This window comes from Elaeis guineensis, chromosome 5 (genome assembly GCF_000442705.2).
Source record: "Elaeis guineensis isolate ETL-2024a chromosome 5, EG11, whole genome shotgun sequence".
NCBI lineage: Eukaryota > Viridiplantae > Streptophyta > Magnoliopsida > Arecales > Arecaceae > Elaeis > Elaeis guineensis.
This window is the reverse complement of record NC_025997.2, coordinates 129,669,880-129,730,827: the sequence shown is the minus strand read 5'-3', so window position 1 is coordinate 129,730,827 and position 60,948 is coordinate 129,669,880. Positions and strand designations below refer to the sequence as shown.

At 38.6% G+C, this 60,948-nt stretch overlaps 9 protein-coding genes across 19 annotated transcripts; 3 read left to right on the top strand and 6 right to left on the bottom strand.

The window, feature by feature from the left end:
• Positions 1-2,242: 2,242 nt before the first annotated feature.
• Positions 2,243-4,416, top strand: LOC105045678 (uncharacterized). 2 transcript variants are annotated; one of them, XR_832103.4, is made up of 2 exons: positions 2,243-3,518; positions 3,724-4,416. XR_832103.4 is itself a non-coding variant. In XM_010924041.4 (1 exon), the coding sequence occupies exon 1, from the start codon at positions 2,586-2,588 to the stop codon at positions 3,210-3,212; it is 627 nt and encodes a 208-aa protein (XP_010922343.1). In that variant the 5' UTR covers positions 2,243-2,585; the 3' UTR covers positions 3,213-3,611. The 2 variants fall into 2 exon arrangements, 1 of the variants encoding a protein (XP_010922343.1); XM_010924041.4 differs by lacking the exon at positions 3,724-4,416 and having other exon boundaries at positions 2,243-3,611.
• A 996-nt stretch (positions 4,417-5,412) lies between these two features.
• LOC105045679 (very-long-chain enoyl-CoA reductase) lies at positions 5,413-11,525 on the bottom strand. Of its 4 annotated transcripts, none has more exons than XM_010924042.4 (4): positions 9,251-11,525; positions 8,940-8,979; positions 6,077-6,222; positions 5,413-5,680 (listed from the first exon to the last, which is right to left on the bottom strand). In XM_010924042.4, the coding sequence occupies exons 1-4, from the start codon at positions 9,317-9,319 to the stop codon at positions 5,657-5,659; spliced, it is 279 nt and encodes a 92-aa protein (XP_010922344.1). In that variant the 5' UTR covers positions 9,320-11,525; the 3' UTR covers positions 5,413-5,656. The 4 variants fall into 4 exon arrangements, 2 of the variants coding, with proteins under 2 accessions (XP_010922344.1, XP_010922345.1); XM_010924043.2 differs by having other exon boundaries at positions 9,125-9,263; XR_832104.4 differs by lacking the exon at positions 6,077-6,222 and having other exon boundaries at positions 9,251-11,185.
• A 539-nt stretch (positions 11,526-12,064) lies between these two features.
• LOC105045680 (uncharacterized) lies at positions 12,065-16,883 on the bottom strand. The gene is made up of 4 exons (XM_010924044.4): positions 16,464-16,883; positions 16,117-16,213; positions 14,318-14,377; positions 12,065-12,432 (listed from the first exon to the last, which is right to left on the bottom strand). Exons 1-4 carry the CDS (start codon positions 16,778-16,780, stop codon positions 12,352-12,354), a joined length of 555 nt encoding a protein of 184 aa, XP_010922346.1. The 5' UTR covers positions 16,781-16,883; the 3' UTR covers positions 12,065-12,351.
• Positions 16,884-19,801: 2,918 nt separating this feature from the next.
• Positions 19,802-23,449, bottom strand: LOC105045681 (E3 ubiquitin-protein ligase XB3). The gene is made up of 8 exons (XM_010924045.4): positions 23,152-23,449; positions 22,953-23,012; positions 22,775-22,846; positions 22,563-22,684; positions 22,302-22,442; positions 22,111-22,218; positions 21,293-21,554; positions 19,802-20,531 (listed from the first exon to the last, which is right to left on the bottom strand). The coding sequence occupies exons 1-8, from the start codon at positions 23,332-23,334 to the stop codon at positions 20,142-20,144; spliced, it is 1,338 nt and encodes a 445-aa protein (XP_010922347.1). The 5' UTR covers positions 23,335-23,449; the 3' UTR covers positions 19,802-20,141.
• Positions 23,450-29,788: 6,339 nt separating this feature from the next.
• LOC105045683 (large ribosomal subunit protein eL36x) lies at positions 29,789-38,571 on the top strand. 3 transcript variants are annotated; one of them, XM_010924047.4, is made up of 4 exons: positions 29,789-29,938; positions 30,271-30,410; positions 37,180-37,379; positions 38,169-38,571. In XM_010924047.4, the coding sequence occupies exons 2-4, from the start codon at positions 30,309-30,311 to the stop codon at positions 38,197-38,199; spliced, it is 333 nt and encodes a 110-aa protein (XP_010922349.1). In that variant the 5' UTR covers positions 29,789-29,938; positions 30,271-30,308; the 3' UTR covers positions 38,200-38,571. The 3 variants fall into 3 exon arrangements, with proteins under 3 accessions (XP_010922349.1, XP_010922348.1, XP_010922350.1); XM_010924046.4 differs by having other exon boundaries at positions 29,853-30,005; XM_010924048.4 differs by lacking the exon at positions 29,789-29,938 and adding an exon at positions 29,952-30,092.
• Positions 38,572-39,111: 540 nt separating this feature from the next.
• Positions 39,112-49,946, bottom strand: LOC105045684 (KIN17-like protein). Of its 3 annotated transcripts, none has more exons than XR_012141696.1 (3): positions 48,466-49,946; positions 39,590-39,829; positions 39,112-39,484 (listed from the first exon to the last, which is right to left on the bottom strand). XR_012141696.1 is itself a non-coding variant. In XM_010924049.4 (2 exons), exon 1 carries the CDS (start codon positions 49,742-49,744, stop codon positions 48,500-48,502), a length of 1,245 nt encoding a protein of 414 aa, XP_010922351.1. In that variant the 5' UTR covers positions 49,745-49,946; the 3' UTR covers positions 39,418-39,829; positions 48,466-48,499. The 3 variants fall into 3 exon arrangements, 1 of the variants encoding a protein (XP_010922351.1); XR_012141697.1 differs by having other exon boundaries at positions 39,616-39,829; XM_010924049.4 differs by having other exon boundaries at positions 39,418-39,829.
• A 123-nt stretch (positions 49,947-50,069) lies between these two features.
• LOC105045686 (uncharacterized) lies at positions 50,070-53,416 on the top strand. 3 transcript variants are annotated; one of them, XR_012141698.1, is made up of 3 exons: positions 50,070-50,320; positions 50,428-50,535; positions 53,271-53,416. XR_012141698.1 is itself a non-coding variant. In XM_019850546.3 (2 exons), exons 1-2 carry the CDS (start codon positions 50,180-50,182, stop codon positions 50,476-50,478), a joined length of 192 nt encoding a protein of 63 aa, XP_019706105.1. In that variant the 5' UTR covers positions 50,085-50,179; the 3' UTR covers positions 50,479-50,636. The 3 variants fall into 3 exon arrangements, 1 of the variants encoding a protein (XP_019706105.1); XR_003800986.2 differs by lacking the exon at positions 53,271-53,416 and adding an exon at positions 51,032-51,803; XM_019850546.3 differs by lacking the exon at positions 53,271-53,416 and having other exon boundaries at positions 50,085-50,320; positions 50,428-50,636.
• On the bottom strand, positions 50,775-51,581 carry LOC105045685 (uncharacterized). Its single transcript, XM_010924051.4, has one exon. The coding sequence runs from the start codon at positions 51,579-51,581 to the stop codon at positions 50,832-50,834; it is 750 nt and encodes a 249-aa protein (XP_010922353.1). The 3' UTR covers positions 50,775-50,831.
• Positions 53,417-53,493: 77 nt separating the features above from the next.
• Positions 53,494-55,888, bottom strand: LOC105045687 (uncharacterized). Its single transcript, XM_010924052.4, has 2 exons — positions 55,701-55,888; positions 53,494-54,519 (listed from the first exon to the last, which is right to left on the bottom strand). The coding sequence occupies exon 2, from the start codon at positions 54,483-54,485 to the stop codon at positions 53,730-53,732; it is 756 nt and encodes a 251-aa protein (XP_010922354.1). The 5' UTR covers positions 54,486-54,519; positions 55,701-55,888; the 3' UTR covers positions 53,494-53,729.
• Positions 55,889-60,948: the final 5,060 nt, after the last annotated feature.

Below are 60,948 nucleotides of genomic sequence, written 5' to 3'. Positions count from 1 at the left end.
TTACCCTAGGAGAGACCCACCATTTACTCTTTGAAAAATAGGAGTGCCTCATAATTCTTAAGAGCCAGATTGGTGAGGTGCCGGGGGTGGGGGAGCTAAATAAATAATTTAAGAGTTAAAGCGTCTTGGTGGGGATGGATGTGGAGGGGCTACTGGAAGTCACTGGAACTGCAAAGAGATGATTGCTAGGCATAGAGATGATGATGCTTGAGATGGGAGCAAAATGATGAAGGAACGAGGGAGGCATGAGTTGTAATGATGTCATCAAAGTGTGATGTTGGGGTTTGTGTAGGGAAGAAGTTCTCTCTGTTTTGCTTTAAAGTGGCAACCAATGACAATCTTAGTAGTGATGAAAACCATGCAACCTCATGGAAGATTGGTCCCCCCCAGCAACTCAATTTAGATTTTATCACCTCGCTCAATAGTTTCTTGGAGAAAAAAATTATTGATTTTGCTTTGTAGTTTCTTGTTCATTTAACTCACCACCATGATTATCGTGTTAAGGTGATTTATGGTCCTTGCATTATTGGTGGTGATATGCTCACTTTCCCTCATCAAAAAAGCCAAAAAAAGCTTTCATACTAATTCCATGGTCTTGATGCATATTTCATTGTTTCAATTTCCTTCTACATTGCATTCAAAAGAGAACATAGCATGCCATTGGATTTAATTTATTATATCTTCCATAATATGTATCTTACGTTTTGCGCAATTCACGAACAAATTTATAAGCACCTTTCGAGCGAGCAAGTGAAAGATGCAGTATACTTGGCTTATGATGCTAGGATTTATCTATTTTCATTCAATTATTATCAGGTAAAGTTGCTGTGTCGTAGAAATTTGGCTACTTAAATGTGCCAAGAAACTTTAGCTAAGCTTTAAAGCGACATCTAAACTAATTAAAGGCGGTTGTGGAGATTAACATCATAAAAGGAGAAATTCTATGTTGGACCAAATCCGCCGTCACTTTATTTTCTCTCATCTTTAATTTCATCCTAAGTCAACGATAGATCTAGGTCACCTAATAATTTCTCCGAAGATAGATGCTAGCTAAATTCAACATTCCAAATTTGTCATTTTAATGAAAATAGTTGGATGCAACACTTGGTATATATTTGGTATATATCACATGCTAACGATTAAGATTCACAAGATATAATGGAACATCCATCATGCAAACCAGGTGTAGATAAAGTGCCGAGACATTGAGAGGTATTGAAACATGCCAATTGGATATATAATATATGTATAATATATATATATATATATATATATACATATACACCCACCAATGTGTCCTCACCGACCGTTGATGGGCGACGATATCTTGTGGGCTATTTGACACAAAAGCTGGTGTAGGATATGGTCCCTCAGCGGCAAAGCACGTGCATCAATTCATCGGAGGTAACAAGAAGGACCAAAAAAAAGCCAAAGGTTTAAGCCAGTGCTTTCAGAAATCCTTCTCCTCCGGCGAAGGATCCAATGCTCTCTCTCTCTCTCTCTCTCCGAGAACAGATCAACAGATCCTTAAACGCCTCTCTCTCTCTCTCTCTCCCTCCCTCCGCAACTGTCCCACATCCTTCTGCCAAAGTCTGTCGTCATCCATCAATTTCAGCAGCACCGATCATAGCAAGAAAAGGACCCAACACCATACAATAAAGAGAAATGAAGCAATTTTTAACCAAGACCTTCTCCTTTTATCATTTTCATAGCTAAAACAGAAATGGAGATCATTGTTGCTTATTAGATCCGATTTAAACTAACAACATCCACAAACAAATTACTAGCATTGTAATGATATCTGTTTGCCATTCCTCATAACGGCAAAAAAAAAAAAAAGAAAAAAGAAAAAAAAGAACAACAGTATTAAAAAGATTGCACTATTATTTTCTTAAATTGTTTTTATCAAATAAAAAAATTATGAAAAATATTTATTTAAGTTTAAACTTATCATTTCATTCAAATGAATAATAATAATATTATCAGATAATAATGATCGATCATTATAATGGAACAACAATTAAATGACAATTTTTACTTGAATTCTATTACATGAAGCCTCCAGTTTAAACATAATAATAATTACATCCGTTACTTTAAAGCTCATCCACAAATTACAACTCTTTTAGATTAAACACCGCTAAGCCAACACTCCTCCGCGGATAACCTTATCCCAAAGAGCGAGTCTTTTGACCTAATAAAACCGTTTCCCTTGTAACCCTTCGGCCCCTCGAAGCATTAGAGAGCCCCACGCAAACCGCCGGAGAATAGAACTCCGTAAATTAAGCCACCTCACCTCCTTCTGTGTTACCGCTATTATAACACCATATACCCACAGAGAGGCACAGAGAGAGAGAGAGAGAGAGAGAGAGAGGAGAGAGGATGACAAACTTGTAGGTGGGTGAGGCAACTGGCAAGCTTTTCTGCCTGCCTTCTTCTTCTTATTGTTCTTCACTTGTCGCTTCCTCTGTATGCTTGTGCCTTGTGACCTCTCTTTCTAACTCTACCTTCTCTATTTTCTTCTCTGAGCAACTCTCTCCTCTTTCTCCTTCCCTCCTTTCCATTACAGTGCTATCTATATATCCATGTACTCCGAGTTTGGTCAGCCTTTCTCTCCAAGCATGTCCACGGTACAGCTATTTGCGTCCGAAAAGGATCCCAATCCCCTCCAGATAGACTCCCCTTCAAACTCCAAGTTGGAATTCACGCAAACCTCTCAGATTCCATCTCTAGAAGTAGAGAAAGATAATAACAGGAGAGAAGTAAAGATGGAAGCCAAAGGAGAAGAGAGTAGCCCCACCCTTCTTCCTCCTTCCTCCTCTTCTTCTTGTTCCCCTGAGGAGGTTGGAGTCAAAGATGAGAAAGAAGAGAGGAAGAAAGATCCAAGTGGTAACTCTGTGGAGGTTGGAGTACTGGAAGAAGAGAAAGAGACGGATCAAGGTAAGGATGTTATTAGAGATGATGGTGGTGATGATGATGGTTACCACACGCCTTCCTCTCCGAGGCATAGAATTCCGGAGGCTCGGGTGTGCCCGCCGGCACCGAAGAAGCCGGTGCATTTGCTGTACATGAAGAGGAAGGTGAGGGCCGGTCAGGTTCGACGACGGGCCGATGATATAGAGAGTGAGATTGGTTCTTTCTGGGGTGCGGAGCTTGATGATGCTGGCCCAAGGACTAAGAAGGCTAGGGGAGAAGCTACCAATGACCAATGATGCTATTGGTGCATCCATAAGCTATTTTTATATAAATATATATTATATATATTATATAAAAATACATGATTTTTCTCCTTTTTATATGATTATGTTTTTTCAGGATCTTTCAAATCCACCTGAGTTCATAAAAGAATTTTCTTTTCTTTTTTCAAATTATTACGTTTTCCTTTTTCTTTTTCTTTTTTTTTTTTTTTTTTTGGTTGAAGTTGTATTTGGCTGGCTTTGTTGAGGTCGAGAAGAGCAAGACGAGGTAAATTGTAGCTTTCGAAGGTGTGGGAGAGTACCGACCAAGGAAAGTATTAAGTATGTGTGGTTATTTTCTACTTCAGTGCACAAGGTGTTCTTTCCTTGTCATGAAGCTTTTATGCGTCTCTTATTGCAGATATTTCTCTTTCATATCTGTGTCCTTGCCCTTCTTTTGTGTATTGAATTGGATGGACTGTGGTCTAAAGTGAGCAAATGCTTGGCTTTTCTTTTCTTACTATTTCATGTGATTCCCTTGTACCAGGTTAGACCAGAAGAAGGCTTATTGCTAAATGGATTTCTAAGCGATTCAAATAGAGTAAATTGGTTGCAAGTTCTCCGCTTCATATTCACAAAAGGAAAAGTTGGCATCTTAGCCTTTTGAATAGGTTGGTTGCTACTTTAGATGTTTTGGTGAAAACAATGTCATGATATACTAATGTGGTACTGCTGAAAGGAGGAGAAAAGGATATCCTTTGTTGACTTGGATGGGAACATTGCTCTTCTGCTTTACCAATTTATGGATTTGATATGGGGCATTTGCTTTTGTTTTCTTCTTTTAATAGTGTTGTTTGGGGATCGAGGGAACTTCTTTTGGGTTTCCAGAATCATGGAAGCCCTCCAAGGAGAATAAATGATGCAATTATGCCTCGGTTACTATAGTGTTCTCCTAGCTGGAAATGAAAGGTTACAGTATAAGAAATTTGTCTTGGAAACCGTATCCCGAATATAAGATATGAAGCATGTTTCCGTGGGAAGGCTCTGAAAATTTCGAGTATCCAAGCATCAAGTATTGAAATGTAAATGAATTACAAATGTCAAATTCTAACATAATTCCATACTATACATTGTTAAAACAGAGATCCAGTTATAAAAATCACACTTATTTATACTGGTTGGAAGCTTTCAGAGAAGAGGTGATGAAGGAGAGAAAAAGAAGTCGTGTGAGATATGATGACAAAAATATTTCAATACCAGTGACAGATTTAGAAAGGAAGAAATGGCTAGCCAGGATTCACATAGAGTAAAATCCCAATTGGTAGGATAAGACTTATTATTTCTATTCTTCATATCATTTGGTCTTTTAAATGGTCCGTCATGTAAATTGTTTCTGTGACTTGGTCAGTGAATCATTTGAGATTAGAAACTTCTGCAGACAGGAAACATAATGATAGTAAAAAACAGTGGGCACATTTTGATCAGTAATGCTTTATATTTAAGATGTTTCCCTGTACTTATAACCAGATCCTTCAAATTTTAGGATGGATTAGCTCAATTATTGGGAAAAGATGGGAGATTAAACAAATGAAGCAGTATGTTTGTTTACGCAAAGCAAACTTGCTGAAAGTAATAACTTGGTTTGTGGACCCCAAATAAATCTCAAAGCTTGTCCCTACAGACCATGGCACAGAGTTGGCCATCTGATGTGGAGAATGGAGACATGAAACCTGGATACTGAATAAATAATCTGCGGTATGATGAGCAAATAGGTTTTAAAACTAAAGGCACGCCCACCAAATCTGAAGTAAAATAGGACTTTACCTATGTAGAGCAACAAGAAGCTGCCATCCAAATTCCAAACACTGATGAACACTGCAATTCTTGTTGCTCTGATCAAACTATGGCTGCGAGGTTAAGTATTGCCCCACTGAATTCAAGGTAAACGAGAAAAGAGAAAAAAGATCACTCCACAAAGGGAACGGAAAAGCTTTCATTTTTTCGGAAGTGAAACAAAAATTTGCATGGCAGGAAGGCAGGAAAACACTCAGGTTTTAAGGTAGACGATACTTGTTTTAATATCCACAGCTTCATTTAAGCGGAAGATTCAGCGAGTGAAAAAACAACCACAACCGAGTAATTGACGAGACCTGTGACCAACCATGTCTTGGTGTCTGGATTTGGTTGAACATACATAACTTTGAAATTAAAAAAAAGAAAAGTGAGAAGAGGTACCTTGGATAAAATAAGTTAAACAATGAACTTAGCAGAGTACCATGCACTCCACAAGCAATTATGCTCATTTAACTTTTTTGGTGACTCAAACAGATACAGTGGTCTACAGCTCTACAATCTACTAAATTTCGCAGACATGGTTCGACTTGGATTGTTAGGATCTTGAGAACAGAGAAACCAACCAAGAGGACTGTTACTTATTAGAGAAATGGAGGAAGTATCATCCACTGCCGAGGATATTTAGGTCATCCTTCTTTCCCATCAAATATCTGCAGAAAAAAGTGTGCGAGTAATTAAAAAGTGCAGTAGTATGCATCAGCCACTTCACTATCAGGTTCATCAGTAATATTGAAGAACCATTGATTAAAAATAAGCAAATATTTTTTGCTTTATTAAAGACAAAAGAAAACGATAATGGGCCATATAGAAGCAATGCCTAGTATCTAGTTCATCAGAATATGAAAAGAATGTTAGAGAGGAAAGGGTAAGCGTAGCAAACAACCAAATAAAGGCATGAGATGCACCAGATGAAAAAAATGATACTATGGTACATGCATGCGAGGAAGCAAAGAGAACTACTAGTTTACACCACAACAACCACCCCCTCCCCACCCAAACAAAAAAAAAAAAGAGAGAGGAGAGAGAGAGGGATGATCTCTATCGACCTTTTTCAGCCTGTGGTGCTTCGCAAGGTCCCAGTTAGTCATAATGAGAGCAGCCACCACAAGGAACACATAACCTGCTACTGTCTGTGTAGCAATGTTGAAACCAAGCCACTGATAGATCTCTGCCGCGTAGTTTGCACAAGTCACTATGTTGAACAAAAAACCATGAGGAATTTGATAACCACCACTGCCATCAGTGCTTCCAATGTTTCTCAACAGGAGATGGCAATAAAAGTTTGAAACTTGCCAGATCAACCCAAAGCAAAACCCTATCTTCATTTGCAAATCACTAACAGGTGCATAGAAGGAATGATTGGCATAGTATGCAATATACGAGCCAAAAGTACAATAAGAGGTGCAGTTCCTGAATACATGGGAGAGAGGTGAAGTAGCATGGCTGAATCTGTGGACAAAGAACGTCTCCATGAAATGCTTGATGTAGTGAAAGCACCAATAGTACATGGCATAGGTCTGGACTCAATGAATGATGCGTTCACCCTTGTAACCAAAATACTTGCACATTGGGAAGTAGTAAAAGGTAGAGTAGATAATCAAAGGGCCAAAATATTCCCAGAAGAAAAGAGTGCCGTATGAGACCTGCATGCCTAAATCGTTGAATACCACAATCAAACGTTTTGCAGTTCCATCACAATATTCGGTAAGCCTTTTCTTTGGATTGAGGATGATAGGTTTCCCCTGGGTTCCAGGTGGCATAGGTGGGGTAAGATGCTGTCTAGAAGGATAGTATTTTTTGGCCATAATCCATGCAAAGAAAGGTCAGGTTTCGGTAGCAAGTCTACAAGCCAGAGAAAACATGGATATCTACAAGCAATATCAAGCTGAAAGCAATTGATACATGAACGACCCTGGCTTGAGTAACAACTACAAATCAAGTATAAAATATGGATGCCTGCAATGGTCTTTAGATTTAAAAACAGGAAGCTTGGAAAAGAAAGATATGAGATATGGGTAAAATTTGTCAAATTAAAAAGGTGAAATTTAAACTAAAGAAGTGCAAATGGAGAATTTTGGGGTTTGGGGGGAGGTGGGGAGGAAAAACATGAGCCAAAAGTTATTTTATAATAGAAGAAGCAGGATCTTTAGTTCCTTTTGTATTTTCTTTTTCCAATAGTAGAAATGCAAACATTTAAATAAAGTGTAGTATAAATAATATTTATGGTGCATGTGTATGGGTTTCATGGAATCATTGGTGTACTAAGAGATTTCTCCAGTCAAAAGGAGATGCATTATCAAGGTAAAATTATAAAAGATAAATTTACTTGAAATCAATGTTTTAAATCTTGTTGGACAGGGCTGTCCGAGTTTTTCCATAGAATGGGACACACCACCGTCCTGTCCCGTCCCATCCCAACACGAAACAGCAAATGTTCCAAGACGTCCCAATCGGGATGCTAGGATGTTAGCGGAACGGTCCTGTCCCAACACATGGAATGGTACCCCATCTTGATGTCCTACTAGGATCTGAATCTTTGCTTGAAATATACATAAAAATGGGGGTCACAGTGCGACAATTTGGATGCATTTCATCTGTCTGAATGAACACTTGAGGAAAAATTAGGGATAAACATCAACATAAAGATGTCAACCTCTCTTTGCATTTAAACACAATCAACGAGCTATATTTTATGTTTATCCAAAAGCAAGATGCCCAACTTGAGTCATCCTTATACGTATGAAAGCAATACAAGATAGTTTTGAAGAACTCAATATGATCAGTCATGATTTGACAATTTGACACCAGTTTAAAACAAGAGATGATATCCCAGAAATAGTACAGAAATGCTGTAGCTTAATCCTAACCTAAAACCATATGAACATAAGCAACACACAGCAATCAATACAAGTTTAAGGGCAACAGTCAGATGGAACACAGGCAAACCAAATGACAAGCTTGGGTGGGACCTAGAACGAATGAATCAGGTAGAGTTCATCAAAGGAGTATGTGCCATGATGAAATCACATGACATAAAAGGAATGAGATAGGTTCACCTAAAAATGATGTGCCTTGCAGAAGTTTGGAGCATGGATCAACTATTAATTTGGGAAAGCTAACAATAATCCATAAACACAGAATAAATATAATTTGAAGTTTGGAGTACATATTGAACCAGATAGAATCACAAGCATGAAGATTACATAGTCTGCCTGGTACAGCAGCTTAGTTACCTTTTTGCATGTTTATCTACACAGTTTTATCCCTAAGACTAGAAGCTCCACAGGGAACATCTTATGGCTATCAATCACGAGTGACAAGTCAGATCATTCTCAGGACTTGATCTCAGATATGAGTAAGAAATTAATAGTTTACTGATAAATTAGTAAATTATGCAGAAAAAGTTAAAATCATAGTGAATATTAAATATAGATTTTGTCTAAATGAACTACCACAAAACATTCATATCAATAAGCAGTCATATCTTGTGATCTCTATCTGCATATAGCATGGTGGGTTTGCGACATCAGAAACAATTGGAACAAGAAAATTTTGAATTGTTTCAAGAGTGCTTCAAATATCATGTTAAATTTCAAATAAGAATGTCACGCAGTCCATGTGAGGAAGCTGCTTTGGATGTCCCTCTTTTATACCAATTCCCACACCCTTTTGAGGATCTCTTCTATCTAGGATAAGACATAATTTCATCAATTTTCTCAAAGTGACACATTTCATGTCGTTCACTACATTTTATTAAAATAAGGATAATAAACAAAGCTTCACATGATAAACGAAAACAAAATCAATTATAAAGAATCACGAACGAAAATAACAGCTTCAATCTCAATCATGATTATATAATACAATTCAGACAGAGAGAGAGCATCAGAAATCCTTCCCATCACTTACTTCGCGCATGAATGGCATCCTGTAGATCGCTCACGGTGGCCTGCAAACACACCAAAGAACAATTTTAAGCCAGCAAACTCATCAAGAAACGCAGTACAACAGTCCCAAAATAGGATTTTTATCGCATTCATCTACAAATAAATTTCAGATCCATAGCGTAATTTCAACAAGCGAAATGAACTCACTTTGCAGACTAACATAAAACAATAAGAACCCAAACTTTGACTAATCGAAGGCAGACGGAAACCCAACATAGGTCATAAAGTCGAAACTTTTCTTCAAAACAAAGAGAGAAAAAGCTAGGGGCACACCGAATCCTGGAGCTCGATCACGCCCTTGATGACTGGTCTGCCGCTCCGAGACACAACGGTCATCTTCATCGTGCCCGAGGGTCCGGATCCAAATCCACTGCGGCCAAAGAAGGAAGAAGAAGAGAGAAAGGGAGGCAAGGACTGGGTGCAGAGACCACGCGACCCATCTCTCTGGTATTTATTCCAATCGCTCTCGGACTCGGTGGTCTCAAGGGAGTAATGACTTCCGGTTGGAAGTAGGAGAGCTAATCCAGCACACGGGCCGTTTAAAGGCCACCTCTCTTCCTCTTTCTCTAACAATCTCCTCCATAGCAAGCACTTAGCAATCACTTAATAATTAGTTGAGAAAGAATTTATGGGAGATTGGGAGAGGGAAGGACCCTAGCAGCAGTGTGGCAAGTAAACACATGGCTGTTTGATGGACTCCACTCTGGAGGATCCAATGCATGTATTTACTAACAGCTAATATCTACTTCTGGGTAGCCAACCTACAAAACAGGTAACTAAAATATCTCATTCGTTTTTTCTTCTTAGATTGGAGAAGAATTGAATAGTTTTGAAGTAATTTTCACCATGAGGAAGGTGAGGTGCCTTGAGGTTTGACTGGTCAATAAATTAAAGCTAGAATCCAAGATAGCTTTTATGGAAGTCTAACATATGTTATGCTTGTTTGCTTGCACTTTTTACAGCTAATTTGAAGAATATTTATGTGGATTAAAGATGTTTTCTGCAATGTTCTAGTAAGTCCATACCTCAACTCGCTCTCCTGAATCACAACATTAGCCACAACCTGTTCTTTTTAATGTCAAACGTAGGCTTAGGTAACATTAGGTGGAATATAGATTGATGTGCAGAAGAGACATAAGCATGCATACATGAGGTAAATTAGGAAATAGAATTCTCTATAATAGCCTTTTTGAGGTGCAATTAGGATACAAATGGATCACCAATTTATCAAAGGCAGCCAAATAAGGCTTCATGCCATGGTGCATGAATGGACCGGCAACACTCATGGACCAATGCAGTACATGGTGGCGCTATGGTGTAAAGTACCAACCCTTGCGTATATGGCACCGGAGTCAAATGCTACGGTTGGATCCTGAAATATTTTCAAATTTCATAGGTCCCCCCTATAGAAAAATCTCGGTCACAATCATCTCAATTAATATAAATCAAGGGACCAAGATATATGCGCGCAAAATAGTTTCAACCTTCAACCAACATTTTCCAATCTTTTTTATACTTTCCTTAAATCGTTACTCTAACTAGTAAAATCTCAAAATTAATGTCTTAAAATATTTGTCAATCTAAATCTGCCATCGTAGAAGAAATTTCAAACTGCTAATCTCAGATGATCTCAACCTATCAAAATTGCTCTCAAAACATGTTTGATTGGAAGAAGTTGGAACTCTAAAATTAGAATAAAAATGAGTGATTCTATTCCACCCATTTGGTTACCAAAAATGCCATTGCTATTTTGATTCCGAAAAAAATAAAGAAATTACTACATTCTCTCAAAACCTAATCCCTACTCCACCAATATTCAAATTCCATTTCCATTATAATCGTGAACCAAAAGCACCCTGGCTTCCTCTCAGTCCGTAATGTCGCGGCACCTTTTGTTTCCTCAAACAGCCCCCACGTCTCCGTTTACTTTTTGTCAATAGGCTGTTGGGGGTGAGATTGAGCTGCTGTTTTTACTTTCTTTAATAAGGCTTTTTCTCCTCTCTCTCTTACCAAAAAAGAAAAGACAACCACCGTATGAGATCCATCACAAGAGCGTATCAACATTTCCAAAACAATATGTCCTGAACAGACTGGCTAGGTCTTCTTTTGAGGCATTAGATGATAAGATGAATGCCAATTTTATTGATCAGACTAGAGATGTAAATAGATTAAATTGAATTGAATTATACCTAAATTCAATTCAAATTCAAAATATTTTAAACTTAAAAATCTGACTCCAAAATCAAACCAAATACTCTATTGATCCAATCCAATCTGAAAAATTCAAATTAAATTGGACTAGATTTTTAAACTTTTGCGTACATTAGACTACAATGTGAATTATAATTCAAAATTAAATTATATAAATTCAAAACATATACTATTTATAGATATTCCACAATATCGTCCTACATCTAACAACTAATATTATAATAACAATAGATAAAAAATCAAAAACATAAATTTCAATATCAAATATCTCTAAGAGTCATGCTATAATAACATCATATCAAAAACATAAATTCTAAAAACTACAAACTACATCGTCAAAATATAATAAATCCCAAAAAACTAAACTTGAAACACACGCATACATACACATACATAGATATGCATACATACATACACACACATACATAGATACACGCACAGATGCATACATACATACATACATAACATATATATATATATATATATATATATATATATATATATATATATATATATATATATATATATATATATATATATATATATGTGTGTGTGTAAAATTCAAAAATCCAAATTAAAAAAATATATTGAATTTGATTTGGAATCATAATTTTAACTTTGGATTGAATTTAAATTTTATAACATTAAATTCATATCCAAATCCAAAATTCCAAATTTTTAAAAATTGACTTCAAATCCAAATCAAAATTCAAAAATCCAATCCAATTCTCTAATTCAATTTAGATCAGTTTGATTTTTGAATTTTCTCCAATCCACTTACACCTCTAGGTCAAACTACGATAGATGCATATATCTATTTCCATGCAACAGTACTGTACTCTCTCACAACAAAGAACTGTATGATAGAGCAGATGCTTATACCAAAATGATGCCTTTACAAAACAGATTTGATCACAGCATCCGATCATGAAGAACTACGGTATTTGAAGATAATTCAAGTGCATACATGACACTCATGCAAGCCAATCTTGAATCTAAGCTGCTGCAATAAGAACAATCTGAAGTAGCTGTTCCCCAGAAGCAAGTTCCTTCAATTTACAAGCTTGACCACCAAAACAGTAGCAAATATAGCAGGCAAAAGATAAAACTACCAGCATGCTCAGAGGATTGTCCATCCTCATGGCAACAGATGACATATCCAGTCAAGTAATCTTCTTTGCAATATCCTCAATAACCTTCTCCATATCAAGCTTCTTCATTGGTGTGAATGGGCGCGGCATGTTCTGAACGAAAATATAATAATTAGGACAAACACTGATATGTAAAAAGACACTTCCAATTGTTAGTATGGCACAAATTGGGTACTTAAGCTTTTACAAAACTGAAACAGTGAGGTTATGTACATCCCTATAGTCCCACACACTTATCATTGCAGCTGAGCAGGGCATTTTTGTAACCAAATGGAGGAGCATTGACCTCAATTTTGACCTTATCTTGTCACAAATTTGCATAACATATTAAGAGATTTAAATTTCGCATTTTACTCATAAAACACTTCTTAACTACTTGTTACCAAGATTCGAAGGATTAAAATTTGAGCTGCTATCATAATTCCTCTAGCCATTATTCTATTGTAAGATTCATTATATCCAAAAAGCATCCATTATTTGATAAAAAATTCTGTTCATCTGAAAAGTATTTTTGAAACTTGAATTACCAAGCCAACTGTGAAAAAAATAATATTCTTGGCTGATCAAAAGTAGCTTGAGCATATAATGTTATTTTCCTGCATTAATTGTTATTTACCCTATGATGGTCAAATAAAAATAATGGCCATACATCAGTCCATGTTCATTCCTAGATATATTTAGTCCTAGGTGAACTGGGTAAACATGATCATTATTTTTGGTATAAAAAGGTAAGTAAAAGTTTCATGGCAGGTTTGTTATCTCAAGATATTGCCATCATCAAAACCTCGCAACATGCATACATTACCAGGTTGAATGTGTGACATTGCTTCACTGAATTATAATTAACTTGCAGTGCAGTAGAGGGAATCAATATATGAATACAACCATGGTAATTGCACAAAAGCTTGTTTTAACTAATTGATCACTAAGTAACACTGGGGCACCACACAAAAAGAAAGAAGTAAAAATGATCAAAGAGAGTGTAATATGAACAAATTTGAACGCATCGACAAAAAAAAAAAAAGAACAATTTAAAAAAAAAAATCTGCTCTTTATGGTATTATAGTACAGAATGCCAAGAACAAGCCTTGTCACTGCACAGTAAAAGTTGGAAAACAGTTGGATACTTACTTTAAAAAATCTAATAAGATTCAACATGTCAAAAATAATGCAAGAGCGTTCTGAATAGATACCATAACTGGAACCAAAAAAGTAGGGAAAAGAAGAATTTCACCTGAAGACAGGTAAATGGGGCTCTTATGCAAACTTGGGGTAAAATTGGGTGGATGAGATATCAGTTTGGCAAGGAGACAGCAGTTACCACAGGACATGGCAGGAGATGGATGAGGTATGGAACGAGATTGCATTGTTCCAACAATAGGAAAAAGCAATACTTGAGACAATCTGGAAGAGAGAGAAAGAGGAGGAGGAGGAGGAGGAAACAAGAGCCCCTGACTGGGGTAGTTTCTTCAAGAGTCAACATTTTGGACAAAACGTGTTTCCCTTGTTAATAACTGATGATAGCTTTGATACTTGAATGGGAAGGCAGGGGCATGAGCGAAAGGAAAGAGGGGACGTGAAGCCAGCCTTGAAAAAAACAGGGTAGTCTCATATTTTTGAGTGGCAACAGGTAAGTTGGGCCGGGGGAGAAAGGACAGCAATTCGGGAAGTCACATTTTTTGGCCAAGAATTTATTTGCTTCATATAGTACTCAAGTTTAGGCAAAAGCACATCTCAAATTGTGACACAGATACAAGTGGAAACATCAAGTTGACATATTTGGGTAGAAATTGCAATAACTAAAATATATTTGTAATAAGCAGCAGATTCATGCAAAAGAAGTTTCACCTAAGGTAGCCTACAGCATGACATGCACATAGGTGCTGCTAAATATAAAAAGGATGAGCAATGAAGCTTTGACTGATAAGGAGAAACTCAATGGCTAAAATGTTGATACAAGTCTATGTTTGAGGTTTACCAGTAATGAGACAAAAACTTCACCACTTTCCTTACGTATCTCGAAGCATCCTCGTCGTGGCTGCAAAAGAGAAAACCATCTCTATATGAGTAACTAAAGTGGCAGAACTAATTTATTAGGAAAACAGAAGATGAACTAAAGTTGTGAACAATCAGTGTTGTTAAGGCAAAACATGCAAAATAATAAGAAAATCCAAGAAAAATCTATAAAATAATCCAGAGATGCCTCACTAGCACTTTTTTGGGTCATCTCAGGCATAGTAGACATGGCACTTTCCTTCTTTTAGAATACATCAGTTAGGCTGAAATGCTGTTAAACAAGCACTTTTACAGACTAAATACTTCAGCAAGCATCCTGCCTTGGTGAAGGGGGGCATCATCTAGGCATGTGGTCAAACATTCCTAATGTGGACTTCTTAGGTGCTAAATGCAGCTGTACAGGATTCATGCAATCATGCAAGGTCATATTAAGTCTTTGTCTACCAATAAGCACTTTGGTTTGAAATGTATATAAACTTAATACACAAAACGGAACGAAAGAAAACATGCTTCAAAAATGAGAAACTTAAATAGCAATCCAAAAACTGTTGCACAGGGCAAGTATGAATTAGCATCCCATTAAAGCATTTTTCAGTTCAACATGTCTGACTGTAGTATGAGCACATAACAGAAGCCGAACATCTCCTTAAAAGATTATATGTCCAGTCACACAACTTGTTTTAAAAACAAGTCTGAAACACTTTTCCCCTCTACATTGCCTCACAATCTTCTGCAGATGCACCTCATTCAAGCCTACAATCCAATGTCAGTGTTGCAACTCATATTATTTGTCATATTTTTATCTTACATATTTCCTGGAAAATGTCTGTTAAGGTGTATCTACTAGGATCCTATGTTTATGACATAACGAAGTACATAACGGACAATTGGACATCCAGGCTGCTTCTCACATAAAAATCATTTTTGATGCCTAAATAATGAAATATTTGTACTTTAAAGTAGTAAAGTGGCTGGTCATTTCTGCTTCCTTCCTATGCTAAGAAAACAAATGAAGATTGTCCATAATGGGCTCGTGCATAATTGCTTGGACGATTGGCAGATAAGATGAACCAACCAAGGCAAGAGGACTGTACAAAAGCACCACCAGTCAAAATGATATAAGTTGATAGATATACAATTGACAGCTACCATTCAAAATCAACATCAATAAACTGTCCTTGCACATGCTTTAGTGGGATGCAAAGTTGACAAAAATTTGGTCAAACCCTTTTTTTAACCTGTGACATCACAAGTGTGGCATATAAATTCACTTTGCCAAAATTCCATAGATTTCAGTAATAAATTTACCAACATTTTAAGACCAACCTGAATTATTTTTCTGTGAACTCACCTGGATATTAGATTAAGGACCTTCTCCCTCACACACTTGAATGCTCCCTTGGGTACATCTATATTATTTTTAGTTTAATTTCAATATTTTAAAGATCGGTGTGCAGCTGGCTGCTCAAGCCAGAGTCAATCAGGTGTAGAAGATTCAATTCATATAGATAATACTTTCAAAATCAAATGCTGGGCCATACTATGGATCTAACAAAGAACACGGATGAAAGTATAAAGCATTAATTTGATTCCCTTTCTGGATAATAAAGGCCAAAATCAAGTTCTAGAAATGCAGAATCGGACACAGACCAGCAATATTAAGCTAGTGGTCAAACTTCCACAATAAAATATCATAACAAGAACCAAATTCATCCTATGAAGCATTTCAGAATAGAAGTTCCATCTCGAAGCAAAACATACCTTCTCAGGATTAACAGATACAGAAATATCAGGGACAGCTTTTTCCAAACCTTCCTTCACCATGTTGGCCCTGGTCTTGAATGAATTGCATTGCTTGCTGAAGCACACCAAATCAGAGTAAGTGCAAATAGGTAATAAAAGATTCATGAAGAAATGCCACAGGTAATAAAAGAGTCAAAGAATAAAAAGACTACCTTTTTTAGGGTTTAGGAGCACAAAGAGGACCAGAAATTTCACGAGTTCATTAAAAGACAAAAGAAGTAAAAAGCCCTAAATCATAACGAAGTAAAAAATTTAGGCAAAAAAAAAAAAAACTACTTTTTTTTTTCGGTAAAGGGAAAACTGACCAGGCCTCGACGATGATGGTCTTGGAAGACGCACCATCAGCGACGGCGGTGGCTGGTGGCGGAGGAGCAACCGGTGCTTCATCGCTAGAGACCCTTCCCTTTCCCTTCAAACGGCTGCCCTTTCCCTTCTCGCCGTCGGAGACCTTGTTCTTCCGCTTCTCCACCGCGAGCTTGGCCTTCTTCTTGGCCGGCGACCTCGCCGGAGCCGGCGGCGGAGCGACACGCTTTCCGGCGGTGGCGCTCCTGGTCTTCCTCGGCGACAAGGTGGGTGCCGGCGCCGCGTTCTTCCTCTCCTTCCTCTTCGGCGCCATCACCATCCACGATCGCCCTCCCTCCGCCGTCTCTTCCGCTCCCTCCCACACGATCACACCAAGCGTCTAAAATAAGCTATACACTATAGAGATAGAGAGAGAGAGAAAGAGAGAGAGAGTGGAGTCTATTCCCGCCCTCTCATATCTTGATATGGTGATGATCGGTGAGGTTAAGTAACGGTGACCCCCCTCCTTGCCCCCTGCCGCTGGGAGGGTAGGGGGTCATGGCGGCCCGAGCTGGAGAGTGGTCACGTCCGGGTTGACGTGTAATAAGCAAGCCGGACAGACCGCCATTGGCCGTTCACGGCTGGAGAGGATCCAAGGATCTGCGCTCGTCCATCCAAACCCGGAAGTAATGATTTCTGAATTTTCATATTTGTTATGCACTTTCTGAATTTTTATCAAAAATATCAACATCAACATCTCATATAAACTGAAATCTTGAGTTATATAATTATTTTAGCATCAGTCATATATTTAGAATTCATTTTGTAAAGACATATTTTTGCTATTTTAAACGATCGTACAACCACGGATATCTACTTAGAGTTTGCTTTGAAGGATCAAAAACATTTTTTGAAGCCAAAAAATTATAATTATTTGATTGAAATTTTGAAATAATATTTTACTTTTTTTTAAGTTGAACAATTTTTATTTGACAAAATCTCGGTTCCTCTCAAAAAAAAAAAAAAAAAAATCTAAAGTCTATAAAAATGTACCAAAAAAATATTTTTATCAACAAAATATTTTTGAATTTCATAACTTTTAATTAATTATAATTTAATAAAATTATAGTAAATAAAATTATATTATAATTATTGATTAATAGTAGGTATTATATTGTATTGTCTTGCATTATGCTGTATTATATTATATAATACTATAATTATGGCAATGCAACTATCATTGTTATATTATAATAATTATATTTTAATAGTATAATATTTTATTATAATATTTTATTATATTTTGATATAATATTGTACTATTATATGATAATGTTATACTATTCTAGTATTTCTTAAGAATATTTTACTAATAATATTTTTGATGCCATAAAGAATTAAAAAGATTAAGTCATTATATAATACTTTTTTATGTGTTTCCATATTAAAAATATTTTTTTGTTCTTTTATAGTTTTATACCATTTTAAAAATATAGTTAGCAAATAATAAATAATTTTATTAAAATTCTCTTTAGAAAAGAATCTAAAGATAAAAGCTTTATTTTCAATAGTAGTCCTAAATAGAATCTTACCAAAGCTTCCCCACAACAGGAAGCTTATATTTGAATTTTAAACCTGCTCATCCTTCTTATCTTTAAGCATATATGAGATTAAATTTAAAGTTAGAACCTACTGATTAATGATATAATGCCACACTCATCCGGCTCTTTATAAGCCACCAATTTCTATCTGTCATATAGCTTATAGATGAGACTTTCTTCCATATCTCTTAGCATGTCAATTTTTTTTATATTTTTCATCGGACACTTCATCACAACTGTATCATCCACCTCTGTCATTTATCATTAATCCCTCTGGCTAAATTTAGATCTAGGTAAGTTAATTAATAAAAAAAAGATTAATTTATTTTTATTTTTTTACTGTAAAATAAATTACTTTGCCAGGCATGTATGCTAGACTAATTTATTCCTATATTTAAATACTATAACATTGATCGCAATGCACATCCAGAATGCATGCAAATTAGAATTTTTTTTCATGCACCATGTGTAAAGGTCCCACTTCATTATTCCTCAAATAATAATTATTCTAGATTATCCTAATAACAAAAACAATTTTGCCATTTTTTGCTCGGAAAAAAATTACTCATCTTTTTTTTTTTGAAAAAAGAAATTGACATGTCTTGTCAGGTTAATAACACGGGGCGCATTGTTGTTGGAGCCGCATCAATCCCTCGGTATCACCAAATAGGAAATTACAAAAAGTAAATTCTCTTTTATCACTATTATTGTTAAATAATAAAAGACAAAACCTTGTCAAATGCTGCAAACAGTTGAAGCAGGAGAAAAGAATGCCTACTTGTTCTTATTAAAAATAAACATTTTAGAGAATAATAGTATGCGACGTGGGTATATAGGCTAATAGCAGCATACCAGCCAGCCCAAAACTAGTTCAACCTCGCTAAACTAAATAAACAGCTGGTAGTTGTCCTACCAAAAATGGCTGGTAATTATGTGCCCATTCAAAATCTACATTACCATAATCTAAAGTGATCTCCTGGGACATTTGCATTTACGGAAGAAATAACGTAGTTTAACGAGATCTCAAGTGTCCTCCGAGTCTTTTGGGACCTTGTGTCGAGTTCCATGTTGCAACTATGACGGGTAATGTGATGTAAGTCGCCTCTTGTTGCTATGCTGCGCTCAGTCCCAGCACCTCGTTTCCCATTAAATTTTCTTAATAAAATGAATGATGATTTTTCCATCATTTTTTTTGAGTTTTTTTTTTTTTTTTTTGATACAAACAGATGCTCACAACGATTTAGTGGTGTGGTTTTTCGCCCTCTTCTTTTGGTAGAGCAAATGATGGTGAGCATCGACACTAACCGGATTGATCCTTGTACAGATGCAGTTTATTTGTTGTTGATTGATATAGGCAATGATCCCACCCCACCGCCGATGGATGCATTTATCCAGCTGAAGTGCATTATCTTTGACCAGTCCTTTGCCCAAATAGCCCTACTCTTTCTCTCTCAACCTTGAGACACAACTAGGTGGGAGAAGGATGGGCGGTTGGTAGGTGAATGGTACATTGGACACAATCAATTCAATTAAGACGCCCGAGCTGAGATGCTATTCTTCTCTTCACTCGTTTGCCTACGTTCTGACAAACCTCTGTCTGAAGGGATATCTGAAATTCCTGGACCAGGTCGCACAGATCAGACAAGGGCCATGCAACCATTAAGAGGACCGCTCAAAGATGGAGCCCATCACTGAGCTCAATTATTTAGGAAGTCACATGAGAAACAAAATCCAAGCAGTCTTCTGTGCACTTTGAATCATGAAATGGAACACCCTTGCACTCTCCTTAGATGGTTGAAAGAAGACAGGTAAAGCTTATACAGTTTGACACGTTCAAGGACGCCATGTGAGTCCCCCATTAAGGGGCAACTTTCCTTGTATATTGTACATCACGATTTTCTTCGGGGGACCTTTATATTTCTACCCAAAAGGAATTAGGCTCTGGGCTTTGCAGCAAAATACCATACCAACCCCGAGAACTGCAAGAAGAAGACTGCTGATTATTTTTCCTATGCCAAAATATACACAAGGAATCGAATCCTCTATAATTTGATAGGGAGGTCCCTTGGCATTGATATCCACCAGATGAGTGCCGAAAGTTTAAGGCTTGTCCATCATATCACAACCATCAGCTATCTTTCCTGACCCCCGGCTGCCCATCTTTCCAAGCGAGCCCACAGCTGAAGACAAGCCTTTGAAGCTACTGCTTCCTTCACTGTTCGAGTTCTGAGACTTTCTCAATTTACATGGCTTTGAGAAACTGTCCTTGTCCCCCTCCTCCTTGATCTTGGTTTTTGCAACCACCAATCGGGCTATGCTGCTCCGGCAGAAGGGGCAGAGAGGAGCAGATAAACACAAGGTTGAAGGATTGGGTTTGCTGTGGCAGCAAAGAGCTAATGTACAATGGGCACACATCTGGTGCCCGCAGTCTTGGACCTCGATGGTGCAGATTTGGTCGAAGCAGATGCAGCAAAGCTCCATGTCAGTGGCCTGCAAGATACATTGTCCCAATTAATCAACTCAGATGCACTCCTTGCATGATCCCTTTTAATTTGTCTTCTTATCATGACCAGGAGAGCAATGAACAAACATAAGAAAAACAACAATACAGTCATATCGGTTTGTGTTCTCAACTTTTAATCACTGTCTAGGTGATGCATTGGACAAAACTAAGAAACGTTAATGGGACGCAATCAGGATGTGGTATGTCGCTGCTTCACAAAATTAAATAACTTTACTATTATACCATGAATCAGTCATCTGTACTTCAGTATCATGCTTCTTTCTTAGGACTCAAATGTTTTACTGACATACTAGGATAGTTAAATGAGTCATGCACCGAGCAAGCTGATACAGAATGGTTACTATTGAGCAAAGTATAAATAAGGTTATTAAAGCACTCTAATAAATTTTGGTTAAAAGCATAATAACGAGCATATCTTCTCCAACTTGAAAACGATTGGATAGATAGGGATCTAAGTCTAACAACAGAATCCAAGCATGAGGATACTAATTTTTGTCATTATAAATGTTTCCCTGAAAGCTTGATAGTCGTGAGAATCTGTGTTGCCTATTCAGCTTAACATGGGAAAACATTTTAAGACAACACATAATTTCAGATATCAAAAATGACCGCCCCACATCCTGCCAACTTCCAATCCTCACATTGCTATAGCACCGCTATAATATTATACTTGTTTTGGCTATTGTTTTATTCAAAAACCGAACTTAGAGCAAGAGGAATGGACTACCTCAGAGGCATTATCATTATCGATCTCGCCTTCCCAATGGACAGGGGATGGCAATGAATATGTGGTCCCTTTCAGTATGTTCTTCTCCCTTTCCCTGTTAGCATCCATGAGAGCTGCTTCTAACAGTGCCTTTGCATCTGGCTTGAGTTCACTCATAAACTTTAGTGGAGAAGGCCAAACCAGAGGCTCTGCTGACAATGGGTTGAGTAGAGCCGCACAAGCCCGGTGCTTTCTCTTCAATGCAACAATATATGGTATCCTCCTGCAGATAGCAACGTTTATATCATATTTATACTAAAGAGATTCTTAATCTGCACTTAGAATAAAGGCTTTAACTGGCAATGAGTTGACTAGCTGATAACAAATTTTCCATCGGAATTGGGTCGCACGGAAAAAAGAGTTAATACGCTAAAATAACATGAAGAACAAATAAGAATATTGCAGAAAATGTGCTGGAGTTTCCGATGTATAATCATGTATGAGCAATATGAGGACTTGCATGGAATTCATCCTTTACAGATAAAAAAGTCCCATAGCAGCATTATACTACTAAACATGGTTCAGAAGCACAAGGCAAGGCAAAGAAATTGCTAACATGGAAACGAATGAGTTCTACCAAAAACTTAGCCAGATAGAAAATTGAAAAACAAGATCGCAACCTGATTATCGAAATTAGTCTACGAAAATGAGATCTTGGAACAAGAGACAGTTAGAATACAGGAATGCTCAATGTCTAAAACCACCATACCAAGCTTCAGAAGATGATTTCATTTTGATGGGCTGGGCTAAATGTTATAATGCCAGCCATAAATGCTTACCCAGATGAGTCTCTTTGCTTTCTATCAGCTCCCCATGCAAGCAATTCCCGAACACAATCCAGATATCCCCCGCGAGCTGCCAAGTGAAGAGGGGTGCTCCCTTGGTAGCTGCAATCAGGATTCTATTAATCTCATAGCAAAAGAGACTTCATTTATGGTTAAAAAAACAAGTGATACGGATCCGATCTCGCCTGTATCTACCAGTTGGTGCACTGACTAAAGCCCCATTACCCAATAAAATGTGGAGACAATTAGGCCACCCTTGCTTTGCGGCAAGGTGCAATGGTGTTGCCCCATTGCCATCTCTTACATTCACAAAACGGGCAAATCCCCTGTGGCACAACAGCAAGATCAAATTATAAGAAAAATATTCCAGAAACAAATCCTTATGTCTCAATATCTCTTTAAGGATAAGAAACCACCAAATGGTAATCGGATTTCATAGAACCCACCATGAATCAGCTACCGGAGTGGACCGAGCAGCTGCCAGAATCGCTTGCAAGCAATCCAAATGGCCATAATATGCAGCATAATGCAGGCAAGTTCTTCCGTGCAACGAATCAAACATCAAAATCTAACCGAGCATTTCCAAATTAGTCCAAGAACATGATAAAGATCTAGAAAAAAATATGGGAAAGGTGAAAAAGGAATGAACTTGGCATACATTTGCGCCAGCTTGGAGGAGCCTTTGCAAGCAGGCGATCCTGCCATGCATGGCAGCCAGCATCAAAGGAGTCTTTCACCAAAAGAATACAAACAAAGCTCAGACCTTTCACACTAACATAACAATGCCAGTAGAACCAATAAAACCGCAAAAAGATATCATTTTGCAATTTCCTTACTTGTTTATGCCGGTTAAGGAGATCCGGATGAACAGATCGATCCAGAATTCTAGAAAGGATCTGAAAAAGAATACAATCATTGGATCATAGGAAAAAGAACAAAAAGCTTCCGCATCAAAGAACCAGAAATCGACGAAAATATCCCAAAAAGGAGCAAAAAAAACGAGAATTCCTTCGAGGGAGGAGGGAAGGAGCCGACCTCGAGTCGCCCATTGGCCGCGGCTATGTGGAGTGGGGAGAGACGATCGTAGAGAGTTGATTGGTGGAGGATCTCGGGATCCATCCTCAGCGAGGACTCCACCATTGCCAAGTCCCCGCCCTCCACGGCCTTAAAGAAGTTGTGGTCGTGGCTCGAGCGGCCGCAGCTCGGGGCCTGGCCCATCTCCGTCGCCCCAGCTCCGCCGGAATTGTGCACCGTAGCCTTCTTATTTTGCGCTGCCAGCGGAGGAGGAGCGGGGTCGGACCGCAACGAGAGAGAGTGAGAGAAATGGAGTGACAGCGAGGATCGATGGTTTAAAAGGCAAGCGTAGGGGGTTTAGATTGAAAGCTTTTTTCTTTTTTTAAAGTTTTTTTGTGATTAGAGATCTGATCACGACCATCCGGTGAAGTTACCCCCCGCCCGTCCCCACCGAACACATTAGGCCCACCGTAGTATCCTAGGTGGTAGGATTGGAAACCCTACTCGATTGCCCATGTGGTTGTCAGCATGTAAAGGCCTCTTGAGTTAATTGAAGAAGAGACTTGTGCGAAGCATGCCAAAGGTCTCAAAGTGGGGGAAAAAAACTGCACACACGCACACATGCGTGCATGTATGTATGATAATTTCTAACAAAGTTTGGTTTTGTGTATTAAACAGAGATAGCATTTTTTTATTTTTTAAGAGATTAGAAGAAACTATTTCAGGCAAATTTTAAATTGAATGACATGTGCTTATGATTTTTAACTTGTAAAATTTTAATCAGTTAAAATATATACATTGTCATTCACTTAGTGGCACTCTCATTGTAGCTTCAAATTTATCACAGAATGTGGGTATTTGTTGATAGAAAAGTATTGCACAAAAAAAAAAAAAAAAAACATACATGGTATATAAATTTATCATTAATTTTTATTAAATAAAAATATTATTTTACACATTTTGAGGAACAATAACGGTAGTCTACAACAATCACAACAAATTCCTACCCTATGAAGTCTCTTGTCGTAATTTGATATATTTTATTCTTATATACACACGCAACTATATAATAAATTTGATTATATATTTGTTTTGCAGCCATTTATACTAGATATCATAGAATTTCACTATCTATGTTCTCATGGTGTCCGAAGATGATGAGAGAAATATTATTTGGGATAACAATATATCCACATTGTTAGGTGATAAATAAACTGCTAATGGTGCAATTAAAATCAAAGAAGAGCTATGATTGGGATCATGTGAAGTGTGCCGTAACAGAATTTATAGAATTATCGTTAATGGAGATGCTAACAAGATGGATTCTTGGACTTTGAGAAGTGTGAAATGGAAAAAGATTTTTTACCAAATATAGCATAATGAGAAAAAGATTTTTTGTAAGTAAGGCATCATATCCCTAATGCCTATGTTTTTCTCCTAGTTTTGATCTAAATTGTTGATTCATGCACCAATTAGTTTTGGGGGAGCGATGATTCTAATCCATCCAATTAACAAAAGAGTTAGCAATAGCCACAACAAAGCTGCATTGAAATCTTCTACGGTGTTTTGGTTCTATTTTATTATATATCTTTCTGTAACTATGTAACCAACTTAATTGTATATAATAAAGTAATGAATTCATATGCATCTTTGATGTCTATGAAAAAGCTAATCAACAAAGCAACATTAATCCTGTATCAAAAAAGGAAAAAAAAACAAAGCAACAAAGCAACATTAATGAATATTTTTCGAGCAGAGTTGATCCAAGTGGTCCAATAAATATATGAGAGGTAATTCTGCTAACGGGTTAAATAATTCTAGCCAGATTCTGAGACTATAATTCCGACTGGATCCCTACGATAATTCTACCGAGAGCAGGGGAAACGCGACAGCGAAGGTGACCATAACGCACTGGCGTTATCTCCGGTTTTTAAATAAATAAATTAATAGGTTTGGCGGATCGCGGCAGTTCGGGTACCAGACGCTGGCAGCCCACAGTACGAGCGTCTGAAACTGGAAGTCCAATTTCCGGAATCCGAGTCGTTTATTCCGGTCGAAAAAAATACTCATTTTTGTATCACAAAAAAAAAAAATTAATAATACTCATTCTGGACGGATCATTCTGACCGTTAGATCTGATCCAGTCCAGAAGGTAGCTGGGGTCTGTTTTTGGTGATTAGTCTTTCGCTATTTTGACAGAAAAAAAATATATTTGTTTTCATAATCATAAGAACAAACCCAGCCTACCTTAAATCTTCTACACTTTGTTTTCATAAGTCCATCTCAATGTGCCATAAATTATACAAACTATAAATATAGTGCATCCATCTCAAACTATGTCTGAACTTTCGCCTGGAAGTAATTGCCTTGCCTTGGCTGGTTCATAAAATTAACCAACTAATGCAGATGAGCAACCATAATCGCGACTAACCAATAATTGTACCCGATTAAATCACTAAAATCATGGCTGTAAACCTTAATTGTCGTGCAATTCTATCATAAAGCTGCTTTCGAAATCAATGTAATAACCATTTCAGCACAATATAAAACAGAGCCACTTAAAAAAAAAAAAAAAAAAAAATCCTGATAAGGAGTTGCTGGCCATGGTAAGCTCACAGACCATGCTCAAACTCAACCATGCCACATGAATTTTGTCCTCAGCTAAAGCAAGCGAGCATGCATGAGTCATAGCAAATTTATAAACAGAGAGGTGAATACAAAAACAATGCTTCTTGTTAATTATATGAAAAAAAATGTAAACAATACTTCGGAGAAACTTCTTTCAGTTCATAACATCACTTTTTTTAATTTTCGGCAGAAGAATCATACCTCTTGGAGTGGAGTTCTCTTTTTGCCGGATTTTATTCAAAATGTTAATGCATCGGAGACAAAAATGTCGGTGTTGCCGGCGTACGGACCTGCAAGGCGTAAACCTTGGGTTATGGGTCATGTGGGTTGCTGCATCTTGCTCCCCTCAAAAATAAAATCGACTTTATTGAAATTTGATCCTGTTGTGCAACAGCAGTGCAACTTGAATGATTGAGTTGCATCAAGGCTGCGCTGTTCATTTTTTTTTTTTTTTTTTTTTTTTTGAGAAGCAGCACTATTGATTCAGTCAAAACCATTGAGAAGCCTGATTAGAATGATCTGTTCTTCATTTTCTACAATCATTTTATACGGTTCGATATTTTTTCTTTCCCTTTTTTTCTAATGGCGAGAAAGCTGAAGTTTATGGGTCATGCTGTTTTCTTTCCCCACGTACAGAGGAGGATCCTGCATTCTTTTTACGGCATCGGACCACAACTCAGAGGGCTCCAGGGAAATTTATCATTTGCTGAAGACTGTGTGAGATACATACCAAGGAAAGAGGCCAGGATAAAGACCACTCGGTCAAGAAAGGTCCTACTTTATGATTTCATGGAATAGTCCGTTTAATATTCCTGGCTCCAACTCCGAGCATTGCATTCATTACTGCCTCTGATGACAATAACCATTAACCCAATGGATGTTAAGCATCCCTTTCATACTAGCATGTCTTTGATCCAGGAGCTTTATCTAATTTCTTTGTAGATTTCCGTCATCATTGCTCTTATCAATCAATTTTCTAGAGAATCAGTAGTTACGTGAAATTTGCCATGGGCCTCTCGTGTTATGCAGAGATTCAGAATCTTTTGGCCAATCCTCCGGCATCAAGCATGGTGTTAATGGTTCTTCCCATCATTCTCTAAAAATGAGTTCCATATTTTTCTTTGTGAACAGGTATATGAATGCCACCTTTGTTTTTGTTCTATATATTAGCATGAATCTAAATTCTAAGTGGTAATCGTGGACGTCAAGACTCGAGATCCAAGGACTTGGTGATACCATGCAAGGCAACAGTTCTCATATTTCATAACCTCTAAATATTAAACAGCTTGTTTTCTTACATAAAAGGCACCAAAATATTTTGTCAAGCAGCGTCAAATAAATGCTGCTGATGCTACTTTGTTTAAGATTTAGATATGCTTATCACTAGGAAAAAATAACTCATAACTTATTTTAACATTCATAGGCATTTAGATATGTTCTATGCTTGATGATGCGTCGGTTGGTGAGTCAAATTAATGCATGAGACGGTAGATCCACGAAGTAACCAATATGGCGACCTACATTCGAAGTACAATAATTTATAAATTTTTGGCTGATTTCATTCAACTCAAAGTCATGACTAGTATTGTTCAAAACTTTCCACACATAAGAAATAGCACATAATTCAATTTAGCTTCTCAAACAGTCTTGTGGTTCTATGTTTTAAGATATGGTATCCTCGACCACCAAAGAACTTGAAGAAAAAGATGGATATCATCAGAACTCAAATTGATCATTGTAAATTGGTGATAGCAATAGATCAATTATCAGGACTGCCTATTTGAATGATTAGATCTATTATTGTAACTGCAAAGGCTTGGATCTCTTTTGTTTGTAATACTTGTCTGTTTTGTGAGTTAAACATATGATGTGATGCATCATGAGGGAGGGTGAGTCTATGTATGGTATGAGGGAGACAAAATCCCCAAGTCCTCATGACTCAGGCCACAGGCCAAACACGTAATGAACTTAAAATAGCAATGTGGTCTGTGAACCGGTATCTGCTGTGCAATAGAATGGGGAGCAAAGAGGATACCACCAATGGTGAGAGAATCGAAATGTTTACATATTTATTGGAGAATAGCTTTCTAGAATATAGGACTTGACTTGAAACATATATAGAGCTGAGAAATATTTGTTAGACGACTCTTTAAAGGACTTGTGCATAGATTGAACATCTGATGGTCATCATTGATGCCATGGTAGGTGAAAAGCTTTAAGTATTCAATTAGCTATTGCATACATGATAATGCTTTGAATATTACATTTGTTGCTGACTATAAGATATCATTGCGCTACGTTTACGGTGATTCTCTTCTGGTCGCCCTAGTTTGGGGTTGCAACATTTGTTGATTTCATGGCTTGTGTATTAAAGCTCATCGACATTGTTTTTAGATAGATGCACATTCAAACCAACTCAATTGTTGAGTTTGATGCTTTGAAGTTCAGCGACTAAATTAGAGCATCGGCTCTTTTGCTCTTTTATGTTTTGCATGAAAGAACCAAACATGGATAGCCATGATTGTGAAACTTGACTCTCAAGTTTACTCACAATTTTGAGAGGATTGGGGCTAAGGATATCCTTAGCCTGATGCTAAATCAAGTTGAGACCCATATTCCCTATTAAGTTCTAGTTTGAACTCCATATAGTAGCTACCTTCTGTTTCTTTTGAGAGCATGGGTCTTTTGAGATACCTATGATAAATCGCACCATGTAGTGCATCGTGCATCACATGATGGACAGCTGCACATATTCATGCACAGCGTGTATCGCACAATCCCACATCCATTTGTGGCCATCCATCATGCTATGGATGGTGCGTGCAGTACACCGTAGAGAATACATGCTCTTTTTTTAAATGTTAAGAGGGGCTAATCCAACTTTTTCTATCCTATAACCTCTACACTGAGAGGAAAAAATATTCGTTGCAACAATGATACCATGTCAAATTTGTAACAAACCAATGACAGCCTTTATATTTTATCGATTGTTATGTATTTCATCAATTTTCATGAATTATACCCCACACTATTCCGTATATGTTACTCATTCCCGACTGATGATTGATTTGTTAAAACGATGACGTAGTATCACTGTTGCAACAAATTTTTTCTCCAAAGAGAGAGAGGGAGAGCAGAGAGAGAGAAAGACGCGACTCTAACAAGATCAAACTCCTGCCCTAGTAGCAACTAAGGTTGAGACCATGCAAAATATTGAGAAGCCCAATCCCCTCTCCTCCAACATCATATAAAATTGGCCCATGGGCTAGGCCATTAGAAATCCTCGTATTCAAGAAGAGTAATTTTTTGTACACCGTACTCAGTATACAAAAAATACACTATCCCATCTGATTGGATCACACAACCTCCACTTTCCAATACGTATTTAATATTTGTAGATTTGTTTTTTCGATTGAAATTTTGAATGATGAAAATATATTCCTCTTCTTTTGAAAAAATTATGACATCTCGTAATCACATTATGACATTTTGTACTCAAATTATGACTTCTTATATACAAGATGTCACAGAGAAGGAAAGAATATTTTCGTTATTTAAAAATTTCATAAATTTTTAACGACGAAAATATATTTTTTTTCTTTATGATTTCTGAAAAAAAAATTATGACATCTATGTAGAAAGCCATAATTTGACCACGGAATGTTATAATATGATTACAGAATGTCATAATTTTTTTTGAAGAAGAGAGATATTTTTATCATTTAAAATTTTAAATAAAAAAATAAAATTATAAAAATTAAATATACTATCAAATAATTATTAAAAAATAATATTTATATTTTTAAAATAATTAAATAATATATTTTATATTAATTTTATTGCACCACGTGCGATCTACAAAGGCTTTTTCGTTCAACAATCGCACAGTACAAAAATGAATCTCAAAGATAACGTGTCACAGTGGTTCCACTCATTGCATCATTAATTTGAGCCGTCCAGCCAATGCCATCGTCCCTCAGTCAGCACCACAACCTCCTCCGTTGATCAACCACTTGAACAAATCGTATGGTCGTGATCGTATAGGACATATCCGTCATTGTAAAATATACCAAGACGTTGTTTGTCATTTTACATGGATCAGGTACTCCCTTCGGCATCGGTCGCTAGGGTTTTTGACGTCGTCGCCAGCTGCTAGGGTTTCTTCGTATCTGATCCAGAGGTAAGCGAGAAGAGAAGCAATCCTTCGGGTTTGGATCCTTGTTCCAGCCTAATTCGTTTTCCTTTCGGTAGGCAAAAATCCTAGTTTATTTGTATCTTTAAATCTATCGAAGAACAAAGATCCTATACCTTTTGGAATCTCCTTTCCTATATCTGTAAGTGTTTGGTCGAATAACTGCTATGTGCTTTCCAAGAAGGGATTTTGATGGGTTCTTGATGATCTATAAACTTCCGGCGGTCGATCTGGCGGCCATTTGGATGCCAGTTTCTTGTTTCTTGATGATGGTTTGGTGAGTTAGAGCTGATTTGTCCTGCTTTGATGTTTGTGTATAGGGGAATCAGTCGGAAAACCTCAAAGAGGGCCCATAGCGATGGCCCCGCCGCAGCCGAATACCGGTCTCTTTGTTGGGCTCAACAAAGGGCACGTCGTCACCAAGCGGGAGTTGCCTCCTCGCCCTTCCAGCAGAAAAGGGGTAAACTCTCATTAGTGAATACTGAAAAAATAGTCTTTTTCCCTTTTTTTTAACCCCTGCAAGTGCTTCATTTGATTTCATGATTTGCATTTTGTGGTCCCTGATATGCTCTCTTTCTCCGAAATTATATATTTTATAGCTGCACATCTTAGTAATATCTTGCTATGTACCAAGAGTGTTTCTAAGTTATGGAGTTGTTTTTTCCTATCTCCCTTCTGAACATGTCTGTGTCTGAAGTAGATTTTCAAATGAAGGTATACAAGCAAAAATAATTCTGGAATGGGTTAATTAGCATGGCTTTACAACACAAGAATTTGATTATGTAAAACAACTATGTTTTACTTGACTTGCTTTCAAGTATTTTTGGGTTTTTGTAGGAGGCAGAAGATTACGGGGAAAGAAGCAAATTTACCTCAATTGCACTCAAGTATTAGGGAGTTTCGTAGGAAAGCAGAAAATTAGAGCCGTCAAAACGGACCGGCCCGGCCCGTGGAGGGCCGGTCCTTCACAAACCGGGCCCATTAGGGCCGGACCAAAAAAGCCCTTTTGATAAACGGGCCATCAAATAGGCGGCCCAGCCCTAGCCCTTATAAGTGAAGGGCCTAAACGGGCCGGCCCTTATAGCTCACCAAAAAAATTAAAATAATTATAAAAATTATAAAAATTAAAAAATTATAATAAATTAAAAAACTCTCAAACATAATACTTCATCAAATAAATAAATAAAATCAATCCCTACATCAAATTTTAAAACACCAAAAATAAACATGAAAAAACTCCAAAATTTTTGTAATAATATCATAATCTCCATTCTCCATAAGAAAAACCACCACAGACTAATTAAACTCCACAAAATCAAACAAACCAAGAAGTAATAAATATTGTTCAAATAACATTGAGTCCAACTATTGAAATTCAGTCCCTGTTCTTAAGATTTTTGCCAACATTTCATTAATCAATAATCATCTTCATCTTCGTCAATTATAATATTAGAAACTTGACAATCTTGTTTTGGCAAATTTGCATCAACTTTTGTAGTTGAATCATCATCTTCATCTGCAATCCACAAGTAACAAATAACAAAGATCAATAAATAGTTAGAAAAAATCTATTTTGCATCCAACTAAATTCAAATTCCTATCTTAAATTATAAAAAAAGATATTACCATCATGAATAAAGCCATGTAACCAATTGCGGGTGTAAATGAGAGCTTGCACATGATCACCAAGGAGGCAGCATCTATATTTATTTAAAACACGAGCACCAATGCTAAAAGCTGATTCGCTAGCCACTGTAGTGATTGGTATGCTTAGTATATCACAGGCCATTCTTGATAGATTAGGAAATCGATGTTTATTATCTTTCCAATATTGTAGCACATTCAATTTTGAAAAATATTTAGGTTCAAGTTTTGGCTCCTCCAAGTATAGATCCAATTGTGACTTTCCAATTGTAGAATTGTTTTGGCTCACATATGTTACATACTCCTGCATCATTTCAAACATATTGGCAACAAAGAATTATTAATCAAAGGAACAATTAAGAAAAATTATCATGCAATTGAATTTTTTAAAAAGAATATCAAATACATTCAACTTACATCAAATGCATCCAAGCCTTTTAATTGTATTTCCTCATCTTGTCCTCCTCCAACGGGCGCATATGTAGATTGTAAACTAGAAGAATGAATCTGGGAATCACTTGATGCACTTGGATCACTAGAGGATTTGTCTTTTTTATATTCCTCAAAAAGTATATACAACTTACATTTGATGGTTTGCAACTTCTCTTGGCAAGTAGTGGGCTCAAGTTGTGAGTAACAAAAATTTAGCAAATCAAACTTCATGCATGGATCAAAAATAGCCCCAAGTGCAAGAACAATACTGTAATCACTCTAATACTTATCAAACTTTTCTTTCATCTTAATAGCCATGTCTTTAATAATTGGATCTTCACTGTTCACATTATCTTTCAATAAACACTCAATTTTTCAAACTTCTATAAAATACAAGTTTGAGGTTGGGTAAGATGAGTCGGAAACCAAGTTGGTCATCACATAGAATGGGCGCAAGAACTGAAACATTTTTTCTCCTCTTCTCCACTCTTCATTTGATGGATAAAACTTAAAATTTCTATCATTCAATTGAAGACTAGCAAAAGCACGTCGATACTTAATTGCACTTTCAAGCATAGTATAAGTAGAATTCCATCTAGTAGACACATCCAGACGCAAACCAACTGAAGTATCAATACCACCAACTTGTTGAACACATTCTTGAAAATATATTTTCCTTGCCTCCGATGCCTTTACATATTTGATGCTCTCTCTAATTTTGTGCAAAGCCACACTAGTCACTTTCAAACCCTCTTGAACTATAAGATTCAAGATATGTGCACAACATCTCACATGAAAGAATTGACCATCACATAGCAAGCTATTTTGCAAAGCAGGTTATTCCTTCAAAATATCTTGCATATTATCATTAGCAGAGGCATTGTCCAAAGTAAGAGAGAATACTTTTCTATCTATTTTCCAATATTTCAAACAATCAAATACCTTTCTTGCCAATTCAACCTCAGAGTGCGGAGGCTCTATTTTACAAAAAGATAAAATTTTACTATTTAGCTTCCAATTTTCATCAACAAAATGTGCAGTCAAACAAATATACCCTTCACTAGTATAAGCAGTACAACAATCAGAGGTCAAATATATTCTACTAGGACTCTTATGCATGACTTGTTTCAATTTCTCCTTCTGAGCCATATAAAATTTCATCACATCAGACACAGCAATATTTCTACTATAATGTTTTGCATCTGGATTAAGTAAAGAGTGAAGTTCTCTAATCCGTTTATATTCAACAAATGAAAATGGAAGATCATTCTCAATGATAGCCATAGATATGACTTCACGTATACGCTTATGATCAAGTTTTCTAGATTTTAACTTTCCAGTATGATCTAATATCATCTCACCCACATCAAAAAATTTAGGTAGAAGCTTACAACTCGACATGTGACGAGATAGATGAGAAGTCCCATTAGCACCACCCGTAACGAACTCTTTTCCACACCCATTACATGTTGCCTTTTCTTTACCATTTTTCACACCTATTTTAGTGAAACAATTCCATACCTGTGAGCTAGTAGATCTAGCTCTTTTACTTGATTTCTTCTCAAAATTATTATTTGTGCCTTCTTGTTGACTAGGAGGAATTTTAGGTGCATCCAACATTTTTAATTCATCATCATCAATATTTTTGCTATGATCAATATTTCCAGAATCCATACTGCAAAATCAAATTAAAGTATCATATAATCAATCATCCAATGATTAACCCATCAATATTTGAGCATGTTTATTTTTGAATAAGTCAAGAAAAAATAAAAACATGTAGCTTGGAGATAGTACTGAGTATAGTAAAATAGTAGATAGTGAATGTATATAGGAGCAACTTGAAATAAGATAGCATCATCAGCATAGGGATATTATAATTTGTAAAACAAGTATTGACTCCCTCTCTGAGTTGGTAGAAAAGGTATGAAGTAGTCGTGAAGAAACATTAAGATAATAAGCTCCATGGCAAGAATAAAAAGTGAAATCCTACGTCTAGTTTTATAATTTCTTCTGTTAGATTCTTATCAATCATGAAATAAAAAATAAAAAGAACATAATCCATCAATTTCTTTTTGCTTCCCACTGTATTCCATGTCCAGATGTGTCCTTAGGAGCCAACCACGATGCATCCGTATGCTCCTCTCTCCGGAAATCAGAAAGAGCTAGCAATAAAATTTAAACTTTGACAGCGATGGGTGGGTGGCACTGTGGGTGAGAGGCAACGGTGGGTCATTCCATTAGATTTGATGCTATATCTATTTGTTTGTTTAGTAATGAAACTAAAAAAAGAGACAGATGGGAAGCAAAAAGTTCTGGCAATAAAATAGTCTCTCCCCCGTGTCTTGTCCTCCCTCTCCTCTAGCATCCGCGTCCTCCTCTCTCTCCCCTGCTCTTTTTTTTTTTTGCATCCGCATCCTCCCTTTCCTCCGGTGTCCGCATTCGTGTGTGCATCCACGGTGAATCCGAAAAAAACATGAAGATAGAAAAAAAAACCCGCATTCTTCCTGTGATTCGTATGTGCATCCATAGTGAGTCCAGAAAAAATATAAAGATAGAAAAAAAAAATTACATCCTTCCTGTGATTTATGTGTGCATCTATGGTGGTCCAGAAAAAACATGAAAACCAAAAAAAAATCACATCCTTCGCATGACTTCATTCCATGAAATCATTATAAACATCAATAAATAAATAAAAAAAAGATTGACAAGATAATAAGACATACCTTTGAGGGCTTAAAGAAGCAGAAGTACAGAACCACCATGGATATTTGAAAAAAGGAGAGAGTAATAATGATCAGATGGGTAGTGGGAAGATGAACAGGGACTAAGGCTTGGAAAAAGTGATTTGAGTTATTAGACGTTAATGATGGAAGTAATGACTAATGAGGCATAGAAATGAGAAAAATGATATTTTAGAAATAATTGGTTATTTACTGATTACTTTAAGTGGTTAAGTTATTTTAAAATAATTTTTTTTAAAAAAACGGGCTGGCCCGCAGGCTAGACGGGCCAGCCCTTCACGGGCCGGGCCATAAACGGGTCGGGCTAAAAAGCCCTTTTGTTAAACGGACTGCTAAAACATTGGCCCAGCCCTACTATTTTAAGGGCCTAAACGGGCCGGCCCGCGGGCCAAGACCCGTTTTGACGGCTCTACAGAAAATCATACCACTAAATGGTAATGCAATGAGAGAGCTGCTACATGAGTATGCATGTGTAAGTCTAGGCCACCTGCATGCAGCATGAACCACTCACAGTCTGTCCCTATGTGCAACTTACAATCAATTTACATGGTGGTGTAGGATTTAGTCGGAGCTGGGCTGCGGTCCATTCAGCATTCAAGCTGTGTCTGCCTGGATGAATGTGTTATTTCATATAATCATTAGTGTTCTGATGGTCTGTCTATGGATAGGCTGCTTTCAGTTTTTCTTTGGAACTCTTTGCATCTAGAAAGGCTCTGAATAAATAGTCTCAACATGCTAATTAGGATCTTCCCCAATGATGAAGTGTTGTGTAGAGGATGGGGAGAATGTAATTTTAATTGTACATCCACAACGCTTTAGATAAACTGGTTTGGATCTTATTAGTTGGTTTGCTTGGTTTAATTTGTGTTGGATTGCAATTATTTATTTGCTCATTCCAGTGATTTTTAGTTAAGGTATGATGAGATATTTTCTTTCTTGATAATCAGCATCTTGGTAGCATTTTTTTTCTTTGTGTAAGGTTTGCTAATGCCATGGTTCATGTCATTTAAATACTAGAGACAAACTTATTTTTGAAAGAGAGAGAAAAAGAGAAAAAAAGATGTAGGATAATTAAGAATTAACTTAGTAAACAGCAGTGTGTGTATAGATTTTAATTTACTTTTCTTGTTGTATTAAACAAAATCATAATATTAAGTGGTCTGTTGTGTACCAGCTGACAATGGAATAGCAACTTAATGAACTAGGTAAGCATGATTTAGACCATTTTTTCCTGATTGTCCGGACACCTGGTTGGTTTGGGATTTTAGGTTCTTGAACTGTATTCACCAAATAAATTTGGTCCAATGGGAATCGAGTTATGTGCTTCAGGTGCCTTTTTATATTTGTATTTTGATTCAAAATTCCTCTTTTTTATTGTTGTTTTGCGGTTTTAATAGTGTGATGTGCGCTGATGCATGACACAGCTAAACAAATGAAGACATATAATTGTGTGAAATTCGAAGGGGTAGAGGCCAGATGATATTTTAGATATTATACTGGGAGAAGTTGTAACAGAATGACTTGTTTTATTAAATTTAATTGTATTAAAAATTGGTTTGCTTCATGGCACCTAACACTTCACCCTTTTGCAAGTAAGGAACATGGTTCTGATATTTATCTCTTTCTGGAAATCCATCATGTCTTTCACCTGTACAGGTTGTTGTTGGCTTCTTTTGCAATAAAGTTATTGTTGTGCACTTTATGTGTGCTAGAGTTGCTTGAAGTGCTTACTGTATTACTATCACTTGTAATATTTGGATTGGAATTAATAACTTTTTTGTCATTCAAAGTGCATTGTGCATCTTGTAGCACAGCATGTAGGCAATGAATGATCTTAAAGGAATACTGTGTTTTCATATTCAGCCAGTGATGTCTCCTTCTGGGGAAAATTTTCCTGAAGTGCTTGCACTTGTGTCGATCTGAGTAGGAAGAAATGGACTCCTGAAGTTTTTCAAGAGAATGTGCATAACACTAACTAGGCAATTTTTAAGGCCAGCTTTTTTTCCTTTTTCTTTATTATAACCAACTTTGTATATTTGAAATTCAAAAGCAATATATACACCTGCCTCATTTATTGGAGTCTGTATATGAGTGTTCATATTTTGGGGATCTCTTGGCTATGTTTCATATTTTGGTGGAATCTAGTTTCTTCTTTGTATTTTGAATTTTTAGATTCTTCATTTTCTGTCTCTTCTTTTTGATGCTTGTTGCCAACCATGTATAGTATTTTTAGCATGCTTTATTAGCATTGTGCAAGTCCCCTGAAGTTCTGTTGTCATGATTCTATTCAAATGATGAAAATCCATACTAGTGGCTGTCTTATGAAGAATTCTGTATGGTATTTTCTCCATCAGCTGACAGTTGAAAAGTCTGAATGGAGTGTTTGAGTTGTGAACTATTACGTTTCAGAAAACCAGCAAGAGGGTGCATTTTGTCAGAAACTTGATCAGGGAAGTTGCTGGGTTTGCTCCCTATGAAAAGAGGATTACTGAGCTCCTGAAAGTTGGAAAGGACAAGCGTGCGCTCAAGGTGGCGAAAAGAAAGCTTGGAACTCACAAGAGAGCAAAGAAGAAGCGTGAGGAAATGGCTAATGTACTCAGGAAGATGAGGTAAGCCACCTGGTTAATTACTTTAAAAATTGTTTTCGAAAAACATGTGGAAACATATTTAGCTGTTTATTTTCTTTGGAAGCTATTTTAATTGTGATTGTGATAGATGAACTTTAGACACAACATGGATCTCTTAACAGAGAATATGTGGCCAATTATCACAGAGGTCTTCAAATTATTAATGGCTTGAGCTTTCAGCACAATTATTAAGGCATGAGCTAAATGAATTTTCCTAAGAGGTTTAGAATCTAAAAAAATTATGTAAAGATAAGTGAAGGTGAAGGATGTAGATTTTGTTTTAATTGGATCATAATATTTGTTAAGGATGATGGGTTTTCACATTTCTGAGTTTGGTCAATTTTTGTAGTTTGTGTATACTACCATCTTACCTACTTTGATTTGGAAATTGATTACATGTGCAAAGCAATGTGCAAACATAAATAGGGTCTATTTGTTTGCTTGCATTTATTGTGAAAATAATCAAAGGTAAACAAGGACACTTCCCATATATAGAGTAACTGGGGTTACAAGTTGTGCATCTCACAGATTATACATATGCCTTGAATCGAGATTCCATTTGTTAAATTCATGAAAGACTTGTTTTTCCACTTTGCATCATATCTGTGACAATATAATTTGTCTTATTCATTTGTCACTCTTGTTACTTTGTTTCATTTAGCACAATGATGTAAGAGTTCACAACAGTGATTAATGGCAGCTTCTTTTTGTGGCTAATTGGATGAATATTCATCCATGCTTGTCTGTTTCGTGTGGCTTTACCATGTGCAGATCTGCTGGAGTGGCTGAGAAGAAGAAATGAAGTGGAGCAGCGTATTCATAATACACTCTGGTCTCAAGATTTTATTCCTAAACTAGTGAAAAATTTCGATCCTTTGTGCTGGTAGGAAAGCTGGGACTATTAAGATACAAGTTTGTCTAATCTTTGGTTCTGCGAGAAACTTCCTTTTTGATATTGGCTGAGAATATTTCAGTTTTGGGTAGTGGCACTTCAACCATGCAATCCTCTGACTGCATTTTCATAGTGACAAACTGGTTCAGCAATATGCCAATGATGTGTTGTTGCTATTTGAATCTCCAGCTCAGGAAAAAAAAAAAGTTGATGCAAATGTGCTCTCTTCTGAATTGCTGTGCATATTTTTATCTAGATGTGGATTGCTGGAGGTTTTTCAAATTTTTTGTTTCGCCCCCTGCAAGCATAGCTCTCTTTCAAACTTTTTATTTTCTTCTTTTTAATTGGCCGTTCTTGTTGTAATTATGTGCTGTGAGCTCAGAAAGAAGTCTCAAGGACTGCAACGCTACATAATATTTTCTGGGAGCGCATGAAACTAATCAGGTGGATGTTGCCTTCAACGTGTCCATAATTGCTGATAAAGGCATAAAACCTAAGAAAAGTTTTTGGCTGGCCAGCAGTTAAAGATAATGCATCCTCTTTACAATAGCAAATGAGTAATAATAACACAGAAGTTGCTTGTTGCATATATGAAGCTCTTTAAAAATTGATATGTTAATTTGTTATAATAGTTGTAACGATTACCGTAAACTGCTGAAGTGCTTCATTCATTTGGACCATATACAGATCCCAATTCTACCACGGAATTGTGAACCACCTAATGATTGTAGAGTCCAATGCAATTAACATAAAATGCTTGCAGGCAAGCAAAATAGGATGTTGGCTCCATTTTAAACAAATGCATATTCCACTCATCCATCCTTCCAGAAAGAATTATGGATTCCATAATTTAAGAAAGCCATTCAAGTGAAAATTAGTAAGATACATTCCAACATTTAATTTAATGAAGGCCCTTGGACATGCTCATCTGTTACAAAGTACCGGTGGTCATATGGCACAAATTCTGATAGTGGGGAAGGTATCTGAAATCCTGAGCATAGATTGTACGTGATTATTTGCATACAAGGCCACACTGGCAAGAGGATTGTAGTGATGCTTTCTGGGATCCAATCTATCTGACAAAACTTTCAGCAAATTGGCATTAGAAAGGCCTATGCTGTCAAAATCTGTGAGAAAATACAAAGCCCTAGCAGGACTTGCAAGAAGCTTGCTGTAAAGTGTCCTGCCACAATTCCTTTGAAGCGCACAAGAAAAGAAAGGAAGCAACTTAGCATCATACATATGACATGCCATGCTTCATAAATTATCCAATTGATAGAACATTAATAATATCACTCACATGCAAATGATTGAAGAAAAGTCTACCTTCTAGTTCAAACTGTATTCCCAGGATAAAACACTTCTTATTTGTGCCTCATTCTGTTTGTGGATGCAAGGTGATAAAGTCAACAATAACAAGGGTTCTGAGTCAATCTCGTCTGCTTACATATCAGGGAATCTCAAACCAAAGTTCTCTTCCAGAGCCATGACAATCCAAATTGCTGAGATAAAGGTCCTGGAATTAAGCACTTATCTTAACCTGAAGAAGAATGTAAAATGAAACCTTTATTAGAGTATTCCAACATACAATTTCAGACATGACCAAGTATTACAAGTTTTTGGTATTCACCGGCCAAAAACCAACTACTGGCAGATTCATGCAAATCTCAAAGAAGTAATTTAAATCATTCTTTCAGATTCTTCATAAATCATAACTTCATGATTCATTCTTAATCTGTGGCAATGATCAGTTAGGAACACAGGGAACCCCAAGCCAAGCCACCAAAGGAGTGGACTATTGCTTAGCAGTCCCAGGATGTTTGCATATGTTCACAGAATGGTAGGTGAACATCCTCATGTTTGGTCAATAGATTCGCAAATATGTTGTATTTTGATATCAGAGTACAAAAGAAAATCCTTCACTTGTCTCTCTGTAAAAAAGATATTGGACAAAGCAATGACAGTGCATCATCCCACGGGGCAACTTAAGTACTAAATCGGCCTATAAATTCCCTCAAGAACAGATAGAGAATAACATAGAAAAGAATGAAACCAGATGAATTAGTACATGGAGACCACATGTTTCTTCTTCTTCATTGTCTTCTTTTTTAAATCCCAACTGCTGCTTACCGAAATTCAGATGCATGTCAGGGTACCTATAGTCCCTGCTGCAAAATAAGGAATAAGAATTGGACAAGTTTGCAGGGCAGTCAAGTTCCTGACTGATTCTAGCTTTCATATTACCTAGTAGGGAAGGTTAGCAATGACAGATGCTGTTTACAGTAATATGGAAGGAGAAATGAATTGACCTCAAGAGGACATGGGAAAGGTCAGAGATATATGGTATGTGAAATTATTATGCAAATCAAAGAATTCTTCTCTAGTGTTATCTTGGGAAAGAATACAAAGAAAGATAAAAAAACTACTAAATGGAAAATATCAGACAATATATGATCTAAACTGCACAATGATGGAAGGAGTTAGGAATGTCCTGTGAAGCAAAGCCAGGTTGGTTTGGGCAGCGTGGAATGATGTTACACAGAAGGCATACAAGCTATGGGATTATGGTTATTAAAGACAGCTTTTACGAGGCCTTGCAGGGAATTTGATACTCTAAATGCAGTGCATTATATATTGCCCAATGCAGTTTGGTCAGCAGAGATCACTAATCATCAAGAAGGTATGTTGGCAAATAAGTAGAGTCAAGCAAGTCATGATTTCTTTGTACATAGAGAGAGGAATGTATAATGTATTCACCAACTAGCTGCAAGATGGAAGAGAGAGTGGGTGGACTGAAGAGTGACAACCAAATTATCCCAAATCTTTTGAATCTTCTATACTTGTAGTGGCCGACATTCAGCCTAAGGGTTCAATTAACCCTCCCTCCACACACACACACACATATGGAAAAAAGAGCAAGATCAAGGTTTGCTATACTGGTATGTGTTTCATAAGGTACCTTATCGGTGTGGCACGATACATCTGATAGAGTACAATACATACTCCCATACCAACGTAGGGTTGGGAGAACTTTTTTCTGATGCATAGCCATAGCACCACCCAAAACAGGGTGGTACAGGTCGATACAACATAAAATTGAGTAGAATAGGTTGGTTCCAACATGTACAAGCAGCCAGTTCAGCCCCTGCACTGTATTGAAAATCGATACAGTACAGGCGCCTTATTGATACAGTATAGTATAGCCGGTACAAGTCTATATGATGAATTATGGCTAGGATGCACTAGCACATGATTCATCGAAGAATACACGTACAAGCCTATCATTCTTTAGAAGCTTGACACATGTTTATCTTACCACGTTAACTATATCAACATCGATTATTTACAATTTATAGGTAATACCATAGCAGTTACTGTGTAAAATTAGTGATAGATTTTATAGGTTGTTGGCCAAATATTGCTCTCTACAAATTAAATTTTGGCCTTCAAAGGTTAAATATATTTGTCAAGATTTATGTCAACATAAAAAATTTATCATTAAAATGGATTCCTACGATACTCAAAGGTGGTAACATATGATCCTCTGCTAGCAAAAGGTTTCATCTTATTGACTGCAATCTTGTTGGAGAACAGCCCTTCAATTACATTTCTTGCCCATGCAGGTGGTTCACAAAATGGTGTTCATGTGGATGTGGTGGCAATCAAAGATGTACTCATTATGGATAGTGGTGGGTAGAAACTAGGATAGGCGGAAGCAGCACATTGGATTAGGGAAGGCATGCTCGACTTCCTCAAGGTAGTCATTCATGTCATAAGCAGGGTTTTGGCTGAAGACATGCATTTGGACCCATACGGTGCTGCCGGAACCCATTCTCACCCTGGTACCACTTCTAGCACATCTAATAGTACCATTGTAGCTTTTGCAAGCCCTTTGACTCTATCTTATCCATGATCACCTTCAGCCCCAAGAGGTCATTCTTCCCCACCAATCCCTATATTACTGTAGATATTGAAAGCACAACTGAAAGGATGGGAGGGTTTGGATGGAGCTCCAATCTTGAGGGTTAGGGTGGACAAAAGGGCGGGGGTGGAGAAGGATGAAGGAATTGGGCTGGGCTAGGAAACTTGCTTGACCGTAAAGCAAGTATTTACATGTGAAGGGAGAACACAAGTAGGCCACAAATTTTGAAAATGGATTACTTCTGGGTTGGACACATTGCATGTATATAATTGATTCGGGGAGTGTTGGTGTGATTGATAGATGGTTGCTATCTGTTAAATCAGTAAAAACATCTCATCATGTATAAAGACTGATTCAAGATGTTAGGGTACTAGCAGATGGTTGTAATTTGATTGCCTAACCTAGGAGTATTTGGTGATTCTCCAATTTGCCTCCTCGCAAGATGCTGGTTGGGATCCAAGCCGGATTTGGATCTTTAGCTCTTTGTGACCCACTTCAAAGCAGGTCCCTTCGGTTTCTTAGTATCACAATTAGTTAAAAAGTTTGCTAGATGGAGAGGGGGATTTGAGGCATTGTCCTCATGGTTGAAGGAAGAAAGTTAATGTTTATTTTGTCTAGTGAGAAATAATTTAATCTTGTTAAGGGAGGAGGAAACATATAACATAATAAGGATAGGATGTTAAGTTCCCCAATCACGATATCCTCTATTCAAGACGATCCAAAATTAGGCTGGTCTCATGTCTAGTGAATTTGGGAAAGCTAGCCATAAGACCAGCCTAATTTTGGCTTGAGTTATAGTCGGCCCCGAGTTTAAGGGGGGCTAGCCCAATGTAGCTCAATAGTAGCTGTAGATGAAGAAGACAGAATGGCCTAAGAAAGAAGTAACTATACGGGTAAATCAAATGTTTTACATTTTTTAATGATTTATATTAGCCTAGTGGCTCCAACCTCAACCCACATCCAGCTTTCAATCTATAATGAAAACTTGACCCTATAACCTGAAGAACCAATGTTGATATGATGCAAAATGGGTACCAATATGAGATCTGATTTGACACACCAGCAGAAACCGAGGACACAAAAGTCCTAGAGACCACCAATGAAACCCTAGGGCATGGGAGTAGTGAAAACTAAAGGAAACATGATAGCCAAAGAATGGGACAGAACAGAAGGGAGTGGAGATATGAAAAATCCTAGTCAAAGAGAGGACCAACGGAAGGTGGGGATGAGGCACCTATCTGGGCAAAGAGGCCAGTGATGGGCTAGGCTGGCCATACGAGGCTGAATGGTGGGTTAGGTTAGCCAAGCGAGTTAGGTGGCCAGGTGGATACAGCAAATGAGACCATGAGGGCGCAAAGATGGAGCGAGAAATGAGAAAAGTGATTTGTGACATTCATGATTCTTGTTTGGCTTCAACTAGCTTGACACCCATCCGATTTTTCCTTGAAAGTATTGCCAAACAAGGCCTAAAATGGTTTTTAAGGGGTTGCTGGAACAATAAGCAGGGTCGCTAATACGGCGCATGCAAGATTGAGGTATCATAGTAAGACTTGTTCATGGGCTGGATGATCAACCAAGCCCACCCAAGCCTGAACATTTCGGACGGGCCAGAGCCTAGATTTTAAGCCCAGCGAGCCAGGCCGGGCCAGGCCTAAATTATGAGCCCACTTGTTAAAATGGGCTAAGCTCAGGTTTAGGTCAGCCCAGCCTGGCTGAATCCTATATAATATACAATGTAAACTCATGAAAAATATTAAAAGCTCTCTTCCATGCACCAATGCTCGTTACCAACAACATAAACGAAACTTAATGGGTCTTACTAATCCATTTCAAATATTTAATCTTTGAAAATATTTTTTAATATTTTTAAATGAAAAAAAGGATCTAGGAAGCTCGAGACTTGACCCAAAGCCTGAAACTCGAGTAAGTATCAAGCTCGGGCCCAACTAATTTCATTTATATTTTCGTAGAGCCCAGCCCACTTGTTGAACAGGTCTAGTCATAACTAAATGAGTTTAAATAGTATCCAATCAACAACACATGTCGCCCATCACCACTCAAATAGTTGTTGACCAAATCTTTCAGATTAGCTGCTTGTTTTCATGATAGTTATGACTTTTAAGCATTTTTCCTTCACGAAGGGGCATTGATGGATCGAGTATTAAAGTGAATGGCTTCCATGCATAAACAGAAGTAGGTAGTACAAGACATGTCCATGTAGCTGCCCAATTTTTCGTATTTTTCTTAACCAAGTCCCCATAAGAATGGGGATAAGATGATTCCATTCTCACATAAACCTCCACCTAATACTGCATACCTCATGTAACATAGCTGCCTACTATTTAAAAAAAAATAGTGCCATAATTTCATAGTTTCTCTAATACCTAATTTGTTGACGAAAGAGTTCACTCAACAAAATGGTATGAATGCTTGTCTTATCAGACAAACTATAGCCAAGGAAGCAGCATCTATAAATTAAAATTCTCAACTAAACATTGCCATCCCAAATAAATATATTTCTGTAGGCTACACCAAACATTGCTAAATAGTAATAGAATACTAGCCTTCAAAGGCTCAATGTCTTGTCAAGATTTGTATCAGCATAAAAGTTTAATCATTTCTCCAAATGGAATCCTTTTAGTGATGTATGACAGCAAAATGTTTTTGCTTTACTGAGTGTGACTTTATTGGAAGATAGCCATTTGACTTTCATTTCATAATTTACTTAAACTCCCTAAAAAGATTATTTGAACAAATTCTTGCAAAAGCATTTGTTGGTTCATCTTCTTTCAAATTCTAAGATACATCCCTGAAATGAAGAATAAATAAACTGAAATTCATTTTTTATCAATCAAATACCCTTTGATCAAATCAGGTAACTCAATTCCTGATTAACTCATTATGATTATAATATCTATTGCTCATAGACTTCCAAAAAGGGGATGGTAAGTTTAAATTCCATCATTCAGTCCATAAGTTATAGATCTTAATGACGAACAGTACCATTAGTGCTGAGAAGACTGTTAACAACATAAGGGGTTGTTCTTTTGTGAGTAAATATCATGAAAAAATTGATCAATTTTTTCATTGACCAACTTACCCATGTTCTCACACTTTTCAAAATGAGTAAGTTACTTTACTATGGGCAACATTCACCCATAAAATGGGAAAAAGTTTTACCCATCCAAAAGGTGGCTAAATCATTTTCCCATCAGCCAGTAAAATAAGCATTTAATGCTGTACCTAAAATGTCCATCCCCATTTCTAATATCTCCATCATTCAATGCTTAATAACTTAGTCAAATCTAAAAAGTATAAGGGATATCATAGAAAATATGGATAAATTTTACCAACTTATCCAAGAAAGTAGTAATGTAAAAGAACATAGGCAACAAATTCCAAAGCCACTTTCCTATGTGTAAAAAAAATAGATAAATTATTTTTCTATCTAAATATTGCCTGAAAAATATTTACCCAGAAAAGTATGGATTCTCAGGCAAATATTTTACTTGCAAAAGAACGGGCCCTAAAGGGGACATAAGGAACATAATTTCCTTTACTAGGTGTGCTCAACAATAAAAGAGGGGGGGGGAGTTGAAAACTTCATTACAAGTACATATCTGTCCACATACTTGATATTATGTTCATTAATATACAGGAACAGTATAACTCAGAGGGACTTGAAGTTAATTAAAGAAAGTTACTTCACTGACTAAGCATAAATCAATCATTGATATGTTTTCTACTCACTTTAACTTTACAATGGAATTCATAAACATGAAAATTATGTAATAATTACAGGTCATCCATCTTCAATATGAGACACTATCAGAAGAAATGAGGGCGGTAAAATGCAAAAGACAAAGGGAGTTAAATAAAATTACCTGACCATAAATACCTTTTTTTTTTTTTTTGAAAACCCCTTCTCACAATTTCATCAAACTTACCCATCTCAATTATTTCCATACTACATCACCTTCAATTATTCTAGCTTTGATATTAATTCCAATATACCAATTAGAGTAAATTACACTGACCCCCTCAAGGTTTGAGGTAGTTACAGATTCCCGACCAATATTTGAGAAATAATCATTCCACTACCTAACTGTTGCTATGTGCATAAGATATAACACCCTACCGTTGCTTTCTATTAAATAAGCTAACGGACCTTGCTGATGTCATCACTCTCTAATCTATTTGGGTCTTAAAACATCTTAGCAAATTTAAAGCAAGGTTAAAAAGGCTAAAGCATCCCAAATCAGCTAAACTCTTTGGTTTTTAACTCTTTTTAAGACTAATCTGGTCTTTTTAACCTTGCCCCAAATCAACTAAAATATTTTAAGACTCAAATAGATTAGAAGAGATGGCGTCATCAAGGTCCATCAGCTAATTTAACAAAAAGATAACAATAGGGGGTTATATGTTATGCACATAGCAAAAGTTAGATAGTGGGTGCAAACCTGTAATCACCTCAAACTTCAAGCGAGATCAGTGTAATTTACTCTGCCAACCGTCAGCCCTATTTACTTAGTTTCATTTAATAACATTGCACTAGTTCATTTTGAACAATAACTCTCAATTATTAAATTGAGAATGCAAAAGAGAAGCCATGATCAATTGCATTTGAAGAGAAATTAGAGAGAGAGAGAGAGAGAGAGAGAGAGAGAGAGAGAGAGAGAGGTGAAAGTCTCAACATTCTATCATTATAGTATTACATCTTGTTTCACTTCCTCAATAAAAAAAAATTGCACCTTAGAATGCTTCATCAGAATATGAATTATAATGGCACCCAATTTGATATGTTATGCTTCACAACCCACTAAAATTAAGAAAGAGGACAGAGGATTGAATCAAGAATTCATTTAGATGCCCAAAGCTTGCTAGTGAATATATACTTGTCAACATTACCTAAGAATTTTGATGAAGGAGAAATTGCATCTTCGAGGTGAAGGTGGAGATTATGTGAGGAGATGCAAGCAAAATGGCTTCTCTCATTGAAATAAAGAGAGACTATAGGTGCATTAAAACATATAGGAATTGATCCTTTTCTTTCTTTTTTCCCCTGCAATATTTACCTGTCTTTCTTGTTCCAAGAGGAATTAATTGATGCGGATGGGTCTACATTACTATAGAAGTGCGCCTCAAAACTTAAGGAAAAATTAGTTTGAGCGATGAAGGAGAGCACTATATAGGTTTCTCAATTAATGAAAATGAGAGTGTACAGGAATTCCCCTTGTAACTCCAGAATTGTCCATCTTACATGAGATGACATCAAGGGCAGGTGGCTAAGAGTTTGGTGAAGATGTTCTATGTTCTACAAATATAAAATTTATGCTTGGCATGATAAAGGATAATGTTCGGTGAGAGTTTTTTAACCTTCATCTCCTCTATAGAGAGCAAAAGCATGTCTTAGACTATGTCAATTTAATTTGACACTAAAGTTTAGCGAATGTGACAGTTGCAAAGGGAAGCTTATTGTCCAAAATCATTTGCTTCTTCCAACCGTAAAGAAGTCTCAATAGTGGAAGAAGAAGAACGATGGTGGCACCTTCTAGTTACAGATGTGAAGCCTAAGTTTAGTGCATGCAACATTTGCAAAGAGAAGCTTATTGTCCAAAAGCATTGCTTCTTCCAACTGCGAAGATCGGACTTCTTCAATAGTCCAAGAAGAAGAATGATAAGGCACCTTCTAGTTGTAGATGTGAATCTAAGATACCTCACGGTCATCCTCCATCACTCTGTTAACACCAGGAGAGAGGGCTATGAAGCACAACTCTGAGTTGAAAGGTTTGTATCAAAGAACTTGACAAATATGATGCTAACAAATAGGCATCACCCTACATGAGTAAGATGATGAACAAATGAAATCAAGCAAGTAAAATTATAGACATCGAAGGCAGCCAATTACTATGATACTACAACATATTTTCATATTTATTTTGATAAGCATAACTATGATACATGCACGGATAGTATAAGTTTTGGTTAAAGCTGCTAAACTGTAAGCATGGTATCAATTACCAAATGCACATACCAGTAAGATGGAAAAAAAAGGGAACAAAACACATCGCTTGAGATAAAAAATAAAAATGCACGTCTAGCACTACATAATTCTACTTGAAGTACGAACAATAACTACCAATATTTAAAACTGATCAATAGAATAACAATTTGGACATGTAAGAATAGTATATACAGTGATCATCACATAACTGCTAAATGCATAAAAAGAGTTGCTAAAGAGTCAGACTTACCTTTTACTCTGAATATTCTTTGAACTCAAGCCCCTCAGTGCAAGATCTTGCAAATGTCTTCATATTCAATGGCCTTCAACACTCTCCCATCATAAATTCCCTTTTCAATCTGAACCTTTGCACAATAGTTTTCAGTATCCACGGAGAGTAGCCTTGCATCTGATCCTCGATATGCCCCATTGACAATCCTCACCAGTCCACCAATCTGTGGGATCACCGTCTCCAGCTCCTCTTGATCAACCCTCAGCAAATGCTTGCTCTCCAACATTTCAATCTCCCCAACATACTTATCAATGACCCTCTTCACCAACCCTTTCTGCTTGTAATACCCCTTGTCTGCCAATGTCTTGCTCATCACCTTGACCACAATCCCCTCGCAGAGCCAGTAGTCTTTCCTATTGCTCCGCTCCTTTGCCTTCTCCTCCTCTCTCATCAACTCATCCAATGCCCCACCTCGATCACTAGCAGCTTTACTTTTCTTGGAAGTGGCAAGATTCTTCTCCGACTCGGGTCCCTCATCAAAGCCTAATTTTGGGGCCTTGGAGGTCGTCTCATTTGCAAGATTGGATTTTGAAGCAGCAGATGCTGATTGCAGGGAAAATGCTATCTTGCCACCGGAACCATTGTCTGGTTGGACATTGGAATCAGGATTGGAGCTGGAACCGCGGTTCTCAGGAGGATTTGATGATGACGACGGGGGCTCTTCAGAGGAGGGGGAGGAGGAGTGAAGGAGGGAGGTGGCACGCTCGATCTGGAGGGCAATGGCGCGCTCCTGGCGCTCCTCGTCGGCGAGGTCGGCACGGAGGCGCTTGTTCTTAAGGCGGTCTTTGAAGAGAGTCTCGGAGTCGCGGTCGATGTAGGTGATGAACCAGCCCTTGGGGGTGTCCTCGACCTTGCACTTGCCGGTGCGGCCGAGGTACTTGACGAACTCGGTGAGGGTGGCCCACTGGGTGGAGTTCATGTGTACGTGGTGGCGGTCGGAGATATACTCGTTGTAGACGACGGTGGCGGCAATGCGGGAGAAGCGGTGGGAGCGGCGCATGAGGTCCAGGAAGGCGTTCTCGAATTCTTCCGAGTAGCCATCGACGACGCGGGTGGGGTTCTGGCCAAAGACCTGCATCTGGCGCTGGTGGGACTCGCTCATGCAGTGGCACTTGAACCCGTTCTCATCCCGGCATTGCTTCTGGCACATCTGGCAGTACCACCGCAGCTTCTGCAAACCCTTCGCCTTTATGCGGTTTGCGATCGCCTTCGGCGTCAAGAAGTCGTTCTTCCCCATCCCGAGCGATCAATCCCTTTTCCCTCGGATAGAGGAGAACCCAAGAATCAGAGACCACAGGAGGCGGCGGAGGAGGAAGGGATTGCGGGTTTCTAGGGTTTGGATCGGGGATTTGGGACGAGGGATGGCGAAGGAGAGGAGGAGATGGCGGTTGGGGGAGGCGATCGTCAGGGAGAAGGGGGGCACAAAAAGGATGAGATCGCGAGAGGAGAGGGAGGAGCGATGGTTCCAGATTCCAAGAGGAACCGTAGCGGGCACGACTTCGGATCCGGGTCTACGTGATCCGATACCCCGCATCCGAGAATCCTCGGAAGTGCTATTTTACGCGTTAACGTTAGGTCCGACCGGTCCCGAACCCGATACGGGCGAAAGGTCGATCGCTGTGCTTGCCTTCTTATACTCGGAGACGGTTCGGCCTAGAACTAATCCGTAGAGATGAAGAATAATGCCGTGAAGAAGTTCGGAGGCGGAAGGCAGCCGACGGGCACACCGTCCCTCGCCTGGTCATGCGTCGTCGTGGTCGTCTCCCTACTCGCTGGCGCTTCCGTGGTCCACAATATCTATAAGCCCGACCTGGTTCGTCCTCCATCTAATCGCCTTCCATCTTCGTGTATAAGTCGATGCCCAGTTCCTGTTCGATGAAATGCCACGAGTAACATTTTTCTGGAACCGGTGTTATGCAGACGCTGCCGCCGGTGGAGAACAAGGGCGGAGAAACCAACAAGGACCGCTGAGAATGATTCTTCGAACCAAGCGGGAGGATGAAGAACTACTCATGGAAAATTTGCTCAGTGAGTTGTAATTTTAAGACATCAGTTTCTTCTTTTGAACTCTGGTATTACTTTTGTTGTGATGAACAATAGAAAGGATCGCATGACCCGTCTTTATAGAATTACAGTCCATATTAATGTACATAACAAAGAGCGTGTCCACCGTAGCATGAAACAAAAATAACAATACACAAATAGAAATAGATAAACAGAGGAAGCATCAAAAGGAATAAACCAATAACGAATCAAAAAGCCTTTGCGACTGCGAACTTCTCTGACATCTTCTACGATACCACAAACTCTTTCTTGGCAAGTTGTCAATGGTTGATAAGGGATGCGATAAGAGTGGCAACCAGAGCAGTGGGATCTCCGACTACCGCAGCCATGATTAAAGTGATCGCAATCTTCAGCATCTTCGTAAACTTTGCAAGCTTCCCGGGCTTGCTTTCTTTCTTTTGGAGAACAATCTGAAGCTTCGAGTCTCTGCTTTCTAATGCAAGACTGTTCTCTGTCTCAGCTCTGCACTCGAACTTGCCATCGCGGGGGCGCTTCTTTTCCCAATTCTCGAGCAGAATCTCCTTCACACAGGCCACATGAAGGTGACATTCCTTGCATGTTGACACATAGGACCAGCTTTTGGCACCCTTCCTCAACTCCTTCTTCCCACACCGGTAGCACTTGGAAGTCACCTCTCGGCGGAGAACCAGCTTCATCTCACCATCCTCGATGATACGCGGGAGGAGTGCGCAGCTGGGGTGCAAGTCCCATCCTTTGCGGAAGCAATGGTAGACGTAGCCTTTGATGTCCCGGCCGCATGCATCACAAAATCGATCTGGCTTACCTATTGCGTGGAAATGGAAGAGACATCCTGGGAAGAAAGGATGGGTGATGGTGGCCTCAGGGGAGGCGCAATCCTTGTGGAGATGGAAGTTGCAGGACTCCTCGCATGTATACCGGGATCCAAATCCCAGTTCCTTGCACCCATCACAGTTGTAGGGTGTGTCTCTGTGTTCTAGGATGAGCTTGTGATCAGGGTGGCTGGAGTGAATTATCTCACCGTAGATCATGTTGTCCGGTAAACGTGTGCTTTTGTCTCCTTTTGGTCAGGGATCACAGGTGATGGACGTTATCCGAAAACAACTACCTGTCAATAAATGAAGGGGAACCGGTTAACAATTAAAAACTAGCTTCGGCCGAACATTGTAAACCGTACATGCACGTCCTCACGGAAAAATCTACGGTATGTCCGTTTTTCGTCCGCATGTTAAAATGTCAAAAAAAAATAAAAATGGGTAAACCCTGGAAACATCAGAGAGGAGAGGAAGAAGGGGTGGAATCTTTCATATGCATCAATCACTATCTATTCGCATACGCAAACAGATTTATCATAAATTTATATGCGAACGAATTTATCGTAGATTTTTTCCGTCCTCATATGTAATTTTAGGATATAAATATTTTTCTCGTAAAGGTCTTAGGATATGGATGGAGGATTATAAATGAGCATGAACAATCTTAAATTTAGATTGTCCTGTGAGATTGCTTTCTTGGGTGCCAAGTTACGGTGATCCTTAACAACCTTGAAAGCTACCTCACAAATTGGGGAACATGTATAAGTGGAAAATTTTAGGTTATTTTTTAATATCGGAGGATAATATTGAGAGAGAGGATGACCTTGGAACGACAGCAAGGTTGCTTCTGGTCATCTGACTGTCATGATTTCCAACAGGAGAATTTCATCAAAAAGAAAAGAAAAAACCGTCCCTGGGGGACCCTGTTTGAATCTGCCGGTAGAGACTTGATAAGGTGAAAAACAGTAAATACTGATCGGACGGTGGTGTTACATTGAAATTATGCTAGAAAAGTTTCTTGAAGGAAAAAAAAGCACTGCAAAGGTCTTGCCGAAAACTTTCCATGCGCCGGTGGCACAAGATGGTGCTTTTGTACCTCAAGTAACGGTTCTGATCATGGTCTCAGTAATCAATAAAGAAACCACATAAATATGTGGGAGCTCTGTGTTACAGTAGCACAGTAGCAGTAACATCATGATTAGAAATAAAAAATACTTTGTTCATTGAAAAGAAAATAAATCCAAGTACGGTAGGAAAATAATTCCTTTGAGCATGATAAAACAGGAAACAGAAAAAGGACACAACAGTACTGTCTCTTTATCAAAAATAACATCTCGATTTTTGATTGAACATGGAAAGCATTTATCTATATATTTCAATTCCAAGCGGAAGCAACATGTCTTTTTTATGTTCTTTAGCAAAGTATAATATAACTGATCAATTGCTTACCAATATATATATATAACTGATCAATTGTCGGCGAAGAAATCACATACCTGAGAGGGCTGGGCAGCTTGTAGTCTCTGAGGCTGGCAATCTCTGAGCAGATTCGTGGGCTGGAACATAACCTTTTAATACATACTTAAAGAGATTAATTACTTCAAGCGAAAGGCATGGAGCTTCTAGCGAGGCTTCTAGAATAACGCGTCGCGTCTGCTGGGATAATTAACAATTTGGCCAGGGTCAAGCATAACGAAATACAACCGTTACAACCGGAGATAACTATGATGTTATTTTTTATTTTTTATTTGCAATGATGACGTAAGGTGTTATTGTCATTACGATGACGTTAATAATAGGGTAAGATAAAATTTTTTTTTCCCCATATTCTATTAATGACAAAATGGAAATAAATTATTATACTAAAGCAGTGAGATGCCCGTTTCCTGTTTGATCAAATGCCAGAACTAATATTTTTTCCGGTGCTGACGCCGGTGGACGAGCGTGAGGGAGCCTGCGAGGGCCACTGAAAGTGATTCTTCCACCCAGGCTGGAGGATGAAGAGTTGCACTTTGAAAATTGGTTAATCAGTCAATAATTTCGAGGGCATGAGTCTCTTCCGGACTTCGATTTTATTTCCTAGTTATGGGATAAATATAATGAATAATTGGAAAGACCACAAGACAAATGGTGGAATTGCAGATTCCGTATTATTTTGCACTACAAAAAGGTATGCTCACAGTAGCATGCAACAAACAAGACAACATGCGCGAAAGCCGAGTCTTATCACAAACGAGTACTATAAACATAAAAAAAAAGGGAGAAAGAAACATCAAAATTTTGTCAAGACTCAATCTTCTTATTTTGGTCTACGGAGTAGACTTGCATCGCATTTTCTCAGCAACTAGACATAGCCTTGCTCTGTCAATGAGCGATAAGGGATGCAATCAGAGCTGCAACCAGAGCCGTGGGGTCTCCAACTACCGCAGCCATGATAAAAGTAATTGCAATCTTCGCTATTTTTTTAAGCTTTGCAAACTTCCCAAACTTGCTCCTTTTCTTCTCAAGAACAATTTGGAGCTTAGGCGCGGTGCTCTTCAGTGCTAGACTGTCCCCTGTCGCTGCTTTGACCTCTCTTTTAACATCACCAAGGTTCTCCTTCTCCCAGTTGTCAAGCAGGATCTCCTTCACACAGGCCACATGGAGATGGCACTCCTTGGATGTCGATACATAAGACCAGCTTTTGGCTCCCTTCCTGAGCTCCTTCTTCCCACATCGGTAGCATTTGGATGACACCTTCTGCTGGAGGACTAGCTTTACTTCACCCTCCTCCATCACATGTGGTAGGGCTGCACAGCTTGGGTGCAGGTCCCATCCTTCATCAAAGCAGTGGTAGACAAAGCCTTTAATGCCCCTCCCGCATGCATCACAGACCCGATTTGGCTCGCCTGATTGGAGGAAATGGAAGAAGCATCCTGGGAAGAAAGGATGGGTGATAATTTCCTCAGGGGTGGCACAGTCCTTGTGGAGATGAAAGTTGCATGCCTTCTCTTCGCATGTATATCGAGAGTTGAATCCCAGTTCCCCACAACCATTACAGATGTAAGGTGTCTTCTCCTGCTCCAGCTTCAGCACATGGTCAGGGTGCATAGGGTGAATTATCTTCCCGTAGATCGTCATCCCAAGCGACGTTGTTATCAATCAAACAACTTTTCTGTTCATGAAAAAATGAGCAAACAATAGCACCAACTTCCCAGTGGTCCCATAATTTGAGTGTTATTTATAATGATATGTGAGTGATGATGGTCAAAGTATTTTATTTATTTGTATGATGTGTCTATGTGTGTCACAGTAGTTGGATGAGAAAAAGAGGAGATAAGTTTCTGGAATAATGCTTGATGCACCTTCTCTTACAGCAGCAGAAGGTTACAAAGTTGATGTGTTTCTTTCCCTCTTGTAAAAAGAAGAAAATAATTGGGCTGCACATGAGCTGTATTTGTATATGCATATATACGTACTTACATACATCCATATATATATATATATATATATATATATATATATATATATATATATATATATATATATATATTACGATTTTAATAATATAGAGGGCACCAATAGTTCCACATCGATTGTGAGACAAAGAGGACTCGTGCTTATAACGAGTGAATCATCTTTCTCATGTGAGATGTCTTTTAAAGAATAAAACCGTAAGGTTCATGTGCTAGAGTGGACAATACCTCACGGGTCGGCTCTTGTTTATTTTCTGAGGATCCATGAGTCAAAATGGATAATACCTCATGTGTCGGACCATATGTATGTCTATGTCATATCTGTATTAGATAGGCTCATAAAAATATTAACATGTGATGTCACATCTGTATTAGATGGGCTCATGAAAATACTAACATATGATGATCCTGAGTTGTCGGATGTTTTTGTGTGAGCTTTGATCAGAAACACATGGTTGCTACAATCTAGGAGGGACATAAGAGAACACTTTTTGTTATGATGATCAGAAGTGAACATATAAATGCTTATAAAAAAAAAAAAAAAAGAAAAAGGGAAGAAGAAAGAAACTATAGAATAAAGTGAATTCTTATGAAGTGGACATAAAAAGGAAGGGAACTTTGGGGTGCCTGTTAGGTGCACATGGAAAGTCATCTGAGTTTGACAACAATTTTTTGCTAGTTACACCAATCCATGCCAAGTGGCATACTTTTCTCTATTTTTTTGCTTGCACCAAACGTTATTCTATGTAAAAAAAGCTAGTGTGCATGAAGATTTTCTTTGCTTTCACCATGACCAGCATCAACTATATGGCATATTTCCTCTGCGATCAACAATTCAATTTGCATAACACGTCTAAATGCTGAATACAATATCACATACCTTAAATTCTGGCTGCTGAAGGCTCTGAGGAGACGGAAGAAACCAGATAGATACCCACAGCTTATATCTTAGCTTCAATTCCAGAGATCTAGCTTGTGGCTATGATTACTATCATTTGCTTGCTATTTATAGGCGGACGCTCACTGTTCTTTAACACTTTGGAAACTAGAAGAGTCTCTTTCTGAATTTGCCGACTGGTTCCTTGAAGGGAAAGGCATTGAAATTTCCCAGAAGCCATAACACGCTTGCTTAGCACCGGAGTAGTGCCACCTATATATGAACACAGAGAATAGTCAGTGGCATTTATTTCGTTCTATTTGCAAAATTAATTGAGCTTTCCTTGCCCTTGCCTGGTCAGAGTCAAGATTTAGTTATTTAACGGATGTTGTGCCCCACAAAAGACTTGTTTGATGGACCACTGGTCTCTCAAGTTTGATCTTTGAACCCTAATGCACCTTAACAATAGTGGGAAATAAATTATACAAGGTAGTTTAACATTATCGTTGCTCATCTTACTTCGATAAAATTTCTAAAGACAACTTTTCTTCTTGGTTGGAAATAATTATTTCTATTTGATGAGCGGCAATGGAATCTTTGTTTTATTTTTGTTATTACCCATTATTTATTGTAGCTGTCATGGCACTATTATTTTATCTCTAAATAAACCAAAATCAGCATCGGAAGCATATAGGAAATGAGAGTATGCTTGACTTAAGGGATGCAAGTGGGTCAAGTAACCAATTCTGATTTGGCTTTACTCATGTATATCCAAAATCTAAAAGACTAAAACCATACCTCTGGGACAGGTCTTCATTTAAGTCGCATACTTTCAGCCAGGCTTGTTAAGATTTATTATTATTATTATTATTTTGATATTAGTGGAGGCTGTTAGGTTGAGACCCACCAGCCATCAATTTTATTGCGGAGACGGAAAGACTAGCAATTTGCAAAATAAAAAAAAAATACAAGAAAATTACAATGAAAAAAAAGACTTTAAATGCTACCAAGAAAGTCAAGCTTCAATAGCACGTTTAGGTTCATCGTCTTTAGAATTAGAAAAAATAGCATCCACATAAATAGATCTTAGATCGATATCACCGTCCATCTAACTGGATCCGAAAAGATCTCGTATAGGGATCCGATTACATAGACGCATCAAGAGAGGTCAAGTGAGGTGATGGCACCCATAATGAGTTCAAGCGAAGGTGAGGCCAAGGAAGTCAAGCTTCAATAGCACGTTTAGGTTTATCGGTCTTTAGAATTAGAAAAAATAGCATCCACATAAATAGATCTTAGGCGGACATCACCGTCCATCCAACTGGATCCGAAAAGATCTCGTATAGAGATCCGGTTACATAGATGCATCAAGAGAGGCCAAGTGAGGTGATGGCACCCATAATGAGTTCAAGCGATGGTGAGGGGACTTTAGATCAAATCAAATTCAAAATTTGAAACTGGAGGTGGAGATAAGATGCCACGTGGATTTCTATATCTTTTCTTCCTTCTTATCCATCTTATTTATATGCATATACTTGGTTGTAGCTCTAATCCAACCAACCAACCAACCATAAAGAATGGACAAAATTTGGTTATTACCAAGCAGGAACCTAGAAGAGAAGGTCCCCAGTGGCCATGAGTTTCTTCTAGTTAATAGTTCAATGATTAGACCATCACGCCGGAGTCAAGGAAGAAATATGAGATTCACTTCCACTGCATGACATATGCCACTTGGTTTCAAGCGTGTGATGATGATAATTTTTTGTCTCTTAATTGGGCGATGTAGTAACCCGCAATCTTATTATCATCACTGCGAACGTCATTATAATGACATCTGCCCCTCGATGATCATTGTAGGACATTATTTTCCTATCATGATGTATGTGCTATCACATATAGAGAAAGACAGGTGAAAGATGATGCAGTAGCTTCCATGCAATATCCAATATTCAACATCTGGTTGCCTTGACCCAAAAAGGAAAAAAAGAATTATCACAAACCAGATAGGGCTACAAATCCAAGGCCAGAAATATATTCCAATAATATAGGGAAAAAAAATAAGGGCCGGCGAATTTTGACATTTATCATAAGCTTCAATCTCTAGTCACTGCCTGGAATAACCTGGTGGCTTATTAAACTCAGGTAGTGGTTGTTCAGGGAAGAAAGTGAATAGTTTTAGAGCAAATAAAACATAACTTCAATCAAATGCCACAGTTGGATTATTAGTTTCCTGGAAATAATGCAGAAATTTCCGCCAGTGGAGAACAAGGGTGGAGGTACCGAGCAGAAATTGCCTCTTTGTCTTTGGACTTCAATTTACTTTTGTTATGTCATAATTAATTGTAACAAATAATTGAAAGGAACACATCACACACACAAACTCACGGTCTATATTGATTCCAGGGTGGACGGTCCAATCCGAAACCCTCTTATTGATGTTTTCCATTCCAAAATGTCAAACCATCCTCTAATCTCCCTTTGACAACTGGATCAGGTCGGTAGACCGGTTGATTGAACAGCAAAACTTAGAAAAATGTACTAAAACTAAAAATGTAGACTTTTAACATATTTTCAAATTTATTTACTCAAAAACTAGTATAGAAATGACAAAAATAATAAATTATGTAAAGTAAAACATTGTCAACATATAAAGATAATACATAGGATCATAAGGCATAAAAAAATTATTCTTAAATTACGACAAATAATCCATGGATAAATTATAAAATTTGTGTACGGTAGGTGAATAATTGAATAGTTCTGGATTGATTCATTTTTGGAGAATAACCCGGACAATGATTTGGTCAAGATAAAATGTGGGAATAATTCAAGAGTCTTTTAATAATTCTCCAAGTATTGAAACTATTCTAGTTGATGGAGAAAAGTCCAGCCCTACTCAATGAGGGACTCTGCTAGTTCGGACGGGCCAGCAGTCTTTTTCCCAGGACTGGTTTCGGCCTAGTTTTAGATGATGGGCTTGACAAGAGTTCATCTTTTTACTCCTCAGGTTCCTGACCACTATAATCGTGTTGATGATTAAAAGCCTCTTTGGAAAACTAGGTCCAAAATCCTATTGAAATTATGGGCTTGGACCAATACAACCATCTAAAGTCTAAACGATGTCTATCCCAGTCTATTTTTATAAATACCCAACGACCCATGGCGGTGGGCCGGCCTGAATCTCATTAGGAGAAAAAAGAACTCACCAGGTCTTTTATTTCTGCCTATGGGATTCGGGTTGGTCCACTACAATGCTTCTCTCGGTGACATCTAGCCCAAGCTCATTTAGATGGCTGTTGTTGCGGCCAATCGCCTCATCGCCCGATCGTCGGGAAGCGTGCATCTGCAAAAGGAAGTCCGCACTGATCGGAGGCGGCTCCGGCGGGGACCCTCCAACGGTCAAGTCAGAGAGGTGACTGGGCAACAGTGAAATGCAGACAGAGAGCTCTGAGAAAGAGAGGGAGGAAGAGAGAGAGGAGCGAGCCTGCGTATGTGGGAGAGACGGGCGGATCGATCTCTTGCACTGTTGCCTTCCCCGGTATATATATAGTGGAGCACGGTATGGCGCCATCATTAATGGCGCGGACAAGTGAGGAACTGTCAACTCACTGTAGGCTGTCAGAGCCGCCGTGAAAACGTCATGTCACCGTATAGCCGTCTAATCACCAGGGTTGACCCGGCTCTCGGCGGGACAATGCCCCTAGGTAACTGTGCCGCATGTCCGTGTCAGAGCTGACAACGTCTGGCGGCCGTACGGTGGTTGGTGGAGTCGGCCGACCCAAGGTCGGTGGCCAGCAGAGTGGCGTCGGACTCCTCCGTCGGTCGGCGAGCTTCATGTGGGTCGGCTACCGGACCTCTGGGTTTAGTCGGTCGGGAATGGACCGTGGAATGGCCGCAGTTAGCCGCTGATGGCGTCCGTCGGCCTGTCGCCCGACCTACGATCGGCCAGTCAGAGTCGTCCGTCGGGCCGTTGGTTAGTCGGTCGGGCTGCCAGCTGGTCGGGTCCTCCGATAGTCGGTCGGTCGGTCGGTCGTTTCCCTCTTCCTGGCGCGCCAATCTGTTGCGGCCAATCGCCTCGTCGCCCGATCGCCGGGGAGCGTGCACCTGCAAAAGGAAGTCCGCACTGACCGGAGGCGGCTCCGGTCGGGGACCCTCCGACGGTCAAGTCAGAGAGGTGACTGGGCAACAGTGAAATGCAGACAGAGAGCTCTGAGAGAGGGGGAGAGGAGCGAGCCTGCGTATGTGGGAGAGACGGGCGAATCGATCCTTTGCACTGTTGCCTTCCCCGATATATATAGTGGAGCTAGGTATGGCGCCGTCATTAATGGCGCGGACAAGTGAGGAACTGTCAACTCACTGTGGACTGTCAGAGCCGCCGTAAAAACATCATGTCGCCGTGTGGCCGTCCAGTCACCAGGGTTGACCCGGCTCTCGGCGGGACCATGTCCCTAGGTAACTGCGCCGCATGTCCGTGTCAGAGCTGACAACGTCTGGCGGCTGTACGGTGGTTGGAGGAGCCGACCGACCCAAAGTCGGTAGCCAGCTGAGTGGTGTCGGGCCCCTCCATTGGTCGGCGAGCATCATGTTGCGAGAGTCGGCCATCAGACTTCCTGGCCGGAGTCGGCCAGTCGGTCGGTCGGAGTCGGCCAGTCGGGGTCGGCCAGTCGGTCGGTCGGCCGTCGGAGTCGGCCAGTCGGTCGGTCGGCCGTCGGGGTCGGCCAGTCGGGGTCGGCCAGTCAGGGTCGGCCGTCGGGGTCGGCCAGTCGGGGTCGGCCGTCGGGGTCGGCCAGTCGGGGTCGGCCATCAGACTTTCTGGCCGGAGTCGGCCAGTCGGTCGGTCGGAGTCGTCCGTCGGGGTCGGCCAGTCGGTCGGTCGGCCGTCGGAGTCGGCCAGTCGGTCGGTCGGCCAGTCGGGGTCGGCCAGTCGGGGTCGGCCAGTCAGGGTCGGCCGTCGGGGTCGGCCAGTCGGGGTCGGCCATCAGACTTCCTGGCCGGAGTCGGCCAGTCGGTCGGTCGGAGTCGTCCGTCGGGGTCGGCCAGTCGGTCGGTCGACCAGTCAGGGTCGGCCGTCGGACCGTTGGTTAGTCGGTCGGGCTGCCAGCCGGTCGGGTCCTCCGATAGTCGGTCGGTCGGTCGGTGGGTATCCCCCAACAGTTGCCCCCCTCCACTCCTAAGTCGGGTGGTGAGCTGGCGACTAGGAGTGGATTTGTCGTACGCGAGGATCCGACCGTACCGCCGGTTGATCCGTTGT

Coding starts and splice junctions, on each gene's coding strand:
- LOC105045686 (XM_019850546.3), top strand. CDS start 50,180: ATGAAGAATAATGCCGTGAAGAAGTTCGGAGGCGGAAGGCAGCCGACG. Junction 50,321..50,427: donor ATATCTATAAGCCCGACCTG/GTTCGTCCTCCA, acceptor GGTGTTATGCAG/ACGCTGCCGCCGGTGGAGAA.
- LOC105045679 (XM_010924042.4), bottom strand. CDS start 9,319: ATGAAGATGACCGTTGTGTCTCGGAGCGGCAGACCAGTCATCAAGGGC. Junction 6,223..8,939: donor GGATGCCATTCATGCGCGAA/GTAAGTGATGGG, acceptor TGTTCAACATAG/TGACTTGTGCAAACTACGCG. Junction 5,681..6,076: donor AGCACCACAGGCTGAAAAAG/GTCGATAGAGAT, acceptor TTTTTTCTGCAG/ATATTTGATGGGAAAGAAGG.
- LOC105045683 (XM_010924047.4), top strand. CDS start 30,309: ATGGCCCCGCCGCAGCCGAATACCGGTCTCTTTGTTGGGCTCAACAAA. Junction 30,411..37,179: donor GCCCTTCCAGCAGAAAAGGG/GTAAACTCTCAT, acceptor ATTACGTTTCAG/AAAACCAGCAAGAGGGTGCA. Junction 37,380..38,168: donor AATGTACTCAGGAAGATGAG/GTAAGCCACCTG, acceptor TACCATGTGCAG/ATCTGCTGGAGTGGCTGAGA.
- LOC105045684 (XM_010924049.4), bottom strand. CDS start 49,744: ATGGGGAAGAACGACTTCTTGACGCCGAAGGCGATCGCAAACCGCATA.
- LOC105045681 (XM_010924045.4), bottom strand. CDS start 23,334: ATGGGCCAGGCCCCGAGCTGCGGCCGCTCGAGCCACGACCACAACTTC. Junction 22,219..22,301: donor GCACCAACTGGTAGATACAG/GCGAGATCGGAT, acceptor TCCTGATTGCAG/CTACCAAGGGAGCACCCCTC. Junction 20,532..21,292: donor ATAATGATAATGCCTCTGAG/GTAGTCCATTCC, acceptor TGTATCTTGCAG/GCCACTGACATGGAGCTTTG.
- LOC105045680 (XM_010924044.4), bottom strand. CDS start 16,780: ATGGTGATGGCGCCGAAGAGGAAGGAGAGGAAGAACGCGGCGCCGGCA. Junction 16,214..16,463: donor ACCATCATCGTCGAGGCCTG/GTCAGTTTTCCC, acceptor GGTGTGCTTCAG/CAAGCAATGCAATTCATTCA. Junction 14,378..16,116: donor TATCTGTTAATCCTGAGAAG/GTATGTTTTGCT, acceptor TCTCTTTTGCAG/CCACGACGAGGATGCTTCGA.
- LOC105045687 (XM_010924052.4), bottom strand. CDS start 54,485: ATGACGATCTACGGGAAGATAATTCACCCTATGCACCCTGACCATGTG.
- LOC105045685 (XM_010924051.4), bottom strand. CDS start 51,581: ATGATCTACGGTGAGATAATTCACTCCAGCCACCCTGATCACAAGCTC.
- LOC105045678 (XM_010924041.4), top strand. CDS start 2,586: ATGTACTCCGAGTTTGGTCAGCCTTTCTCTCCAAGCATGTCCACGGTA.